At 39.9% G+C, this 52,753-nt stretch overlaps 2 protein-coding genes across 2 annotated transcripts; both read left to right on the plus strand.

The window, feature by feature from the left end:
- The first annotated feature begins 2,843 nt into the window (after positions 1-2,843).
- On the plus strand, positions 2,844-25,583 carry LOC115266711 (derlin-2). The gene is made up of 6 exons (XM_062851827.1): positions 2,844-3,111; positions 24,507-24,652; positions 24,738-24,825; positions 24,986-25,108; positions 25,174-25,337; positions 25,403-25,583. The coding sequence occupies exons 1-6, from the start codon at positions 3,019-3,021 to the stop codon at positions 25,542-25,544; spliced, it is 756 nt and encodes a 251-aa protein (XP_062707811.1). The 5' UTR covers positions 2,844-3,018; the 3' UTR covers positions 25,545-25,583.
- On the plus strand, positions 3,120-24,498 carry LOC115265714 (uncharacterized). The gene is made up of 2 exons (XM_062850157.1): positions 3,120-18,312; positions 18,368-24,498. Exon 2 carries the CDS (start codon positions 18,483-18,485, stop codon positions 20,295-20,297), a length of 1,815 nt encoding a protein of 604 aa, XP_062706141.1. The 5' UTR covers positions 3,120-18,312; positions 18,368-18,482; the 3' UTR covers positions 20,298-24,498.
- Positions 25,584-52,753: the final 27,170 nt, after the last annotated feature.

A 52,753-nucleotide genomic window follows, 5' to 3' on the forward strand; every position in this document is an offset into this window, starting at 1 on the left:
TTTCATTACAGAAACGGAGAAGTAATCTTCCCTGCCCTTCGGTTCAGAAAGGGGTATGGGCGCGTTCTACCAACTTGGTCGAGGCAGATTTCTTGTGAGAACAAGTTGCATACGGACATTCAAAAGTGCCTGGACGAAAGATGTTGCTTGTGAGGATCACTTGAAGATCGGATGGAAGATCATTCTTTTTTTTTTAGAATATTCGCGTTCGTCTATTTGTTGGTATTTGTTTTCGTATATTTTAAGTTTCATCTTCAAATGAGTTTGATGAACGCTGCTAGCCAGCAGGGATGATCTTCTTATCTGCATCCGTTGAACCATTCTGAATGGCCGTCGTGAAAGTATCACCAAAAGCGCTACTAACATTTCTTTTATATTTTCATGTATCTGAGTTTCATGAGTAACAGCAGTGAAAAATGGAAGTAATGCAGTATGACATGACGGTGTTGCGATGCTGGTAAAAATTATCGCTGGAGATGAGCATTGTTTATACTCAGCCATATCTTTGCCGTGCTCCGAAGTGTCAGGAACGGAAGCATGCATAAAGCATTAACCTACAAAATCCCGGGAAAAAAGTTGAAAGACCTTATTTCACGTGGAAATCCAGCGGTAGACAAGATGTGGATATGGAAGGATGTTCGTTGGAATATTGGAAGGACATTGGTAATGACAAACCGAATTTAAGAAAGCGACGAAGCGATTGTAGCCGGAGATGGTGAAGTTGGACTTCGAAGACGATTTACTAGAAACCACAGACAGCAAAATGACAGGCGTATTGTATTTCGATGGGAATGGCGATGAGGAAGAAGCAGCATTCCAAGAACATAACCAAAATTAAACTACAAAAAAAACAACACGATCGAACGAAACTAGGAAAGAGCAACCCAACTTGAAAACCAATCCAGTATGTTCAAATCGCTTACCCCAAACAAGCGATCCAAAGGTAAATTACGTTGACCATTTAACTAACAAAACATTCTCTTACAGCTCAATACACCACATCGATTTCCCACCTTTCCCAATCCTTAAGGCCACGCAAAACTTAAAAGCCGCAGGGCTAAAGAGGTTGCTATGCCTAATCCCAAATTCAAAGGTGCGATGCGAGTTCTCGGACTTGCATTGGAGACTTGGCCCTATGCAAGGTTGCGACCATTCATTTGCAAAGATTTACATTCATTTGCTATTATCTCAGTTCAGAAGCATGCTATCGAAAAACAATGTATGGATGAATTTAACCTTGTAGTTTTATCTGAAAGTTTGCCGAAAAACATTGGGGTCGCAAACGTATACCAAAGTCGTGAGCGAGCTGTGAAGGCAACTCTCCACTCGGTGAATGTAAATTTTATGTCTGTCCAGCCGAAAAACCCCAAAAGAAGCCGAAAAAAAAACGGTGGTAAAACCCAGGGCTCGACCCAGGGGGAGCGACACTAGTTTTGCCAAGCCAAAAAACCTCAAAGAAGTCGCTAAAACCCGCAAAAACTTTGCGGGTTTCACCGGGTTTTTTCGACTTTTTTCGGCTTTTTTTGGGGTTTTTCGGATTGGCAAAACTAGTGTCGCTTCCCCCGGTAAAACCCGCACAACTTTTGACTTTTTAGGGCTTTTTTCAGCTTATTTCAATGTTTTTTGGCTTGGCAAAACTAGTGTCGCTCCCCTGCATAAATCGCTAGTTGCGATTTCTGGCGTCTGAGTGTAAAAAAGTTCGATTGAATTTGCATCTTGTCACTTTAATTTGCAGAAGAGAGAATCGATGAAAGAACTCGCTCATGTTACTTTCGCCCTTATTTAAACTCAATCAAGATCTAAAAAACGATTTCAAGGGAAAATTGATATTGAAAACCTAGAAAGTCTTTTAAGCATCACTGAGTAACATTATTGTTTTAAACCTTGGACAGACTGGTGGTGTACGTACCATGGTACAATTATCTTGAAATGAGTTTCATACTGATTATTGTCTTCAATCAAGATAGGCTTGGAATAATTTTCTTGACAACTTGTACCATGGTACAAATACCACCAGTCTTAGAGTGTGTAAACAGGGCTGTTTGCAGATCACAAGGAATTTCTCGGCCTATATTGATACATGGGAAATTCCTCGCCTGAATCGCTCAAGAAACCGTTTTTCTTCGATCACAGTACGCAGTTGCAAAGAAATGACAATTCAAATGGCAGTCACTGTAGAAAGTTTCTGCCAGGAATCGGCCAAGAAGTTATTCTTGAGCGATTCCTTTTGAACACGAAACTGGGCTTTTATCGTGAATTGTTCAAATCATAGATGGCGCTACAGGCCCCAAAAAGATTATTCTTGGTTTTTTTTTCAGTGTGCACTGTCAAATTTTGAATTATTTACACGCTAACCTGAAACTACCCATCGACTGGGTCGATTCGACCCGGATGTTCATGTTGTTAGCAGTTGTCATAATCCGGGTAACCCGAAAACCCAGATTCGTTGAATTCGGGTAAAGATCTGGGTAATCGGCACTTTGTCACTTTTCAGCTTGAGAATATGGCAGCGGTCAGGAGAACGCTGAAAACTATGAATGTTTTCGCGAAAAATATGCCGATAAATGACGGAAAAACAGTGGAATTATTCCGGGGAACTGTTTTCCAGCATCAGGTAAGTGAACAGCACATGGAAATCTCGATGGAAATTAAGAGCTTTTTAATTAAAATCTAAATTGAAAATAAATTAACAAAATCAAGGCCCCGGAGGAGCTGGGTATCGTTTACCCAGATTTTGCCACCAACATCGGTAACCCAGATTTGAGTAAAGGTGCCTTTACTCAGTTTAGAGTAACTGCAGTTTTGCTCAGTCTGGGTCGCTTTGACACCAATCTGGGTAACTGAGGGTTAGCGTGTACATTCGGTTTGTTGACAATAATATGCAAGTAGTGTTTTAAAATAGTGCATAGAAGTTTCATTTATCTCCGGAAAATTGCTAGTTTTATGGGTCTAAATGGTTTAAACGCCACAGTTAGTTAACATTTTGTCTCCGTTTGTACACTGCACCAGGAATCTGCCATGGCATATCAAACGCTACGCCAGGAATATTTCCAAATTCCGATTGTTACCCGGGCGTACACGACGGCATGTGTAATCACAACATTATCCGTGGTAAGTTATCAACTAAATCGTAATGAAAAGTAAATGCAATTGCGGTAACAAAATACCGGGTAAATTATGGATAATACGGGATTTAAATTAATGTTATAGAAATACTTACATATTCTATGTATTATCGTAATGGAGATTAATCGTCATCATGAATCTGAAAATATGACGTGGCCTTATTCCAGACGCATTGTAAACACAATAATGAGCAATCAGTCAGTGGATGGCTGGGTTCCTTATTCACGGAATACATCCCAACAGACTCCAACTGGCTCTAATAGCCGAAACGGTAAACGCGTTGCAGCAAGAGCATTCTGAGGATGACGGGTTTGATTTCCGGTCGGCCCAGTAACTTCCCTTGGGCATAGAGTGTTCGAGCTCGCCACACAATTGTCATTGGCAAAGAAAGGTATCAATAACTCTGGAAGTACTCAGAGAACATCCCAAGATATCCCAATCGTAACCGACTTGCTTCTCTGTATGTTTTTTTTTTGTGGGCTTAGTCCGTAACTGATTTAAGAGAGGTTTAGGGCAACCCCCTGAAGAAAGCGTTAGTTCTTGAAGCCGCCGCCTTTGGTGGGGCGCCACGGGTTTGTTTACGGAATTTCAGTCTGCTGGCCAATCTGCTACGTGCGGATGCGAACTTTGTCGTACGTGATCGAGAAACGATTATTTACACATATTGTTCAATGCATTTAGTGAACTTTGTTAAATTTACAAGACGCACAAGTATGAAAATATATTTAGCCCATGTTAAACAACGCTTAAGTCAATTAAATGTGAATGTCGCGCCAGCTCAAACAGAAAAATCACTATGTTTTCAGCTTTATGCAACCGCCAATTCAAATTAGCACCACGTCCAGCACCAAATTTTTGGCTTCAATCTAGTTGTATGTGGATGACAGCCGTTTCATGGGGTTGGTTTAGGGTCGATTTCTTCACCCTGGCTTAAGCGTTAAACCAGGTTTAACTGTATGGGTAAGCCTGGCTTACCGGTTAAGCCGAGGTGAAGAAATCGGCCCTAAGGGCCTATTATAACTTTGACTGCGACATGCATCGATCTTGTTTTCTACACCCTGACTGGAACGAGTTTTTGCAGATTAATGATCCTGATGCTCTGCTACATGTACATACATACTGTGGTAATTCGATTTGTTATTCATATGATTATACTTTTCCACCATTATAATTTGGAGAAATAAACGACACCAGAAAATCAGCACTTCTTGACATTTTGAATACACACTTTATTATCCTGCCTAACAACCACTTCTAGACTACTTAGATGTACTTAGATGTATATGGCTATCACATCTCCTTTTCTATCGTTTTTTTTTTTTATTTGAGAGTAATCATTCATTTTATGTTATTTGGAGTATCTCAACGTGCTCTTCTTAGGTGCTTCAGTTCGAATCCGATTTCTTCAAATTAACGATCGTATTCTGCATTCTTGGGTATTTTTATAAGCTTCCTAATCATCCATATCGAACGTATTTTCTCCAAGAGCGAACTGCGCAACAGATCTTAAAAGCTAGCAATGGCATCTAACTTATTGATCTCTGAAATTAAACTCAATTTTAAATTTTAATGTTAAAAGACATACAGTTTGCACATGTCCCGAAGTTATTTTTTTACCGTTTACACCGCTAGTTTTATTAACAGTATCATTGATGCTGGAGCATACCCTGTTCACCCTTGCAAGGTTCACAGATTTGCTATTGTTGAACAAATCCAAAACTGCTTTCAGAGACTTGATCTTAAATTCCTGTTGAGTTACTCTACCCCACAGAAATATATAATAGATAAATTCATGAACTAAATAAGTAATAAAAATAGCTTTGTTTCCGCACAATTCATAAGAAGTATGTACATATGCATATTTCAATTAATACGAAATTTATATCAACTTTATTCAATTTAGTTATGATAGTGTTTTTTTTTGTATGCATTTTAAATGATTCTTTTCGCAATATTATAACAGATTGTTTAAACTTTGTCATTCTAAAAAGTGTATATAAATATAGATGTTCTCAGAGACTTACAACATTGTTGATCAGAAGGATGCTTTAAACCGACAATTCAATATTCAACTTCAATAGAACATGCTGTCATTTTTATTATGGAATCAATTTACCTCTTCACATTGTTTTTTTTTTATTGAATACAAAAGACTGCAGCACTGTTTGTTTTGTTTCCTAAAATATGAACATAACAAGTAGTAATGCAATTAAACTGTGAATATGGAAAGTTTCTTCATACTAGCTTTAGTAATACGCAAAGTATAAGTCCAAATTCTAGGATCGAGTAGAGACAAATCATACAGTAATTGTTTAAAATTGCGTGTTTCAAAATTCAAATCATTGGGAGAGGGTCATCAATGTACTATATTTAGGTACATGTGATGATTAAGTGAAAAGAGCTTCTGTTAACTAAATTATCACGTTTTTATTGCTCTCAAGATTACTTCTCTCAATTGTTTATGTTTTCAATTGAACGAATGAAACAGTGAGAAGTTATGTTAATTCGTTGATCCGTTCTCGTGCCAATGTGGCATACAACAATATTTCATTTTGTATATATGTAGGCATTTTTTTAATACGTGATTCTTTTGTTTAAGTGTAGAATTTATTTATCTATACTTGTAATAAATATCAAAGCATTGCTGCTGCATTGGAAATTCAATAACAATGTGAATCAAGTACTTGAAAACCATCTGTTTTAACTTATTTCAACCTTTTTATGTTAAGGATAATTCTCAGTAAAAAAACAATGACTTCAATAGCTTATTATACAAACATTTGTGCCCAATCAAAATTAAAAATTTTAGAAAAAATACCTTTTAATCACTATGGTGAGAAAACTGGTGTAATGCTGTAATTAGCTGTTTTTCTATCTATTCTTAAAGTGTTAGTATTTATGTGTATGTTATTTACATATTATATATTTTATCATCTCTATCATCTGTTCGAAATATTTTCTATAAAGTGACAGACAGAAAGAAAATATAGAAAATCAAATACACATTAAACCTGTAATTCAGTTCCGATGTGTCACCAATTTTATAGTATTTTCTGCCCTCAACTGTGTGCGTTTAGAACATATTGCAATGCAAGAATACCAAGCGGAGTTACTTGTGGAATTATGTGAACAAATATTACCTGTCAAGCAAAATTAAGTGAACATGTTGATACCAACTCGCAGTATGCATCGGTTTTCTGCTCATTATATATTGTTTTCTTAGGTCGATTGCGGAACACAGTACAGTGTAAAAATAATAAATTGAAACCATCCAATAAATATAATATTGATACTATTGGTGAAAATTCGGTAGAATACGAAGTGGAATTTGACATCACGATTAATTAAACCTCCACTTTTTGTATTCAGTATACTGCCGAGAATCGTATATCTGTCCCAATTGCATAGGAAATCCAGCAAAGATGGGACTGATATGCGATTCACGGCAGTATATGTAGGTGTAATATGAAACAATGTTTTGATATTACCTCATTTTTTCACTATTTACCTATTTTACGCATTGATACAATGTACTGATAATTATAATACAAAGTTAATGTTATTGTTCAATTGCACAAATCAAAATAAATGTAACATGTTGAACAAAATTATTTTGTAATCTTTATATAAGGTATTGCTTAACAACCAAAAGAGTGTTACATTGATTCGCCTCAATATAAATGGATCTCGTCTCAAGTAATGTGTCGAATTTTATAGCGTATTTCAGCACTGTATTATAGAGTAGATTCTCAGGACCCATGCTTTACTTCCAAAGAAGTATCCGCATTTTTGTGAGATTGTCGGAATAGGGATTTGATCCCAAGTCCTCAGCGTTGTTCTTCTTTATTTAAGCTATCTAAATGACTCATACCAGTCTCCTTGTTTTTTTTTTTTCTAATGAAATGTAATACACGTATTCATGATTTTTTTTAGTTGGCCTTACGGATAATTATATATTTGAACTCCGTCTTACTTTGAATGTAAAATTAATCTCTGTACATGAATGCACAATGCACCATAATGCATTTAATATTATTGCTGATAGTTATCTGTATTGAGATCTCGGCACCAATATGAACCAAATAGGCACTCTGAACGTGCAGTACGTCAGCGTTGTGTTTCTAGCGAAATTCTTTAGCAGAATTAAGAATAACAACTACTTATTTATTCCCATTTTTTTAATTTTCATTCATTTCAAATCTTGTATTTTTTTACAGTAGGTACCATACAAATATCATCCACGATGCTTTTTTAAGTGTATCTTTTGACCACTCGTCAAGTAGGCTTTGCCTGAGTATTTTTATTTTCATAACTGTCAAATTGTTTCAAAGTTGTAACCATAGAGGCTTGCACCAAAAACATAACCTCGCAAATTCTCATACAAAAAGTAAACATTGCCCTCAAAATTTTGAGGGCAATGTTTACTCGGATATAGGTTGACGCCGTAGGAGAGAAAGAGAAGGAGATAAAAAGTGACGTCACTGTGCAAGCTCCCATTGCCATTTCTCATGCAATGTCTCAGCAGTTATCCTCCTTTTCTACTAATGTAGCGGCTATCGCCTGTTTTCCTGCGAATTGCAGCGGCTATCGCCTAATTTTCTGCGTAATGCAGCGGCTATCGCCTGTTTTCCTGCGAATTGCAGCGGCTATCGCCTAATTTTCTGCGTAATGCAGCGGCTATCGCCTGTTTTCCTGCGAATTGCAGCGGCTATCGCCTAATTTTCTGCGTAATGCAGCGGCTATCGCCTGTTTTCCTGCGAATTGCAGCGGCTATCGCCTCATTTTCTGCGTAGTGCAGCGGCTATCGCCTGAAATTAGCATTTACCATGCCTTACTTTTTCTGCTTTTTCGCAGCGGCTGTCGCCTGTTTCCATGGAGTTCCATGGACTGTATTTCCTGATCCAAATGCAATGTCCTTCCGACCCGGAAGTGACAGAATTGTAATTTGTTCCCATTTTATCTTATGTAAATACCTGATTTTTATCTATTCCGATTACTCCTCGTCGCCAGATGTGGTAATTCGATTTGTTATTCATATGATTATACTTTTCCACCATTATAATTTGGAGAAATAAACGACACCAGAAAATCAGCACTTCTTGACATTTTGAATACACACTTTATTATCCTGCCTAACAACCACTTCTAGACTACTTAGATGTACTTAGATGTATATGGCTATCACACATACTTTTTGTACAGAACATTTTTCATTGCAATCGGTTTAGTATTTATGGCTCTACAGTTTAATCTAATCTAATCTAATCTAATCTAATACATACGCAGCCAGTACAAGAAAGCATCCTGGAAAATAATCAGGTTAGATTACGCCTGATCATTTTTCTTGTCAATATTGAAGCTTGTGGCATATTGAGAATATGACACAAGCGTCAAAGCGGCCAGGCTACTGCGCAGTATTTACCGCAAAGATGATTCTTGGAAATGCTTCGACTTCTACATTTTATTACATTTTGTGTCGAAACAATTCTAGAACCTACAGGGGTGGAAGGATGCGTGGACATACCGTACCAAACGCTCCATAATGTAAGAAATTGAATATAATTGAAGTATAATTATTATAGCAAAGGTAGTTAAGATTCAAAATAATTCCAAGCAACGTAGAAGTTAAAACGTATGAGAAAATCACTTCACAGAACCGATATTTTCGTAGTCATAAAGTAATTGGAAGGTACGCTGAAACCTTCAAATGGTCGCCCGAAAATCTAAAATGCACTCCGATATAAAAACGTCACGCGAAGAGAAAAATGGACCACACGACACCACCTTTTTTTGGTTTTCTCGAAATTTGTAAATTCACAATCTTATTTCTGTTGAAACTGGCACTGAAACTAATTTCATTGGGCGGGGTTTCTTGCCGGATGGCATAGTACCGTCATCCGATTGACCAGCAGATGCGCGAGAAATTCTCTTTTGGACGGCTCTTTCAAAACGCCCCTGAATCACTGAAACCGGTAATTTAACACCGCTCGGATCATTTTTCGCACTTGCCTACATGGCTAGTACATAGAATCACTCGCGAAATCACAATCCGTGGGGCGTAATGCCGGTCAAACAACCCGCGGAACGGTGAAAATCGATAGCAGGAAAACAAAATAACGTGACGAGCAATTGAAAACACGTCCGCGCGCGGCAACGACTACTGCGATCCTCCTATTTATGGCTCTACAGTTTAAGGTAAAAAAAAAAAAAGTGATATTTTTTAAAGTGTTTGTTTGGCCCAAGAGCCGTAGCGTGCGGTTGGCCAGGTTGGCCCCCGCCAAGGGCGTCAACCTCAGAGGGGGCGCCGAAAAGGCCTAAGGCTAGAAGGAAACTTTTTTTTACCTTAATTAACGAGATTTTTAACCCTAGACTAGTTCATCTCGGGAAAATAAGGAAACAGGATAACACAGTGGTGCTCAGGCTGGAGGATACCGCGGGCCAAATTTGCAATTCGGAATCGACCTGCGGGCCGCATAAAACATCGATGCACAAAAACAACAAAAAGAACAATTCTAAAGCATATTTCTGCTATTCTGCTATTCTGCTATTATCAACGCATCCCCTGGCTTTCGCCCATCTGCGTTGTCTTTTCACTAGGCAATACGTCTACCAATTGATGTTTATGGGCTTGCCGGACCAAGTCATGTAGCTAAGCCAAACACCCCACCTACAACTGTTGGGTAGGCACCATTGTCCCGCCCACTGGTCTTTTACAGCTAGTTGTAGGTGCATGTGTGCGTGTAAGTATTGGAGTGTGTGTGTCAGTGTTGGTGTATTGTAGGCGCCAACTCGTTCTAATCCACTCTGATAGCTAACACCCTATTGAACCATTACCCTTAAATTTGGCAATCTATGAAATAGAATGAGTTAAACGCCTGTAGAAAACAGTCAGTTAAATCAAACAAGGAATATTAGTATTAAAGCGAAGATACAACGAAGCAACGCCCCGAACCTCGAGAGCACAAACCCCAAGAACCAAATGACAGGCAGCGCCGATAAGTCGATCGACTGGCCACCATCAGTGAATAACCAATCGAGTAAACCCCCCAGCACAAACTGCCACCAGCTCTCCCGACCTGCGCCCAACAAATCCGAGGCACAGCCCAGCCTTAGCTTCACCTTAAAACCAAAATCTAGATTACAGAGCACAATACTTCCCAAGTAACCACACAGCTCGAGCCGCAAATCACGCACAACACGGCACAAATAAGACAAACACTACCACGCCCGTACAACCGAACCCGAACTAGAGTAGAGAAGGGTCTCTTTCCACTCCAACCCGGACTCAACTGCACCCACAGGGCAGCGCACCTCACCCACACCGCACTCATTCATGCATCACTGTCCGAGCCGCACGGTCACCTGGGTTGAGTCTATCTGCATGACCTCGCCCAACCCGTAACGCAGAGTTTAAGTCCCTCTCTTGCATTACAAAGTACTCCCTCTTCCCAAAAATCTGTGCGTGGTATAAATGAGATCTTAAGGCTGAAGAAATCGTCACCAATACAACCGCCAACACTGAGCACTCAATGATGTCGGCCTTATCAACGACGACCCCCTCAGTCCCAAACCCAATTATCCCACACTACCCAAGTAACCACCCTGCTGAAGCCGTAAGCACCGCACGCACAAAGCACACACACACACCGACACGCACCACCCCACACAAACCACCAAGGCCGAACAAAAGCGGAAAGCGGTGCCACCACTGCTGAATCACGACTTTTTCAGTATAATTCAGCAATCGTAGATCCATTCTTCGACCCTACTCAGCCCTAACGGTCCATAGCAATGCCTGTCAATATATGCGCCTCACACATGCAACCCCTACACCCTAACAGTATGGTCACTTGGGTATCCCTGGGTTTTGACATGATGGTCAGGGATCACAGCCATCAAAACGTTCCACACTTTATCAGGGCTTACGACCTGTAGACATGATGATTTCTCAATAGTTTCAAGCTCTTTCGGACCTTCCGCTATTGGAGACCATCATGGCTAGCGGTGTTAAAAAAAAAAAAAAAAAAAAAAAAAAAAAAAAAAAAAAAAAAAAAAAAAAAAAAAAAAAAAAAAAAAAGAACAATTCTAAAGCATATTTATTAAAAATCTGAACTGTTCAGAGCTTGTGTAAGGGTCAAACTTTATAATCTATTGCCCTTCGTGGAGTTCAATTTAGATTCATAAGTTTGGATGAGAAAAACGTTTGAGTTTCAAATTGAAATTCAAACAAACAATTTAGAAGTTGCCCCTAGAATTTCAATGAAGCCACTTCAAGAACTTGTCAAGCAGCTTTTACTAGAATTTCTTTTGAATCGCTCCAAAAAGGTTTGCTGGATTTTCTACTGAAATTTGTTGTGCTCCAGAAGGGTTTCGAGAAATTTCTTGAAGTTTCTTTTAGTTTTTCTAGAATTCTCTTGGAACACCTCCAAGAACTCCTCTTAGATTTGCCTTTGGAACTGTCCTGAAGTTACTTCAGGAATTCCTCATTAATCGTTTCCAGAAATTTCTCCTAGAATAGCTTCCGGATTTTTCCGAAAATTTTGCAGGAGTTTCTTGAAGATTTTAGTAAATTCTTTCCACAAGTCTCTTCTAAAGTTGATGAAATACTTCATCATGAAATTTCTTCAAAAATTAGATTTTTAACATTTGTTTCCGGAAGTTTCTTCAACATTATCTTCTAAAATTGCCGCATAAGTTGCTTCAAATTTATTGTTCAAATTTCCTCAGGCGTTCTAGGCATCTTTTGTGTCTTGATGCAGTTGGTCCTGGAATCTTGTTTGTAGTTACTTCTGAAAATTTTCTTGCTGTTGGTCGAGGAATTTATTCTTAAGTTGTTTAAGAAATTTCTGTTAGAGTGACACCAGAACATTTTTCTAGGATATGCTCCTATAATTTCCATGCAGTATCGCACCAACTTTCTCATTGAGTTAGTTCAGGTATATTTTCTCCACGATGATTTGCGTTTCTCCATATATTTCGTTTAGAGTTGCTTAAATTTTTTCTCCAATAATGTTTCCTGGAGTTTCTCCAAAAATGTATCCAAAAGTTTCTCCAAATAGGCACAGGAGACGCTTTATGAATATCGCCTGAGATTTTATTTTTCTTTAAGTTCGTTCAGGAGTTTCGCTTGGACAATTCAAATTAGATTCGTAAGTTTTGTTTCGAAAAATATGTGAGTCTTATAATACAGCAGTGGAAATTAAACAATATTGGCAAACAAATTGAGATTTGTTGAGAACTTAGTCAAAAACTTCGTGCTTTGTGTTTTTATGTTCTTCGGAAAGGCGAAATGTGAAATATTTTCTCAGCGTTGCATTGACTGCGCTTAAAAACTGCAACTAATTTTTAAATAATACAAAATTACATTTTTAACAAACTTTCATTTGATTCGTACCACTTATAAACAACTATAAGCTGGCTTCGTGACTTAGCTGAAATGCCGAAATATTTCGGAGTTGTAATTTCGAATCTTACCAGAACGGATTGTTCTTTTTGTTTATTTTATCATTTAATTTGTGTTCAGCACTGTGAAAATTGATCAGCATTTTTTTTTGTTTGGTTTCTTAATAAATTGAATAAGCTATTTCAAATAATCGTTCCAAAATTTTGATTCGTCTTAAAGAACTCCGCGGGCCGCATCTTAAGGCTTGAAGGGCCACATGCGGCCCGCGGGCCGCAGGATGAGCACCACTGGGATAACACTATTGTTTTCTTGAATGTTATCAAGCTTTCACTATTTACAGTATCTGGGATTGTGGCTACTTCCAAGGATTTCAAGACATTTATGGAAATATTGTATAGTGTTAACAAGAAGTATTTGAAATGGAAAATATTTGTAGTAAAAAAGCCCAAAAAAATAAATTGAACTGAAATAGCATCATTTGAATATTTTGTACTGAACTCTTGTAAATCTATCAGAAACCAGTTTATTCGTTTTCACCGCAAGAAGTCGCCAATTCCTTATTCTTATTTCCTCAAAACAAATTAAATATTCCAGGAGCTCCTTCATAAATTTCAACAGGCATTCTTCGGAATTTCTCGCTAGGTTTCTTTCGAAAGCTCTTTCAAGAAATTCTTACGGAAATTCCTCGAGTGATTTTTTTGGAAAATTTTCAAAGAATACCTCCAGAAATTCTCACAGATACTTCTACATGGATTATAAAAAAAAGAATCATACTAAAAAATGTTCTAGAGATTAATTTAGAAATATTTCCATGGTTTCCTCCAGAAATTTCTCCAGTGAGGCTTCCAGGAAGTTATCTCTCTCTCTCTTCTTGGCGTAACGTCCTCACTGGGACAAAGCCTGCTTCTCAGCTATGAGCACTTCCACAGTTATTAACTGAGAGCTTCCTCTGCCAATGACCATTTTGCATGTGTATATCGTGTGGCAGGCACGAAGATACTCTATGCCCAAGCAAGTCAAGGAAATTTCCTTTACGAAAAGATCCTGGACCGATCGGGAATCGAATCCGTCACCCTCAGCATGGTCATACTGAATACCCGTGCGTTTACCGCCTCGGCTATATGGGCCCTTATAGCCCTAGTTATCAAGAAATTTATTCAGATTTTTTTTTTCAAAGAATACCTCCCGATATTCTCCAAGGATTTTATTAGATATTCTTCCACAGTTTCCAAATTTCTGCAGAAATTCTTTTGAAAAACCTTTCATGGTTGAATTATAAAAAGTTTCTCCAAAGAAAGTCCTCCACAGATTTCTTCAAAAATAATGATCCACAGCTTTAAAAGAAGGTGATGATTCCAAAAGCAGTTACGCCCTTTTGAAATGTTGGTGTCGAATTATTCTATTTCACAATTTTTTCTCTGTGTTTCTCCAGGAAAATAATCAATGATTTTCTTTACAAATTCCCTTCAGAGATTCCTATAACATATCGTTAGGGATTACCGTGTGCGCACCTAACTTTGCGCAGGTCCAAACTTTGCGCATTCTTGTAAAAAAACGAAACAAATAACTAAATGTCAACATATTCACCAGTTTAATCATTGCACTAGCATTGTGTAAACAAAAACATTATTTGACAAATATTTAATTGCCATAAAATCTTTGTTTATGTTGAATAATGAACAAAAAATACACAAAAACGTCAAAACCTGCTTCGCCTTACCACGGTTGCCAAGAAATAACTCTACTAAAAATCGACATTTTCCTCGATAAAAATGTGCAACGATGATTAATTTTGCAGTTAATTGACAAAAAAGGTGATATTCTAGTAATATCAATCACAGTTCGTAAGAAATTTTTCAATTTAATTAGTAAATAGTGGTGCGCAATGTTTGGAACCATTATTTGCACTGTGTTCCTAATTTTTGCGCACTTGCAGTAAATGCTTGTTGAACGTGAATACATAACTTATGAACCATTTAAATATAATGTAACACCAGTACTGATAATTTCAGGCCTGCCTCTCCGCCATGTAGCAAATTTTGTATCGAAATTAGTAGAAAATTGTATGAACCGTAGCACTATGGCAGGCACTCTCCATCTGTCTACAATGAGACGTGAATTGTGAACAGTCCTTCATTTGGATTTTCCGGCGGTCAATGTTAGGGACGATTCAAATATGACGTCCACCATTTTTAAGACTTTTAGAACCCCCTCTTCCCCTGGGCCACCCCGTCACGCTTCATAGTATACCTAATACATGGCATATCACACTTTCTCAGACTACCCCAGCCCCCTCCCCCCAAAAGATGGGCGTCATATTTAAATGACCCCTTATTGTTCCTATCCGTAACGGTCACTTCATTTCTCAGGAAGCTTTTACCTTTGATCTTTAGCCACAGGAAACAACCCCTCATGAAGTTTGGATTGTTCACACGGTAGGTGCCTACCGTATGCGTGATAATGTTTGCACCATCGTACAAATAAGGTACAAATATCACCTGTACACACAATGTCTTGGTTTTTATTGCATGCACGTAAGCTCTAACTCATATCACAGTAGGTTGCGGGTAAAAAAATCCGATTTCTTAAGTTTGAAATTTGCACCATGAAGGGGTAGCAGCGGTAGTCGGGACTTGTCCACAAATCCGCAAATGTTAAAAAAAGACATTTCAGCAATGTTCAGGAAAACCGTAAAACAGTCTTAGACCGAAAAAAAGCAAGGGCAACTATTCCCGAAGGTGTCCACTGGTCGTCCAAGGTTAACATGGATTAAGAAAGCTATCGCTGCCACCAAAAATAAGATTTGGGTGAATTATATGCGCCCAATGAGAAAAATGGCGAAGAAACGCGAAATCAGCGACTTAACGGCATGGTATATCGAAAAGGAAAATTACGGTGGCCTTTATGATCCTTCGATCGTAGAAAAAAAACTTACATTATTACCAATGGCATCCAGGAGCTACGAGTAGCGCCATATTAGAAAGTCTTGAATTTGCCCGAACGCAACCTCCATTTTTTTTCGATTTCCGAAAAACTATCGATCCGTACCAAATTCCAGAATCAATAGTTATTATAACTTTTGTTTGTGTGTCAATGTCTACACCATTAGGCAATGTCAAAATAAAAAAATAAATTCAAAAATGGTTAATCTTGACTTTGACACTACCACGGATACTTTTCGACATTTGCGCGTGGACAAATCACGAGCTAGGTTGCCACTTTATCATTATGCAAGTGTTAAACTAAGAAAATCAACACTTTTTATTCACAGCCTACTATGATATGAGTTATAGCTTAAATGCCTGCAAATAAAACCAATACATTGTCTTCACAAGTAAAACTGGAATTTTATTTAACGATGGTGCAAACATTATCACGCATACGGTAGTACGAACCGCAGACAAAATCAAGAGCTCCGGAGGCCTCCGTTCCCCCTCCCTCGTAGGACAAAATATTTCAACAAAGATCAATTAAGGGCACACTACCTGATCTGAATAACTTTAGTTTAATAAGCAAACATTAAATAATAGCATTTTTGATTACTTTTTTGAGCAATTCATAGCATGCGCAAAGTTAGGCACACTATGCGCAAAGTTAGGAACAATCGAAGATTTTGTGCGCAAAGTTAGGAACAAGGCAATGAAATAGTTTTTCTATTTTAAGTATTTTTTGGTTAATATTATGATTTTTTTTATATTGCAGACTCAAAATAGGATCATTAGTCTATCGTATGAGCATGTTGTTCATGATATATTTTGTTTGTTTGTATTTTTTATAACGACTAGAAATTTGATTTTTCTTAACTGCGCAAAGTTTGGTACATACACGGTACTTAGAAACCCTTCAATAGATTTCCTCAGTAATTCTCCGTAGATTCCCATAGATAATCATGCAAGTATTCCCTTAGAAATCCTTTTGTCTATGAAAATCATTTCAGATTTTTTTGCAGAGATTTTTTAAAAGATCTTGTAAAAAATTCTTTAGAAATACGACCAAAGTTTCCTTTTGAAAATCTTCAAAAGATTCTTTAAGAAAGAAGAAATCACTCACTTTACACATCAAATCTCCCATTGATTCCTTCGGAAATCGTTCCATGTTCACTAGAGATTGCTCCATAAATTTCTGCTAGAATTCCAGCAGAAAACCCCTCATGAATTTCCTAATAAACTCCTTCAAAAGATCATAAATTTTAAATGCCTTCCAGAAATTTTTCCAGGTCTTCCGTTAGAAAACCTGCCCTTGATTTCATCCCAAATTTCTTCAAAAGTTTCTTTTGAAAGTCTTCAATGGATTCCTATGAAAATACCTCCAGATATTTTACCAGTTTTATGGTAAGAGAACTTCAGAAAAAAAACCTAGAAAAAAACCTTTGGTAAGTTCATTGGAAAACTCTGGTAAAACCAATTGAACAAATCACCGGAAATTGGTAAAATAGATTTTTGAGGATTCTTGAAATCCCCTGAAACTCAATTAACCCTTCAGGACGCGTATCTTTGAAAAAAGTACAACATTACCTAAAACCTCGCTCTTAATGTACAAATTTTGAAGAAACTTTGAGAAATAAAATGAATATCTACATTTTTTTTTCATATTAACAATGTCTAATTGTCGAGGGGCGTCAATCTGGATGCTTGCCAAGGGTGTCATGGGACCACGTTACGGCTCTGAAAGATTCCCAAATAGTAAGTCTCTTGTTTCGACTAGAAATCCTCTACATAGAGATAAGCGGAAGTTACATATGTCGATTCGGCAACGCTGTTCATTTTGTTTACATCAGCTGCCAACACTTGCTACAAAGCTATGATGTTGAAACTTTGTGCGTGACTTCGTAGTGGTTCAAGTTGTTTTGTTTACATTTTCTAATTATGGTAGATTTTTTTTTCAAAATTTTGAAAAAAAAATAGCGGAGCAATCGATGAAATCTGAAATTTATTGCATAGTTTTAAGCTAAACAAATCGGCAGAACTGAAGCAAGAAGCAGCAATGAAAGTTTTTTCGAGAAGTGCAGCAACAAAAGTTTCGTCATAAGCTTGAGCTTTTGAAAACAGAATTAATTAAATTCTATCTTTTTACTAAGCTTACATATACCGTCAATTTCTCGATATTAAAAATAAATAATTTTAATTTATTTAGTTCGGATTGCAATACCGTTCAATCGACACCTTCTTACGAACGATCAGCCTGTTCATTTGGCTCACACTTTGACATTTCTTTCTGCACGATTGGCTTACAATGGCCGCCTCCGCAGATCTCTATAATGTAGGATGACTATTCAAAATTAAAAATTAGAAAAATCAAAAACTGAAATTCACGAAATCGAGAATCAAAAAGAATTATCTTCCAAAACATGTTTAAATCGATTTTAGATGACGAAAAATGATATTTAGATCAAAATCAAAAATTTGGGTATTAGAGGGTTAAATACGCTGTTGCGATAACATTTCGCGACTGTATTTTAGCGTATACAAACCGCTAAGTGGGAACCAAGTTTCTATCGAGGTTAAGAATAAGAAACGGAATAAGAAAGCAAAGTAGTGGACTTGTGAATTATATGCCGCTTGTAGTCACATCATTAGGTGGCGCGAATTAATTAGAATAATAAATTTTCTTTGATTGATAGTGTAGAATAAGTAAGTAAAACCAGGAAATATTTGGATAGTGTACTAATGAAGTGTCCTTCAACCAGACTACAGCTAACACCACATAGATCCGGCAAAGCCGATGCCAGCTGACGTTTGCCAAACTGGATGATAGGGCAAAGAAGAAAGTTGCACTGAAAAATTGTAATATGATCATACAAACATTATTATAAGTGAATTAATAAAGTGTTTATTTTAGCTTTAGCTTATCCACCTATCTGGACGGTTTTGATTTGCTGAAAGAATTTCAGCCCACGACCATTTGCTCTACCCTTCGGCAACACTAAAGAATTTTTCATTAAAATTCTAATCTAATGGAGGTACAGTGTGAGAAATGCAAATCATCAGCACTATTGGCGAGATGCATTACTTGCTCACTCTGCGAGAATCACTATCATTATGAGTGCGTGAAGATGAACAATTCCACACCTCAGCCTGATTGGAAATGTAATCAGTGTGCGTCGTCAACACAGACCAATCAAACAGCTGTGGATCTACAACAACTACAAGACACGCTATCGTTGGAGAGGAAAGCTTCCGATAGGCGCTTTGATCTCTTGCAGAAACGCCTCGACGCATTGAGAGCACAAATTGAGAGGGCACCCATACCTACAAACATGAGTGCGAGTCAGCTGTTGGTGACAGAAGTTGACCAACCTTCCGACGATGGAACCTCGCAAATGAGTATGAATGAGAGCAGCAGCACGCTAGAATCTGGGCTGCAGAGAATGTTTGCACGGCAGGTTATTCCATCGGACTTACCTGTATTCACGGGAAAACCTGACGAATGGCCCATCTTCATCAGCTGCTACAACAACTCTACGAAGGCATGCGGGTTCACCAATGTAGAAAATCTCATGAGATTACAGCGATGCCTTCGTGGTCCTGCTCGCCTTGCCGTTGGTAGTAAGCTACTGCTGCCCGAATGCGTAACTCAAGTTATCGAGACTCTGCAGTTGCTATATGGAAGACCCGAGCTGTTGATATCAACTCTCATCTCTCAGCTGCGTGAGACACCGGCGCCGAGAGATAATGATCTCAACTCGTTGATCGCCTACGGTTTAGCCGTTCAAAATGTGTCCGATCATATGATCGCAGCTGGATTGGAATCGCATCTAAATAATCCCTGTCTGTTACAGGAGATGATAAGCAAACTTCCAACACACTTGAAACTGCAATGGGCTACACGCAAGCAAGAATACGGCACTACAACTATCGCTACCTTTAGTAAATACATGTCCGAGTTGGTGAAGTCTGCGAGTTCGGTTACGTCAAATATCACACTGGAACAAAACAATGATCGGGATGAGAACAGCGACGACAGTGATGACGACAGAGAGTCAATTCGATCCACTCCAAGTAGTAGCCGCCGAAGGAAACGAAATCGATGTTATGTATGCGGAGAAAGCAGTCATCGAGTTTCGAATTGTTCAGCTATCACTTCTATGCCTGTTATTAAACGTTGGGAGATTGTGAATCAGCTAAAGCTATGTCCGTGTTGCTTAAATCGACACTTGCCATGGCCATGCAAGACAGTTAAAAACTGCGATGTACACGGCTGCAGGATGAAGCATCACCCGTTGCTTCATTCATCGAGTGACGGTGTTACGACAAGTGGATGTTCTGTTGATGTAGGTAGCCACAATCGTACCATACTAAAATACATTCCTGTAACTGTGTACGGAAAATCCAAAAGGATTGACACATTCGCCTTCATTGATGAAGGTTCATCGAGAACAATGCTAGAAACCGCGCTTGCAGAAGAACTTGAAGTCGATGGAACACCTGATACTCTGAGCCTAAAATGGATTGATGGTCAAGTAAAAACTATTCCTACGAGGAATGTAACTATCGGGATTTCTGAGAAAGATAATGTGAATCAATTTTCGTTGACGGATGTTTGTACAGTCAGTAATCTTGATTTGCCAATTCAAGATTTCGACTCGATGATGTGTGAATATCCACTTGCACAATTGCCACATCTAAAGTATGAACGAGCCAAACCGCGTTTATTGATTGGTTTATCTGGATCAAAATTAGTAGTACCAACTGAGGTTCATTTGGCAAAAAATAGTGGTATGATTGGTTTTAAATGCTCTTTAGGCTGGTCATTTTACGGAAGTTTATGAAGTATTGAATGAAACGCGAAATGATCCCTTTTTTGTTGTAACCCATCCACTGAAATAGTTGTGTTACGGGGGGGAGGATGTTGCGATAACATTTCGCGACTGTATTTTAGCGTATACAAACCGCTAAGTGGGAACCAAGTTTCTATCGAGGTTAAGAATAAGAAACGGAATAAGAAAGCAAAGTAGTGGACTTGTGAATTATATGCCGCTTGTAGTCACATCATTAGGTGGCGCGAATTAATTAGAATAATAAATTTTCTTTGATTGATAGTGTAGAATAAGTAAGTAAAACCAGGAAATATTTGGATAGTGTACTAATGAAGTGTCCTTCAACCAGACTACAGCTAACACCACATAGATCCGGCAAAGCCGATGCCAGCTGACGTTTGCCAAACTGGATGATAGGGCAAAGAAGAAAGTTGCACTGAAAAATTGTAATATGATCATACAAACATTATTATAAGTGAATTAATAAAGTGTTTATTTTAGCTTTAGCTTATCCACCTATCTGGACGGTTTTGATTTGCTGAAAGAATTTCAGCCCACGACCATTTGCTCTACCCTTCGGCAACATACGCTATTCCTCGTTGCCACTAGCTATTCAGCGACATTCATTTTTTGACAATCAAGTTGATTTTTATATGAAAACGGCTACTTTGTAACGGGTACTCAAGTAACCGGTAGAATACAAGTAGTCGGTAAATCCACAATATTTTCGATGAATATGGAGTGTTTGAAATTGTAAGATTTCCTTAAATTTTTAAGGATATGCCGTATTTTCAAAATGGGGAGACTTGATCCCCCTTTTCTTGGTTTGTACTGAAGTTATAATTATCTGACACATTTTATCGTTGAATAGACTAGAATTCCAAGTAAATAGAGGCTTCCGAATAAAATTTTATTTTTCACATGTATAATGTGTGTGTAATCTTCGAGGGATCAAGTCTCCCCATGGCACTGTTGTGTATACTAAGCTGAATTAATTAAAATATGTTAACAACAGTCTTATTTGGATAAATAAGTTTGAAAGTATTTTATTTAAACTATGTGCTGTGAAATTTTGACACGATTTGGTTCAATTTTCACAAAGTTATTGAGATTTTTCGGAATCGCTCAAAAGATTTCTGAATGACTGAAAACAAACAATCAGCCGTTAAAAAATAATGCAATGTACAATCGAAATAACTTGTAGCCAAAACATAGTCGTTTGTCCAGGAGTAGTTTTGGAAAAAATTATGCTAGAAAAAAAAAAATGTTTCTGATTCCGAGCAAATATGGGGGAAACAAGTCTCCCCAGGGATCAAGTCTCCTCAGTCTCCCCTACATCAAACCGTTTTTAATTAGATTTAGTTTTAGATTTTATAGAGGCATTTTAAAAACTTCCTCTGTGTTATAGGGATAGGATTTTTTCAAAACACCATCGTTCTTCTTCTTCTTCTTCATGCAACAACAAATCATCAATTGATTATTCACGAGTGGAAAAGTTCGCAACAAATTCAGTTTTCGTTTTGTCTGCAACAAAAATTTTCGAGATCATGTCATTATCTGTTACCAGTTGGGAATCCCCAACTTGGGATACTGAGTAATTGCCGCGTCTTCTTTGTTGCTTGTTTTGTGCCTCTTTTATCTGACAATCTCTTCACTGGCCAGCATAGGTCCTAAAGTCGACAATGTCGGAGAAGTTTCGTCCGTCAGTCAGGACATGGTCGATTTGGGATTCCGTTTGTAACGATAGGAAGGCTGTACTGAAAATAAGTGCTATGTATGGCCATGTTCTTAAAGGCGAGGAAATCAATCAGTCGAAGACCGTTTTCGTTCGTCAGCTGGTGTCGGTCTAAATTCGCCTTCTGGCCAACCTGAGCGTTTAAGTCTCCTATATGATGATCTTGACGTCATGTTTTGGGCAGCTATGGTGCTCACGCTTGAGCTGCGCGTAGAATTCGTCTTTGTTATCTTTGGTGCTTCCGGTGTGTGAGCTGTGCACATTTATTATGTTAAAGTTGACCCTCAACTTGCACATTCTTTCGTTGATCGGGCACCAACCGATCATGCGCTCCTGCATATCGCACATCACTATAAATGCTGTTTCCAGCTCGCGTGTATAGTCGCAGCTCTGGTAGATGGTATGGTTACCTCTAAACGTTTGCAGCGCTACAATGTCGATCCCGCGGTCCATCATTACATCGGAAAGTATGCGGGTGCACCCGATGTAATTGAGAGATCTGTAGTTCCACGTATCGAGCTTCCAATCGCAAGTCCATTTGTTCGCTGGGATCATTGCCGTTGGCCTCGGTTCGTATCTCCTGTTGATTTTTCGGTGCTTGGGTTTTTACGGCCCGCTCGCAGGGCACAACAACAATCCTTTCGTTTACTGTCCGGAGGGACCCAGTAAGTTTACCAAAACGAACCCCTCCGTCTCTGTCAGCATACGATCAAAGTTCCCACCGGGGTTGGTTACTCGATCTTCCCTAAGGTTGTTCGTATCCCACCGATTCCACGCGGAGGTAGGGATCGGAGTTGCAGAAGTTGAGAGGATGAAGGACCTTAAGTACAAGAGGCCTGAATCGCATACGCAATTTGTTGCGTAATATCTAAAAACTTCCTGCTGTAACACGTACAAAACTTCATATTTCTATGGAGGTCTTTCATTTGAAGCTGAACAAATTTGGCATCCGTCTTGGATATGGCCGCCATTTTGAATTTTATCATTTTATGCTATTTTAGCTGTGTTCGCATTTTCAACTACTTCTTGTAAATCTAAATTCATCGCTAGAAAGCTGAAAGTCTCATTTTTTCAAGTGAGCAGCCATAAGATACTGTGAAAACGCAAAGCTGCACATTATTTTTATTTATTTATTCACATCGTCTTCAGGTTAACTGTACAGACTGTATTACTTAATATTATGGTTTCTACAAAACTAAACTGAGATTTACAACAAAAGCACAATACTAAAACGTTCACTTAACAATTCATCATTTTTAAACATTACATATTAGAACTAAATCAAGTACATCACATTGAAAATATCAACAAACGTAACAAATTAAATACAAAGCCATTTAACAAGAATAATAACTGCAGTTTATACGGGCACAAGAATCGTGTAACAATTTATATATCAATTTCATATACAGGACTGCGGGCATTAAACTGTTTCGTTCCTTAGCGCTAGTGGTTTCCATGGGTCGTTTTTCCTACGAGCAAACTCACGAAACTTTATCCCGCGTGGCCAGGTAGTAGCAGTCATGGCTAGTATTTTCCAACGGTTAGCCAACACAATCTTGAATGAGATGTAATCCAGATCATCGCAACTCTTCCAACGAGGTACTAATTTCGTTACTTCCAAACACTCGGGTTCCGGAGCACAGAGGGACTGCGATACCAGGCGCGCTATATCGTTTTCTGTCACCCGTCGGTCGACGTTTGTTAAAAGCAGCGAAAACGAATCATTAGATGTGTGCCTAGGCAAGTGCGATATATTGGATGTACAATCACTGGCATTGTTTAACGGTTGCGGCGGAGAGTTGATTGGTGTTGAGTGTCGTTGTGCTGGAGCAAATGAAGAAGATGATGCGATTGCAATAGACAATTTCGCGATCGAATTGTTTATGGATCCGATTTGCAATTTGATTTCCTCGAGTTCTGTTGTAAATGAAGAATTATCCGACGGTTGAACCTTGGGAGATTCTGGAGTGCAATCTCTGGTCTTGCGATATTGGAAAATGCAATCGTCACATATCCAAACGATATTGTTGGATAGGGCAAATAATTGATCCTCAGTAACAGAAACACACGCAGCGTGGAACTTTTTGGCGCATTTTCCCTCTCACACAGTGTAAAGACAGTGAAGAGTGTCAATGTCTGCGGCGCATTTCTTGCACTGATTATCCATTACGCTTGACTGTTACTCTCTAATGGCTTCAACGAAATCACTTTGAATTTTTCAATAATTCCGATCTCCTTAACAGTTTAGACACTTAATTTGTCAACACACGGGTCGAGCACAGGAGCATCAAGCACTACGAACTCAAATATTGAATTACTTAAGCGGATTTCACGTAGTAATAAGTTCGAAACCGGAGCAATAAAATAGCGTTTAACTCAAGCGAAACAACAGCGTAATGTTAGTTCTCCCATAACCCAAAGAACATAAATAAATAACTGCCGATCACGAAACCTTTCGAACTGAAACCCGTTTTTTTTTTCAGCATTTAGAGATCGTGACACCGTTTCAACTCTACTTCAACCCAACGTTAATCCTTAAACACTATCAACTATGGCGGTTAGGAACCACATTCTTATTTTTCGGAACGTTTGGGTTCAATTTTCTGTTCAACATGATATTCACATACAGGTATGTACACCACAACAATTTTGAGCCCACTGTTGGGCAGAGCAAAAAAATGTATTCATTTGATTGCGATGTTTCCTCTTTTCAGGTATTGCCGAATGCTAGAAGAGGGGTCTTTCCGCGGAAGAAGTGCGGATTTCATCATGATGTTCCTGTTCGGGGGATTTCTGATGATTGTATCCTTTACAAAATTGAGTTTAAAAAGGCCTTCAATTAGGAAGTCTATTGTGTCACTGCAGTGGTATTCACAACCTTAATCTATAGTTTTATTTTAGTGATATTGAAAATTTTTATTTCAAAGGCAAAGAACACATATTCCTTAACTAACTTTATTAGATTTTTGCGTTTTTTGTTAATCTTCTGTTTCTTGGGCAAGCGTTTACTATAATGTTGGTGTACGTGTGGTCTCGTAGGAATCCGTTCATTCGAATGAACTTTTTCGGAATACTTAACTTTCAGGTTCGTTTTCTGCTGATTTCTCAGCTTCCGCTTATTGATGTTGATCTATGTTCCTTCTTTCACAGGCGCCATATCTGCCGTGGGTGTTATTGGGATTTTCGGTGCTTATCGGTAACACCATTTGGGTAGATTTGATGGGAATAGTCGTAGGACACATCTATTACTTCCTGGAGGATGTATTTCCGGATCAAATCAATGGCTTCCACGTTCTGAAGACTCCTCAGTTCCTGTAATGCAATTGAAGGTTTCAGTTTTAGCAAATCATGTAATTATGTTTATTTTTACGTTCCACAGTAAAAACATTTTTGACGAGCCGATTGAAGATGCAGACTATACTGCATTGCCAGAGGATCGACCTGGTGGATTCAACTGGGGCCGGGAAGAGGCTAACAATGCAAACGAAGCACAAAACAATGAGCGGCGGAATGATAACTAATGGCACATTGTTATTTTTTAATGAGTACAGTTTAAAGAATGGAGATGCATGCAAAATTTGATGTGCTCAGGCTGTAGGATGATAAATTATATTGTTTATGAATTGTTCATTTTGGTGTAATACAATCTAATTGTCTATGAATCGTAAAAAAAGATTTTTTAATGCTTACAATATATCACCGAATTGAATAAAAATTTAGAGTAGTTCAATGTACGAAATTGTTTTTTATTAGCTTAGAGGATTGGGCGTGATTTTCCACATTCCACATTCATAAAGGGTCATTAATATATCCATCTCTGACGCATTGCATTGGTGTCCAACGGAACCATGAAGAGGTACTTAGCACATTTATGCTGCCACTATGTCATGACTGCTAGGAGCAATTCCACACGGAACTTGACTTAAAACATCTTTCTGTCTCCTTCCGGGGTATGACAGAAAACATAGGACACCTACTTTGGCTGCTAATCATCAACTGCAGGTCAACTTCAAAAGTCTCAGCTCCACGCATGACAATATACTAGAACAAATAGAAAATATGTTCACGGAAATAAAGCAAAATATTTCCAGCGTCGGCAGCAGCAGCAAAAAGTGTGCCACCGACTTAAAACAACAGTGCCAGCGCTCTTCGAGACATCATTGGCAGATAACAGCATTAGAAATTAATTAACTGTTCGCTGCCTAAACTAATTCTGCTATTTTGATGTTCTGCTATTATCAACGGAAGTTAACTATTCGCTGCCTAAACTAATTAATGAGTTAAGGGATGACCTAGTGGATTCTACTCTAGCATTCACCGCAAAGACGCAAATGGATGAAAGAGCAAAGGCATTGTCTGAACCGCTTAACTGCGAATCAGTTCGTGCTTGGCGATTGGTCAGAATACAACGTTAAAATGCGCTCTCACCACCGCAAGGGAAAAATGAAGAAAAGGCGAGACGAAGCAACGCAGAACACAAAAAAAAATGATCTGAATAGCTTCTAGCCAATGCCAAGCTTCAATTTTCCAAGCCACCCTCCAACACAGGCCATCCCATTGCAGCCATCTCTGTTTCCTAATTCATCGATTTCAAGAAGGGAAAAACTATTAATCATTACCGAGCCAAAACGCTCAGGACACCGCGTCAACTCTCCAGGAGCTCCACGCGAATTTTTCTAGGAGTTGCTTGGAAATTCCTCCAGGAGTTTACCGAGATTTTTTAGGAGTTCCTTGATAATCCCTCTAGGAGATCCTCGGAAATTCCTCCAGGAGTACCTAGGGAGTTCATGCAGGAGTTCCTCCAGGATATTCTCTTTAATTCCTCTTGGAGCTCCTCGGGAGTTCCTCCAGAAGTTCCACGAGAAAACCTCCAGGAGTTTGCCGAGAATTTCTTCTGGAGTTTCTTGAGAATTTTTTAAGGAATTCCTTGGAAATTCCTCTAGGATCTCTCTCTCTCTCTCTCTCTTCTTGGCGTAACGTCCTCATTGGGACAAAGCCTACTTCTCAGCTTAGTGTTCTATGAGCACTTCCACAGTTATTAACTGAGAGCTTCCTCTGCCTATGACCATTTTACATGCGTATATCGTGTGGCAGGCACGAAAATACTCTATGCCCAAGGAAGTCAAGGAAATATCCTTTACGAAAAGATCCTGGATCGACCGGAAATCGAACCCGTCACCCTCAGCATGGTCATGCTGAATACCCGTGCGTTTACCGCCTCGGCTATATGGGCCCCTCTAGGATATCCCCTGGAATTCCTGGAGGAGTTCCAAGGAAGCTTCTACATATATTCCTCGAGGATCCCTACAGGAGTTCCACGGGAATTTTTTTTTCTTTATTAAAGAGGCTTTCAGCCAGACGCTGGTTCACCTTTCCCCCTCCTCGGGAATTCTTTCAGAAGTTCATCGGGAATTTCTCCAGAAGTTTTTCGAGTATTTCTCTAGAAGATCCTTGGGTATTCTTCCAGGAGTTATTCGGGAATTTCTCAGAGATTCTTGCAGGAGTTTTTTTTTAACGACCTTTTAATCCAAAGGATCATTCGGGTCGGGCTTTATTCAAAATTCTACAATAATTGCGTATTCAATTTTTCATAGTCTGCCAACTTTTTTTCCATCCGTCGTGATCGTCTGCTATACACGGCTAGCCATCCTTCCACATCTTTTGGATCGGGTTCAGAGTCAGTATCAATACACGTTTCCATTTCGCTATCCTCTACTTTGTCCAGCACGTATTGTTTGTCGATCTGCTTTGTTGGTGTCGTTGCCGTCTCGTGGCGAAGTTCAGCTTTTTTCCTTGGTGGCGATCGCTCATTCGATGTGGTTTCAGTTTGCGGTTGTATTTGCTGGGCGTGATCTTTCTTCCGTTTCGCAGTGTGTTGTGCGTCATCAGCTTTGGTCGTTGTAGTTGGTTGTGCGGGGCGAGTATCGCACAGTGGGTCCTTGTTTTGATTTATTGGTTGTGTGTTTTTTTTATTGCTCACACAAGATCTTCCGGTATGTAGCGGTTGCTTACAGTACCTACATGATTTGGGTTGGTTGGTATAAGTAACCAGACTTAGTTCTGTTTTTATAGTGACAAATGAGTTGATATGTTCTTTCAGAGTCATTAATGCCACACGCACCCCAGAACAAATTCCGCTGCCGGCAAAATTTTTTCCCCATACACACTCTTTTACACTGTACACAACTCCATACCGTTGAAGGTAGGCAGCAATATCAGCATTCGTTACGTTTTCGGAGAGGTCATGTATCTTGACCTCTGTACGTTGATCATCCATCGCCAGACAGACCATGTACCGTGTTCCGTCGACTTCCAATTCGTGGCGTTCGTTGTGTTGTTCAACTACTTGCAGAGCTGTAGGCAAATCTACACATTTCACATATACACAATGGTGTATGTGGCTCATCCGCAGTCGTTTAACTTGCCATTGTTGCAGTCCAACAGTTCGAAAAACGAAATTGTGAACATCCTCAAAACTTGGACATTTTACAAATTTGGTGAAATCTACCTTGAAGGTATGCCACTTGCACCATCACTTTCTTTGCACTGTAGCAAATTAAATTTGCTCAGCATGTAGAGTATACACGGAGCTCTGTACCACGACGTCTTAGCACATAGAAAGCTTCTGCACAACTGTTGCAGGAGTTCCTTGGAAATATCTTCAAAAGATTCTCTGCCCAAGTAACAAATTGAAAATCTTTCAGTTTTCGTAGAATTTTCTAAAGGTTTTATTATAGCAGCAAACATGCCACGTTGTCTTCAGAAAGCATTTTAATATACAAAATAACCACAGATAAAAAAATTACTTCTAATTGTTTTCACAACCTTCTGTAGCCAAAATTTAAAACCAAATATGACATGGTATTTAAAATAGGTTTATCATAGCATTCTGTTCTTCTAGAGAACCGTTCGTTCAAAACTATACACATGGACTTAGGCGCCATCCACAAATTATGTAACGTTCTAGGGGGAGGAGGGTATGGCCGAGCGTTACGGTTCATACAAAAATTTTCGGGTTTTCATACAAAAAAGCGTTACGGAGGAGGGAGGGGGTCGAAAAATGTCGATTTTAGCGTTACGTAATACATGGATGCTGCCTTATGAATGTTGTGATATATTATTCTATAAATGTACTTTGTTATTATAAAAGACGCGAGCAAACGAAACGGTTTTATATGAGATCAAACGGCATTTAAACGAGCTGATCAGCGGCTGCCTGCTGACCGAGCGCCATCATTGCTTTGTAACCTAATTGCTTGGATTCGGGTCGAAAGTATCCGCGATCCACGTGTCTGGTTACCCGTAGCTAGTGACTTAAGCGCCACCTTCAACAGAAGGGCCACTAGCACTGTTTATGTCCGGCCAAAGACTCTTCTCTGAGGGCAGGTTGTTGTTCCCAATCACCGTAAATTCACTTAATCTCCCTTTCCAAACCCAACCAATCTTAAACCAATCAGAAAACCGAAGCTAGAACTGAGACCTAAAATACTATAAAATCATCGCACTTCATATCAAAAAACTCGAGCACTGATGGAGACGCATGGTTACTTAAAATGATTGAAATAATATTTACAAAAAAAAATGATTAACTCAGGCAATTTAAAGAAATTCAACTTGAAAACTTAATTCTAAAACGCTTCCCAAAGAAACTAAAGAAAAACTAAAGAAAATTCAAGTTCAATTTTTAAAATTTAATTCGCGAAAAAGTGTGAAAGCAAAAACTAGGAACTAAGGTATTTAACTACTACGTGTATTTACAATATGTTACAAATTCCCCCAACTTTTTTCAGAGCTCATTCTTCGAGTGCACAAAACTAAAACGGGCTTACTTGCTGGCCAGCTGGCTTGGGGTTCCAACGAAGGATGGCTTCACGTGGCGTCGACGCACTTCTGTTCCTCGGAGCGGTTCGGGAATCGCCGTATTCTAAGAGGCCGCACAGCAGATTCTTCGGGAAAATTGTCCCGGAATCGTGGGTGGTGGACAGCTGCTTGCCAGTTAGCGACGACCGAGCGTGGGACGGCCACGTACTTTGGGCTCCAGACAAACACCCACGTTGAATGGGTTTAGCCACCTATTCAACGCATACAATTTCAGCCCAAGCACTCATCACTATTTCAATAAAAAATTACCTTTAAGTACGGCCGATTTTACTTCACACTCTTTTTGACGTTATTGAACCACTTCCGAATAAACTATTCAAAAAATCAACTTTGGGAAAACAATTAGAATTAAAATTAACTAACACTTAACATTAAGTTCAACTCACTTAACCGTTTTAAGATTCAACAACTAACACTTTTACGTTTTCAAATCAACCACCTTGAACAACGGTTTCCACCAGAGTAAAGAGAGTTTGATATGAGTGCCCCAACCCCTTTTATAGGTTCAGCCCACTGATCAGTACTGTCTACTTTCCTGATTTCTGATTGGTCCAAATATGGTTTCCGGTTTTTCTTTTGAAATTTATAGTGAATTTTGATTGGCTGGAAAAAGGGTTTCCGGTTTCGGGTTGTCTTTCTATAGTCTAGCACTTCTTCTCGAATTTCCAAATTATTCGAGTACGAAGGAAAAGCGCATAAAGAATTCCGCCTGCAGGTATGCAATGTACGTGCTTTTTAAAGGATATCGTTTTAGTACTCGAGCAGACATACCGATTCCTACCACTAGGTGTCTCTAAACGCCACAACGATAAAACGATCAAACTGTTGGGCATACACGGTAAACCAAAATTGAACAGATTAAAAAAAAGAATTATTTAAACAATTTTAAAATTGTTTTAATAATAACAAGCACATGTTACAAAGACATTTGTTACATTCGCCCATACTAATTTTTCCAAATTTAAAAATACGCTACACACTCTCACGCAATAACTATGAAATGAATATTGACCTTTTCTCTATTAGAATGTATATCTATATTTACAATCTTTATGTGACAACTACGGACCTACATTTGACTGGTTGGAAAAAAAAACTATTTACAAGTGTCAATCGTTTCAACTTGTAGCTATCTTGTCTTGGAGATTAATTGGTGATTCCTCAACTCAAATCGCAAACATTCCATCTCACATTCATACAACTATACTAAGATTGCCTCAATTGCTACGCAATAGGCGATTCCCCCCCTTACCCAATTTTGAATTACTCCATACATAATGGAAGAAAATGAATGACCGACATGGAAATTATTATCCAATAACTTCATAAATATATGAAAGAAATAATTACCGACTGTTGCTTTTCCAGCATAACTTCATAAAAATATGAAAGAAATAATCTCAACTTATTTTCTAACCAATTCTAACCCATTTCATGCACACATTACTAAACGCATTCATTATTATCGTTTCGGAAATCACATGGGCTATTGCATAACTTCTGGGTTTACTGGATGTTTTCGAACTTCGTATCTTATTGGAATCTATTGGAATGGGTGGTAGTATTCGTATCGCAAAACGGGTGGGGTGGTAACGGGTGGTTTATTTACATTGAACTGTCAGAAGTGAAAGAATGAGATTTTCCTTATGTACCGGTTATATAAGATAATAGTTAGAATATTGAAACGGAAACCACGTATTTGGCAGCGTTTTTTGATTATTTAAGAGGTAAGGAAATCAAAATTTATTAAGTGATGAAAATAATCTGAAACTAGTTTATTTACTGCATCTGTAATAGGTGGAACCGGCACAATTAGAATATTTTTAACGGAGATATTTGCAAATTTATATGGTTCAACTAGAAGGAACGAATCGGACTTTTTGACAGCTGGTGGTGATGGACAGATTTGGAATACGAATAGAACTGAATCGCTGGTGCTACAGCATGGGTGTACTTATCTATTGGAGGAACGATACGGACTTCGCGTTTAGGAGAGATGGAGAATTTGTTCTATTGCATGGAGGTGATACGGAAGCTGATCTTTCATTGATGTGGAAAAATGCAGAAAACTACTGCGGTGGCTCGAATCGATTGACGAAACTATTGGAAAACAACTTATGCTACTATGTGCAGATTCTATGTAGATCTACGCGGGATATTTGATTAAGATAAGTATTCAGTTTTTATGTATATTTTATCTTTAATAACCTAAACTAACTTACTGACATAATTCTGATTTTTGTTTATGATGATATTAACCTATTTTCTTTTTTTTTTTTTCTTTGAGCTAGGTGTCGCGATTGGAGCCTTTTCGTCGACTACAGGGGTTGTTTGAATTGTTCCGTCTTCTAATCTATTTCTCTTCCTCTAGATGGACCATTTTCTACCTGGAGGCTCTACTGCAGGACGCGGCATGGATGCGACGCCTTGGATTGTGATGACCACTACGTGTGTTTTTAATCTCTTGGTGAGTGATGGTTTATGTAACTTAGTGTGTACCGACATAGCTTTAGGGACCACTGTTGAATCAGAAGGAGAAGATTGGTTCCTTAAACATTCTCCTGTAACTCGTTTTTTGGAACTTTAGCGAATGTTGCGTTAGTTGGATGGTTGTTAGGACAGTTGAAAGAAGTTCTTCCACTATGTCCACAAACATGGCAAAAGATCCTTTTTTCTTCAGGACAATATTTCCAAATATGATCATTTCCACGGCAATTCCAACAAATTATTCCCGTTTCCTCATTGTTTTGCTCGCTTGTGTACTTATTTCCATTTTGCCTATTAGTTCTACGACCAACTTTGGCATTTAGCGCATTGACGTACTCCTCCTCGCTTTCTTCTTCATCAGCACTTAAAGCATGAATATCGGCGTTAGTGCCTCGTGACTTTGGACTGAAAAGATTTGATTCCAAGGCATCAAATCGATAACACTTTTGTGCTAAATCTTCAATCGACCGAATGTCTTCTAGAGCCAGCCTTCTCTTGTATGAAATCTTCATATTTTCTACCACTAAATCGAATTTTTCGATATCTGGCAATGGGTTAATCAAACGTTGCGATAAGGACTCGATTTCAGTAAGAAAAGCGCTGAAAAGCTCATTAGGCTTTTGCTTGCGGTTTCGCATTTCTTCTTTAATGTACCTATCCCTATTAGGGTTGTCGTACCTAATGGAGAGGTAGTACAACAGTGTGTCCCAATCTACGAAACGTTCAACGTAGGTCGTATACCAAGTATATGCATCCCCTGTAAACAAAAGGTGAGCATGGGGTTTAAGTTCTTCCTTATCGATTTCATAAGACCTGCAGAGCATATCAATTGTCCTTAAAAAGGACACCAAAGGAACAATATTGTTGTCGCCACAGAATTTTGGCCATGTGCCAATGATTTTACACAAATGGTGCGGTGGGTTCCGAACGTTTCTCATATTCGGTGTTTGAGGCGGATCAAAGGGGTTTCGCAAAGCATTTGGGCCGCTAGTCAAGGAAGTCCTATCAGAGTAAATCCTTTCTGGTTGATGAGGCAAAGATCGATTGAAAATCACGTTTGAGGACCGCTGCGTGCTCGTTAGTGAGGGAGGAATGTTCAAATTACCAGGGATAACTGAATAATGTTGAACGTCATTTTGCCTTCTGAAGGAAGTCGAATACGGTGTCGATCCTGGGGTTCGTTGGAATGTCGGAGTGTAGCGACATTCTTCCCCACGAATATTGGCATTTTCTAATTGATCAGTGAGTAAATTGATCCGATCGGAGCCTACTCGATCTGTTCGTTGGTTTTCCAAAATTGTACTAACGCATTTTTGGACGTAAGTTTCGATTTGTGACACATGTACAAAATCATCTCTGGACGATTGTCCAAAATTATTGGTCACTTGTGAATTTGGTCTAAAAGCACTCACAAACACCGGGGGTCGCGAGGTTTGGGACGTCTGACCTCCCCGTGCCTCTTGTTGGAAATTACCTGTTTGAACCTCCTCAGTTCTTAGCCTGCGTGACATATTGACCGGAGTGGTATTCTGTACCCGCTCTGGGCTAATTAAAGGATTTACCGCTTCTGTGACTGGTGAGTTCAAGACTACTAAATCATCAATAATGTCACCATTTGATTCTAAACTTTCTTCATCGTCCCTAGTCGAAGACAAAAATGCAACGCGACGCGCTTGCTCGTTTGACTTAGGTATTGCCCCTGTCGATCTCTGATTAATACCTGAAACCGATACGTTTTCAGCGCGAGTCTGTCCTATCTCATTTCTACCCGCGGTGCCACTAGAGTCCAAAGGCATTTGCATGTACAATTCGTCCTTATTTTCGATCAGTTCATTGAAATACTTCAACAACATGTCCTTGATGGCGTCTACTAAGACGTAACGGTTCTCTTCTTCGCGCGGAGTCTGTACCTGGCATCGTCTAAGCCTGAGATAATAATGGTACAACCTAGATTTTGATTTGAGGTTTGCCTGGTATATGATACTATCTTCGATTTCCTTTAAACGATTCCCTATGAACGCACATTCCTCAGAGATTCCTCGCCATGATAAGTAATCGCGATTTCCTTTCTCGTCATCCCTTAGGGCAGACCGAAGACGACGCTCATTGTCCTGTCTGTGTTCCGAAATCGATAATCCCCGCAAAATCAACTCATACTCCAACTCACACTCTTCCAAATGTGACGCATTCATACGATAAAGGTTCGCTGTAAACTTGGCCATATTGACCAGAGGTTTCTTCTCACGTCCCACTCTCAAAAAGAAAAAAAAAAAAACTCCAAAAATAATATTAAATAAAAGTAATTTTAAAAAAATACCCTAAATTCAGAAATATTACACGTTTCCAAAAAAGAATTTGAAACAAATTCTAACTAATTTAACCCGCCCCACGTTGGGCGCCAAAATGTAACCTAATTGCTTGGATTCGGGTCGAAAGTATCCGCGATCCACGTGTCTGGTTACCCGTAGCTAGTGACTTAAGCGCCACCTTCAACAGAAGGGCCACTAGCACTGTTTATGTCCGGCCAAAGACTCTTCTCTGAGGGCAGGTTGTTGTTCCCAATCACCGTAAATTCACTTAATCTCCCTTTCCAAACCCAACCAATCTTAAACCAATCAGAAAACCGAAGCTAGAACTGAGACCTAAAATACTATAAAATCATCGCACTTCATATCAAAAAACTCGAGCACTGATGGAGACGCATGGTTACTTAAAATGATTGAAATAATATTTACAAAAAAAAATGATTAACTCAGGCAATTTAAAGAAATTCAACTTGAAAACTTAATTCTAAAACGCTTCCCAAAGAAACTAAAGAAAAACTAAAGAAAATTCAAGTTCAATTTTTAAAATTTAATTCGCGAAAAAGTGTGAAAGCAAAAACTAGGAACTAAGGTATTTAACTACTACGTGTATTTACAATATGTTACAAATTCCCCCAACTTTTTTCAGAGCTCATTCTTCGAGTGCACAAAACTAAAACGGGCTTACTTGCTGGCCAGCTGGCTTGGGGTTCCAACGAAGGATGGCTTCACGTGGCGTCGACGCACTTCTGTTCCTCGGAGCGGTTCGGGAATCGCCGTATTCTAAGAGGCCGCACAGCAGATTCTTCGGGAAAATTGTCCCGGAATCGTGGGTGGTGGACAGCTGCTTGCCAGTTAGCGACGACCGAGCGTGGGACGGCCACGTACTTTGGGCTCCAGACAAACACCCACGTTGAATGGGTTTAGCCACCTATTCAACGCATACAATTTCAGCCCAAGCACTCATCACTATTTCAATAAAAAATTACCTTTAAGTACGGCCGATTTTACTTCACACTCTTTTTGACGTTATTGAACCACTTCCGAATAAACTATTCAAAAAATCAACTTTGGGAAAACAATTAGAATTAAAATTAACTAACACTTAACATTAAGTTCAACTCACTTAACCGTTTTAAGATTCAACAACTAACACTTTTACGTTTTCAAATCAACCACCTTGAACAACGGTTTCCACCAGAGTAAAGAGAGTTTGATATGAGTGCCCCAACCCCTTTTATAGGTTCAGCCCACTGATCAGTACTGTCTACTTTCCTGATTTCTGATTGGTCCAAATATGGTTTCCGGTTTTTCTTTTGAAATTTATAGTGAATTTTGATTGGCTGGAAAAAGGGTTTCCGGTTTCGGGTTGTCTTTCTATAGTCTAGCACTTCTTCTCGAATTTCCAAATTATTCGAGTACGAAGGAAAAGCGCATAAAGAATTCCGCCTGCAGGTATGCAATGTACGTGCTTTTTAAAGGATATCGTTTTAGTACTCGAGCAGACATACCGATTCCTACCACTAGGTGTCTCTAAACGCCACAACGATAAAACGATCAAACTGTTGGGCATACACGGTAAACCAAAATTGAACAGATTAAAAAAAAGAATTATTTAAACAATTTTAAAATTGTTTTAATAATAACAAGCACATGTTACAAAGACATTTGTTACAGCTTTTAACCCATAATTTACATTCCGTAAAGGCAATCTTATACTGTATACAGTGGCCAGCACGAATCAATGTTTCGAACCATAGATAACTACGAATAGAAGTTTATCACGGCATTCTCCAGGCCATGGAAGTACAGCAGAATCACATTCGGAATCATAAACGGGACACTTTACGAAGCACATCAGGAGGACGGTGCATAGCCGCATCGCTAGTCAACTTGAATGAAGAATTGGCGAACAACGCTCGTGTCTCAGTTACTTACCTGAATATCGCGGACTGACTCAATATGCTCTCTCTGCGGGAGCCAAACATTGGGAGCCAAACATTGAAGATAGAGGTTATGTTAAACCTTGTTGTACCTGTGTGCTTGATTGAAGAGTATTGTTATCTAGGTGCTTCGGATATAATCAAAACTGTAGTCACGATATCTCCATTTGCCGCTGTCAATCCGTTGGAAAGCGAGGAGAAGGATAAACATTGTTTTGAACCCTTTTCAGCTAATTTTGTAATAACTATCCATCAAAATTTCCATCGCGAATGGAAAATAATAAACTTTGCACACGAAAACAAAACTGGAATAATGGTGGATTGATCATGTTTACCATTTCCGAACAGCGTCGCGACGGCATGTTTGACAACTGCGCTGAGAGAGGTGTTTGCAAGAAAATTGAACGCTCGTGCGTGTTTACAAGCTGTGTGCCGGGAGTGTGTTGGTGTGTGTTAGCTAGCTTGAAAAATAAAACCGTTTCTATTCGCAGCACCTAGTTACTTACCAGTCGGTTCTAAATAGTTTAATATGATTGCCGATGGGAAAAAGCCATTGTACGTATTTGCTGCCATTTATAATCACTTCGATAAGAAAATAGCCACAGTACTTTCACTGCACTCGAATGGATGGCTCAAATGTAAACATCACATTCCAGCTGTCAAAATTTAAACAGGTTGCTGTCAGGGGACTGTTACGGTCTTCTTGTTTTCTTACCCGGCATAAAAATTATGCTGCTGTGTTGAAAGATAGGTTGTCAGCTTGAGCCCTACGCTTGAGCCGCTGTTATGCTGGCTACGAAAACATTGCATTGGTGGGATAGGGATGCCAATTCCTTGGTTGCTGTTTAGTCTTCATATAAGTTAAAAAATAACGGAACGGCTTTATATCAGCTTTTAACGTAACCATATTTAGCATACAGGTTAACTTCTTTTCCCGATCAGCCTAGATAGCTGTGTAGTGTCGGTAGCGGTTGTCTAAGAATAACACTACGGACCACCTGTTCCGGGGGTAAAAGTCCACCAAACAGGGAACCCCAATCCAAGGTGTCAGGCGACCCGTGCTGATGGATGAATGGTTGAGGGGGTTTAAAATATGCTCGATCTTTAACGGAGCCCGTAACGTATACGTATACCTATAGGTAGATCGCCTTTATGTGTTGCGTTACGGTTCAAGATCTACCAAACCGAAGTCCTTGTTACTGGTGACAGTTTCTAAAATTGCATTTATTCTGCCTTGCCATTAACTATCGAATGAATCGGACTTTGCCCACCCGAGACTACACTTGATGTTAGGAAAACAAACATGCTTTACGTATCTAATTGCGTACTAACTGTGAATACCAGGCAACTCACTGGAACAATCCGTTCCCAGCCATCTTAGCAAGCTGCAGTAGAATCACTTGGCATAATACGGAACCTCACGGTGATGGCGACTTGCCCCGCCAACAGTCCACTCGTCAATGAGGCAGCATCACACTGACGACGACCCCGTCATGGTGCTGGCTGTCACTGATGCTTGCTAGGGGAAATGCACGCATGGGAAATGCTACTCAGCTTTGTTCATACCCCACATTCTCCCTCTTCTCCGAAAAAAAAAATGTTCTCTTACTAGCAGCCTTGTTATTTTTACGCTCAAACCCTCAATTTCGTTCTCTTCATCCTTATGTTACCAATGCAACAAGATACACTTCAAGATACAAGAATTAAGACGAATGGCCACATTTACTATTTTGTTTAGTAAACGCACTTTTGTTAATATCGAACCTATATCATTTGATTGATAACTTGCAATGCTAACCGATCATCTATGGGGTTTTGCCGAGCTCCAATAAAAATAACTACAGCACACGTAGTTGGGTGATGCGTCTTCTCTCCTTCAAGCGCACGTCTCGTTATGTAGCCGGCCCTGTTTTTCTCTCACTCAAATCAATTGTTATTCACGATTGCGAAAATTCGACACATTCAACGAAAACGAACATATTTTGTAAGAATTATCTGTCAAACAAGAAAAAAAACAAGAGATTAACGAATTCGAGATTCATCAGACTAAAGAATCCGTATATCATACAACTCCACTTTCAATGCTTCAATGTGATGGTACAGATGGACCATATATAACACACAAATGTCCTTCATTATACGAAAATAGATTCTACAAAACGAGTTCGAAAGAGGTTCTACAACATATTTTCAGTAGATATGTTTTCATTGCGTACTTCGAATTTTAAACTGTTTTACGATATGCAATTTTTATGGGCGGCTTTCATTACACGTCCCTGCATTTCCTCACGCACAGCTTTCGGCAGTTATCATGCAACGCCATTTCCTTAGACGGGTTTTTTACACATCGCTGCATTTTCCTGATGCAAACCATTTTCGGCAGTTTTTCAATAATGCCATTTCCTTGGACGGATTTCATTTCACGTCCCTGTATTTTCCTTATGCAGAAAAATTTTCGGCGGTTATCCAAAAATGCCGTTTCCTTGGACGGTTTTCATTACACGTCCCTGCATTTTCCTTATGCAGAAAAATTGTCGGCGGTTATCCAACAACGCCTTTACCTTGGACGGTTTTCATTACACGTCCCTGCATTTTCCTTATGCAGAAAAATTTTCGGCGGTTATCCAACAACGCCTTTACCTTGGACGGTTTTCACTACACGTCCCTGCATTTTCTTTATGCAGAATAATTTTCGGCGGTTATCCAAAAATGCCGTTTCCTTGGACGGTTTTCATTACACGTCCCTGCATTTTCCTTATGCAGAAAAATTTTCGGCGGTTATCCAACAACGCCTTTACCTTGGACGGTTTTCACTACACGTCCCTGCATTTTCCTTATGCAGAAAAATTTTCGGCGGTTCGACACGCCATTAATTTGCCCAACCAAAAAACCCGAGCAAAAACCAACCCAACCAACCAATGCCGCGAGTATTTTACGGCAACATTCACAATAGTCAAACACCTCTACCATCATGCACATCAACCTGTTTGTATTTACCGTTCAACCGAGCGACAACACGAGCATGTACGATCCGAGGAATCAACGAAAGCGCGACCATCCATGCCGAGCAAGAACATGAAGAAACATGCATGCAATCATCGACCGACCACCTATCCACAGCGTGCTACCAGTCGACAACAAAAATCAACCACGTCACCGCGTCTTTGTTCATGTGTTTGTGCTAGAACCAAGGCTAAAACAGAACGGGGTTGGAAAAACAAAAACTTTCCGCGCTCTAGCTTTCGTCAGGAACCGCAGAATTGCAACACCCACTTCACTGTGTTTGCAGCACCACCACACACTTCACACCAAAACGATTTGTTTTCTCTCACTGTTTTTATGCCAAGTGATTCTACCTATTTTATGATTAACTGTTATTGATTATGATGCACTCCTGGCAGGATCGCCAATGTGAATACCAGGCAACTCACTGGAACAATCCGTTCCCAGCCATCTTAGCAAGCTGCAGTAGAATCACTTGGCATAATACGGAACCTCACGGTGATGGCGACTTGCCCCGCCAACAGTCCACTCGTCAATGAGGCAGCATCACACTGACGACGACCCCGTCATGGTGCTGGCTGTCACTGATGCTTGCTAGGGGAAATGCACGCATGGGAAATGCTACTCAGCTTTGTTCATACCCCACACTAACCTATCAAGGACTGTTAAGTTCTGGTAATTCAAGGACTCACGTGCATTCTTACTGTAGAACACATTCTCTAATTTGACACAGTTTTGCAACTAGCCTAAAGTCCCGGGTTTTTCTTTGTTGTCCTGGGATTAAACTAGAAGCAAGACATGGATGGGGCTAGAGTTCCGATGCATGGATAAATATCAGTACCACCGTTTTGTTTTTCTCAGAATTCAAATAGATTGTGTTTGATTAGGGGCGCTCTTTCACTGGGATTTAAATCTCTATGATAACGGGACCTTTTTATCGCAATCTATTTCTTGCACCTCTGGGATAACAAAACAGAAACTGTACAGAAATCGATGCTTCATTGCCTCTCAATGACAATGGAGTAGTACGACATGCACTAAATACTAAGGATACGGGTAATGCCACAAAAGATCTAAATACTGGTCGCAGTGGCTCACCCGAACAGAAAAAAAAGCATACAGGTTGTCATTACAAATGCGATTACTACACGGAGAGACGAAACTACCCAAAAGTGAGTTCTTTCCACTCAACTTCGGGGTTGCGTGCGTCAAGCCACTTTTGAGTTGATGGAATCGATGTTTTGTTGGGTTGTTCCCGCTTGCTTCCATGTGAAAGAAATACCTAATTTTAGATTTTTTTCATCCAACTGAAATTTTGACTAGGTTGTATTCACTCAAATTTGAGTACTGTGCCAGAAACTCAGTTTTGGCTTGACGCACTGAACTGCAAAAGTTTGGCTGTTTCTCTCTTCACTTTCTGACAACATTAGAAAGAGCGCATGAAAAGGGAGACGAAAAAGAACTCAAAATTGAGTTTAAAAGTACCTAATTTTGAGTTTTTCAGTTTCTCCGTGTAGGCATTATGCGTTAAATAATGCTTTTATGAAAGCAAAGTGGAAATGATAGAAAAATAAATTCCTGCTGAACTTCCTCAAATATTCCTCCTGAAATTTCTTCGGGGATTGCTCCTGCAATTACTTCGGAGGGTCATCCTGGATTTCCTTCGGAGTTTCCTCTTGGAATTTCTGTTGTGATTCCTCTTCGAATTTTTCGGAGATTCCTCCAGAAATTTCTCATGGAATTCTTCCGGGGACTCCACCTAGAATTCCTTCGGGGTTTCCTACTGGAATTCCGTGGGGAATTTCTTCTGGAATTCATTCGGGGATTCCTCTTGGAATTCCTTCGGCGATTCCTCCTAGAATTCCTTCACGAATTTTTCCTGGAACTTTTTCAGAGATACCCTCTGGATATTTTTCGTTGATCCATTATAGAAATCCTTTGGAGATTCTGCCTCAAATTCTTTTGGAAGTTCCCACTGGAGTCCTGCTGGAATTTCTTTGTGGATAATTGCTGGAATTCCTTTGGGATTCACGCAGGATTATTTTCGGAATTTGCTCTTGAAATTCCTGCGGGGATTCCTCCTGAAATTCCCCCTAAAATTCCTTCGAAGATTCCTTCTCAATTTCATCCACGGGTTCCTCATGAAATTTCTTCGAGGATTCCTCTATTTTTTCGATGGTTCCTCCTAGAAGTCTTCCTTCACGAATTACTTTGAAAATTCTTTCTGGAATTTCTTTGGGGATACCTCCTGGACTTCCTTCATGGATTCCTCCTGAAATTCTTTCGGGGATTCCTTTTGATATTCCGTCGTGGATTCCTCTGGGAATTCCTTCGGGGTATCCTCTTAGACTTCCTTCGGGATTTGTGTTGGAATTCCTCCTGGAATTCCTTCATGGTTTCCTTCTTGAATTTATTCGGTGATTACTCCAAGAATTCCTTCGGAAATTCTTTCTAGAATTCATGGATTTTATTTATTTATTTGTCACCGTCTTCAGAAACACTGTACAGACTGATTATTGCTTATACTAAATTAATTCTAATAAATTTTCTAAATCGATCCCTACTTACATTAAAATCAAAAACATCGACTTCGTCGAGTGCATTGAAGCACCGCTCAAGCGGATGGTTTTGTCCAAACACGGTGCGATGTCGAGCAGCCCTGAAGAGAGATCGCCGACGCGTTCGTCGTGCCGGTACGAAAAATTGAGCTTGCTGAAGCAGCTCAGGACAGTCAATTCGGTTGCTCAAAAGATCGAACGCAAACATCAGTTGAAGATACACTCGACGCTTGCGCAGTGACTCCAACCTTATCAGTTGGCATCGTTCGTTGTACGGAGGCAGCTGTAGCGGGTTAGACCATGGTAGTCGACGTAAGGCATAACGAACGAAGCACCGTTGAACCCGTTCGATACGTCCAATTTGAGTTTCGTGAAATGGAGCCCAGATCTGAACTGCATACTCGAGTATACTTCGGACAAGCGAGCAATAAACAGTTTTAAGAGCATACACGTCATGGAATTCTGAAGCATTTCGACGAATGAACCCGAGTACCGCAAAAGCCTTAGCAGTTCTTGATGTCACGTGCTCATTAAAACTTAATTTGCAGTCCATTATTACTCCTAGGTCCTTGATAGAAGTCACACGGTCTAACGCAATACGGTTTGCTCTGTACGCAAAGTTCAACTGTGAATACGATTTGCTGAAGCTGATGACTTTACATTTGATTGCATTTAGTTCCATTCCGTTTGATACGCACCAAGAAGCTACAACGTCGATGTCCTGTTGCAGAGCGGCACAGTCTGCTAGTGAACTTATGATCCGGTAGATCTTTAGGTCGTCAGCGTACATGAGGTGATGAGAACTGATTCGGTGGCTCAGATTTTCCCTAGAGTTCCTTCGAGGTTTCCTTTTGAATTTCTTCGGGAATTCCTTCTGATTTCCTATGGAAATTCCTCTTGGGGGTTTCCACTTGAAAAGTCTTTGAAGATTTCGCTTGGAATTCCTTGGAAAGATTTCTCCCGAAATTCTTTCGGTGGCTCCTCCTGGGATTTCTGCAGAAATTTCATCTTTCAGAATTTCTCCTGGATATTTTTCGTTGATTCCTCCTAGAAATCCTTGCTTAAAGGATTCCTTCTCAAGTTCCCTTAAAAATTCCCGCTGGAATTCCATTGAGGATTCCTGCTGTAAATCCTTTAGGATTTCTTCTTGAATTCATTTAGAGAATCCTCCTGGATTTCCTTCTGAAATTCCTCGAAAATTTTAATCATGGATTCCTTTAGAAGTTTCTGCAGAGATCTCTCTAAGACAGACTCTTGACCCACTTGAGATAAGCCCAGAATTTTCTTTAAGGATTTCTCCAGTTTCTTTTAAGGTTTCTCCTGGAATTCCTTCTGAGCTTCCTCCCTGAAGAAACAAGATTCCTTCCCTCTAAGAAAGCAAAAGAAAAACTGTAGCAAATTCAATATTGTATTGCCTTCAATTGCATGGAGTAATGCAACATGAACTACACTAAGGATACGGGTCATGTCAAATTAGGTCTAATCACTGGTCGCAGCGATGGATCTGCACAGGACTTAAAAAAGGTATTCATTTAATCAATAGTTTATGTCATAAATGGTCATGAAATAGCTCAGACTACAAATTCTAGAGCGTAATGATAACATGTTTGCTTTGCCAATGTAACATTATGGTCAATATTTGGTAACGCCGATTCACGCCGCCGTCGCTGCCGCCGAAAGCTACCTCCGGCGGCCGCCGGCCAAAAATGGCCCTAACGCTGCCGCCGAGCAAAATATAGTCGGCGCACAGGTCTAGATGGTCTGAATCATGAGATAAACCATTTAAAAGTACTTTGTTGTAAATGCACACTGGCGCCACAGCGGCGGAATTACGCACCAAACTTACCACCATTTGATAGCCATATACCTTCTGATCAACTTTGCTGAAGACACGAACATTCTAGGTGGTCAGAATCATGAGATAAACCATTTCAAAGTACTTCGTTTTAAATGCACACTGGCGCCACATAGCGGCGGAATTACGCATTAAAATTACCATCATTTGATAGCCATAGACCTTCTGACCAACTTTGCTGAAAACATGAACTTTCTAGGTGGTCAGAATCATGAGATAAGCCATGTCAAAGCACTTCATTGTAAATGCACACTGGCGTCATATAGCGGCGTCATTACGCACTATACTTACTACCATTTGACAGCCATAGACATTCTGATCAACATTGCTGAAGACACGAACATTCAAGGTGGTCAGAATCATGAGATAAACCATGTCAAAGTACTTCGTTTTAAATGCACACTAGTGCCACATAGCGGCGAAATTACGCACTAAACTTACCACCATTTGATAGCCATAAACCTTCTGATCAACATTGCTGAAGACACGAACATTCTAGGTGGTCAGAATCATGAGATAGACCATGTCAAAGTACTTCGTTTTAATGGCACACTAGCGCCACCTAGCGTCGGAATTACATACCAAACATTCAACCATTTGAAGGTCATAAACCTGCTGAACAACTTTGCCGAAGGTCTAAGCTACCCGGATAAAAACTAACCATAGGGTGTGTTACCGACAATATCGGTGACAACAGTGGTAAGGCTAAATTAGAAAGTCTGGTCCTGTAAACAATCTAAAAATTGTTATCAGTAAATCTCTTAAAATCATATTGTGGCATAATCTTATTGTAAATAAAATAAAATAAAATAAAAATTGTTAGAAAGAATTAAAAAAATATCCTATTGTTAGTTAAGTAATCAAATGTTTGATCGATGTAAAAAAAACGATTAAAGTTGAGAACCCCTGCACAGATTTCAAGTTGAACTCAACATATTTGTTAAAACCCAGCCGTAGGTCCCCCGCTTTGCATTAAAAAAAAGGGAACAAACAATGGATACAGCACCACCAAATCCGGTAATGAGCAACAACCAGAGAATTAACGGAGGGGGGGGGGGTACAACAGGACGAGGAAGGAGGGAGAGCGAGGAGAGGATTTTTGTATGAGATGGGATGAGCGGATCGATTGTGAAAAAAAGAAGGGAGTGATGGTTGGGATAGGAAGCAATCAACATCTGGAGAAGAAAAGTTCCTGGCAGCACCTGGTGAAGCGATAGTGTTTTAACAAGGGAAAAAGAAGTTGAGTGCGTAGATTCTTCAAGCGTGGAGTCTTGAAGAGCCCCGGGTGTAAAAGTTTAGTGCTCGGAGAGTGAGGTCCGGTCTACCCACCGTATAAACCGTGTAGAATCGCAGTGTCTACGCCAGGACCCAAAGTGACCCTCCGGTGCACGCTCCGTTGCTTCCATGCGTGCCCCCGGATTTTCCAAAACCCAACCGCACCGATTCTGTAGCCTACAGTCAACGGCTTTTGGAATAGAGCTTCTACAATCCAGGATCGGCGAGTGCGTACCAGCCCTGTAACGGTGCACATCTCCATGGCCGCCTGCCCGACCGTCGATCCCGCCATCGGCGTAATTCCAGCCTGCTCCGCAGGACGCCTCGTTTTGCCGTCGCCGGCGTCGCGACGTGCCCACTAACAGCCGCTCCCTGAACACGTGGATCCACCAACACACCCGAAGGTATGCGCTTTTGACCCTCTCCCTTCTCCGTCCACGAAACAACGTTATGGGCCCCAACGATAAAGTCGACAGTGTTAGACATTCCCTTTGTCTCAAATAAATTCCTATTAGATATGTAGATATGTGCTCAACTTGATCTTTTATTGCCTAAAAGTAAGAGAGTATTTCCCAAACGTTAGGGTGGCCTTCCACTGTTCGCTTGTGATTTGAAAGGTAAGTGTAGGGTTTCTCAAGTCTTCCCCGGTCAATGCCGACCCTGAGGTACTTTAGAGGAAAGCTGGCCTGGGCGTACGGACGCCGATGCCACAGGACGCGTGGAGCGTCCCATCGGCAGTTACAATTGGCGCCCAACGTGGGGCCCGAAAGTTTATAGGTTAGAATATTTCAATCAATTGATTGAAATATTCTACCTACCTCGGGGAGACTCGAGATCAACCCTGCACTTGCCTCGATTTCAGTTTTAGCCACGAACGGCTTGCATGATCTAGCCAATTTACGACTGTTAGAATCTATTGAAAAAAAAAACTATTGTGTTGCTTGTTGTGAGTTTAGGAATTTCTATTGTGGAAAGACATCACACTTTTGCTCGCTATTCGGTGCACGTTCTTTGCCGGAGTTGTAGGCCAACGTTCACTCCATCACATGTCGGAGCTATTTGTTTTTTTGCATGTCAAACCAGTACGAGCAATGCCGGATTCGATTTGGCGAAGACAGGTCTGGAAAATTCGGCCAAGCATGTGCGTAGACAGACGAAATTGACCGTTATAGTATAGTCTCAAGACAACTTCCTTCAACAAAACACGTCATAATCGAACATTCCAGCTCCAATGCTGTTTTAAGTACCAACCCTTTCAACACCCGCAACTTTCAAAGAGCCTTCCTTGTTCCATATATTTTTTGAGTGTGTTATTACATCTCGTCATTATACTCTCGAACCCACTCCGATTAAGGCCAACGTTAAATTTTTATTGAAACCCACCCCTTATTCACCTAACACTGGGAAAAGAAACCAGGTAGGATTGAGCAACTGAAATGTCTGGTATTGAAAACTCCAGATCGGAAACCTCCAGATTAACGTCGTTGGTGACAGTATGGGTGCCACCCGTCTTTGAGTACGTGGCTTGTGGCTTTGAAAGACACGAGCCCACACATTATCATAATCCCAGTCCACCGGTAATGCATGTAAACCGCCGGTGGAATCATGTGTTTTATCAGTTTAAATACTGGTATTCGAAGCCACTGTAGATTACCTTAACAGATTTACTAGCAACGTCCCATAAACAGCCTCTAAACGGGAAGAGCTGTTATGGATTATAATCGAAAACTCAACCGAGAGAGAGAGTAGAGATGAATTGCCTTCGTTCGGTTTTGCACTGAGCTCAGCCTTTATTGTGAATGTTGGAGATAAATATACCCCAATAGAGCGCAATTTGCTGCCCCTATTATCGTTGCACGCGGTAGAACTGATTTCCCTCAAAGTAGAGTTCGTAGAAAAGGGGATCATACAAAAATTAGTAACAAATTCTATTAAATCGTTAGCACTCTATCTAATTTAGCGAAGCAATGTTTACGTTCGAAAATGCATTCGCCGCTGATCAGCTGATACCGGGTATGACAGCTGCAGTGTCGCTCGTACAGTCTTTAACAACACACCCACACTTCGAAGTGGAAGAACGACTCACATCTCTTTATGATAGAGCATGTGAGTGCGTTTAGTAGTCAACATTTTTTCTAATTGACTCCAATTCCAAACTAGGTGTTTAGAATTCGGAGAATGTAGAAACAAATTTTCAAATTGATTTCAAGGCAGTGTTGCCTAGAAGTCTAAAGTAAACCATGCTGACATGAAACTATTTAGTCACTGGTTACAAGTTTCATTACCATGCTGACGTAAACTGATCTAGTCACTGGTGCTTAGGTTTAGACAAGCTATGCTGATGTGTAATTTTGTCACTAGCTTTAGTATCACATACCAAGCTGACGTATACAAATTTAGTCACTGGAAAAAAATATTAGTAAGTTTAGATTAGTGTTTTAAATTAGAATAAGGGCATGTTCGTGAGGGTAATTGTTTTGTTGAATGAAGATGGCGGACGCGTCTATGTATGAAAGTTTCGAGTAATTCTAAATGAATGGGTAATTAAAGTAAGTTTTAAAATTGGATATATGTATGTTGTTCCGTACTATGATCAATAAAATGAGTGAATTTACGCTTATTTGCTCCACAACAAACACTAATGAATAGTGAACAAAGTGATGCATGTCTACTGTATGCGAATGACCGATACTCATTAACAAGGAACGCGTATTCCATTAATAAGATCCAGTCCCATAATTGGCATAAGGATTGTGGGTCGTTATGGGGCGAAACTGATTTCCAACGAAAAATTGTCGGAACAATTTTTCTTCTCGGTCGAGGGGAGAATTGTTACCGACAATATCGGTGACAACAGTGGTAAGGCTAAATTAGAAAGTCTGGTCCTGTAAACAATCTAAAAATTGTTATCAGTAAATCTCTTAAAATCATATTGTGGCATAATCTTATTGTAAATAAAATAAAATAAAATAAAAATTGTTAGAAAGAATTAAAAAAATATCCTATTGTTAGTTAAGTAATCAAATGTTTGATCGATGTAAAAAAACGATTAAAGTTGAGAACCCCTGCACAGATTTCAAGTTGAACTCAACATATTTGTTAAAACCCAGCCGTAGGTCCCCCGCTTTGCATTAAAAAAAAGGGAACAAACAATGGATACAGCACCACCAAATCCGGTAATGAGCAACAACCAGAGAATTAACGGAGGGGGGGGGGGTACAACAGGACGAGGAAGGAGGGAGAGCGAGGAGAGGATTTTTGTATGAGATGGGATGAGCGGATCGATTGTGAAAAAAAGAAGGGAGTGATGGTTGGGATAGGAAGCAATCAACATCTGGAGAAGAAAAGTTCCTGGCAGCACCTGGTGAAGCGATAGTGTTTTAACAAGGGAAAAAGAAGTTGAGTGCGTAGATTCTTCAAGCGTGGAGTCTTGAAGAGCCCCGGGTGTAAAAGTTTAGTGCTCGGAGAGTGAGGTCCGGTCTACCCACCGTATAAACCGTGTAGAATCGCAGTGTCTACGCCAGGACCCAAAGTGACCCTCCGGTGCACGCTCCGTTGCTTCCATGCGTGCCCCCGGATTTTCCAAAACCCAACCGCACCGATTCTGTAGCCTACAGTCAACGGCTTTTGGAATAGAGCTTCTACAATCCAGGATCGGCGAGTGCGTACCAGCCCTGTAACGGTGCACATCTCCATGGCCGCCTGCCCGACCGTCGATCCCGCCATCGGCGTAATTCCAGCCTGCTCCGCAGGACGCCTCGTTTTGCCGTCGCCGGCGTCGCGACGTGCCCACTAACAGCCGCTCCCTGAACACGTGGATCCACCAACACACCCGAAGGTATGCGCTTTTGACCCTCTCCCTTCTCCGTCCACGAAACAACGTTATGGGCCCCAACGATAAAGTCGACAGTGTTAGACATTCCCTTTGTCTCAAATAAATTCCTATTAGATATGTAGATATGTGCTCAACTTGATCTTTTATTGCCTAAAAGTAAGAGAGTATTTCCCAAACGTTAGGGTGGCCTTCCACTGTTCGCTTGTGATTTGAAAGGTAAGTGTAGGGTTTCTCAAGTCTTCCCCGGTCAATGCCGACCCTGAGGTACTTTAGAGGAAAGCTGGCCTGGGCGTACGGACGCCGATGCCACAGGACGCGTGGAGCGTCCCATCGGCAGTTACAGGTGTTTGGTGAAAACCATTCCTGCACCATACAGTGTACCAACTACAATAAAGTGTATTGTGATGAAATGGTTCGCTTAAAGCTTTGTACATTGTAGCTACTATACATTTACATTCGATTTTTATGTAACAATATATTATACTGATTTTCTTACGTTTGAACCATTCACTTTTCCAAAACATTATTTTTCCGTGCATTTTTAATTATTGCTTTATTTTGTCGATGTTTGTTACTTTTTTTATGCAAAGGAAAGGAAACAGAAAAAAGTGATGAAGTTGAAACATCAATTTAAAGTCAATAAAATGTTTAAATCAGTGGTTAACCAGATGTACTAAGAACTGCAGATCCAAGAGATATGGTGGGCTAGGTATGTAGAGTGCGATGAGAGAAATACGAATGTAGGTCAACCCGGAAAGACGCAGGTCAGATTACCGTAAATCAGTGGATGAATTCAACACTATAGACGAGTGCATCGATGAACTGAATTCATCGCGGTCCGAGAATTTTGACACTAGAGCGGGGCCATTTGCAATCAGAATTGTTCAATTCTGATTGGAAATCGTTCACTTCTGATTGGAAGCGGCCCCGCTCTAGTGTCAAAATTCTCAAATCGCGATGAATTCAGTCATCGGTGCACTCGTCTATTCTTTCTGTATTTGCATTTAGGAGAGTTTTCTCCTCTTCTCTCATGTGAACTTGCCTTCGACCACAATAGAATCAAATGCGATTGACAAACTTTATCTTTTGACTATTTATTTTGACGTAGAGCCATCTTTAACATATGGACTGCACTGAACACTGAAATGACTTCTAATATAGATTCGTCTGCGGATTCGCTTTTTAACCTAACTTATGTTTGAATCGAACTTGACAGTTTTCTCAAGAGTTGTTATGTATTTCTAACTTAAGTCAAACTGGAGCCTCAATATTGCAATAACGGTTAAGCACGCTGTAATTGTACTTATGTACCTCGTCACCCACTTCATGCAACTACATTAGTGGTCTAATAACACTTAGCGCGCTCGGCATAGTTCCATCATGCCGCTCAAAGTGTTGCCACAAATAATGTTTAGTTTGCAAAACCCGGTTCTCTGGCTGGTGGGGCATGGGAGCCTAAGCTTCAGCTGTTAATGCAATCAGAGACTACTCAGACTTAGACGTGGGCGATCCTATATATGAAGGGTTATCCAAAACGCTCTGGAGAATTCCCAAAGCGCATTCTAATAAATCTAGTAAGCCTAAGATGCCATTAAAAGGAGGAAAATGACTAGATAATATAACAATATATGGTTTCTGTAATGTAAAACGATACAACATAACAAAAGAGAACCATTCCAAAACCATTTGATTAAATGTATAACCAGTACTGAAATTACAAACGATTTATTTACGGTACATTTTATTGTTTGAAACCATTCATGTACCGTACAATGTACGGTATATTTAAACCCACGTATCAGTATTTTGAACAATTCAATAACAATAAAATGTATGGTTTTGCAAAAAAATATATATGGAGAAAAATATTTTTTTTATATTGTTACGATACTTAACAACCCGTATAGTATATTGTAAAAATCTTATTTACAATTCACGGTATGGTGTCTTACATTACATCTTATTGTTTTTGTATTTTCATTTTTACAGTGGTGTCTATTGTAAAAATATGATTCCAAATAGTACTGTTACAATACAACGTTCGGTTTTTCTACTGTATTTTTTATTCGGGTATGCAGAGTATACGGTTTTTAAGATATAGTTTAGTAAATCATAAGGTTTTCAGGTGATGCCAAACTTTTTGAGGTGCTGCAATATTCAATTGGGGTGTTGCAATACTAGACGATGCGATTCCATATTTATGGCGGGTAGTGTATATAAACATTGCTTCTTCTGCATCAATTCCTGCGTTCGTCACCACCAAGCTTTCCATTGAATCATCCTCATTTCTTATCATTTTCAACCTTCGAAATGTCCAAACTATTTTGTTTTTCATGGTTTAAATACTAGTTTGATCACACCATTCCCATGGTGCATTGGTGGAGCAGATGAGAAAGACAACGGACTTGGACTTAATCAGGAACCCGGACGACAACAGCTAGAATGTGAAACACAAACAACCGCCGAATCTTGATTCGCTTTGCCTCAAGTGTTTCGTAGGGTTCGTGCATCGGTTTTGGGTCACTCGAAGGGAAATCATTTTTCTAAAAATGGACAAAGTAACTGGCTAGGTTTAATCACGGAAATATTCTCACGAGCGAGCGTTAGGTGGTCGAGAGGTGCCGGCAGCATTACGATGAGCACCTCAATGGCAACGTTGCAAGTGGCGTGGTAACAGATCTAGGAGTATGTGCACAGGAGGAAAGACTTCCGGCCCGTGACCTCCAAGAGATTGAAGAGGAGGTTCACCGGTTGAAAAACAACAAAGCCGCTGGAGCAGATCAACTACCAAGCGAGCTTCTAAAATACGGTTCGAGCACTGGTGAGAGCACTACACTGGGTCATTACCAAGATTTGGGAGGAGGAAGTATTGCCGGAGGAATAAATGGAAGGTATCGTGTGTCTCATCTACAAAAAGGGCGACAAGTTGGATTGTGGGAACTACCGCGCGATCACACTACCGAGTGCTGCCTACAAGATACTCTCTCAAATTTTATGCCGCCGTCTATCACTGACTGCAAGAGAATTTGTGGGGCAATATCAGGCTGGATTTATGAGTGAACGCGCTACAACGGACCAGATGTTCGCCATCCGCCAGGTGTTGCAGAAATGCTGCGAATACAACGTGCCCACACATCACTTGTTCATCGATTTCAAATCGGCGTATGATACAATCGATCGAGAACAGCTATGGCAGTTTATGTACGAATACGGATTCACGGATAAACTGATACGATTGATCAGGGCGATGATGGATCGAGTGATCTGCGTAGTTCGAGTATCAGGGACACTCTCGAGTCCCTTCGAATCTCGCAGAGGGTTACGGCAAGGTGATGGTCCTTCGTGCTTGCTGTTCAACATTGCTTTAGAGGGTGTAATTAGGAGAGCGGGGATAAACATAAGTGGAACGATTTTCACGAAGTCCGTTCAGCTGCTTGGTTTCGTTGATGATATTGATATTATTGCTCGTTAATTTGAGACGATGGCGGAAACGTACATCCGACTAAAGAGTGAAGCCAGGCGAATCGGATTAGTCATTAATGTGTCGAAGACAAAGTACATGATGGCAAAGGGCTCCAAGGAGGAATCAG

Source organism: Aedes albopictus, chromosome 1, assembly GCF_035046485.1.
Source record: "Aedes albopictus strain Foshan chromosome 1, AalbF5, whole genome shotgun sequence".
In the NCBI taxonomy this organism is placed as follows: domain Eukaryota; kingdom Metazoa; phylum Arthropoda; class Insecta; order Diptera; family Culicidae; genus Aedes; species Aedes albopictus.

Excerpts from the sequence above, each read along its gene's own strand:
- LOC115266711 (XM_062851827.1), top strand. The coding sequence starts at position 3,019 with ATGGCATATCAAACGCTACGCCAGGAATATTTCCAAATTCCGATTGTT. Across the intron at positions 24,653-24,737 it reads AACATGATATTCACATACAG|GTATTGCCGAATGCTAGAAG; the intron begins GTATGTACACCA and ends TCCTCTTTTCAG. Across the intron at positions 25,109-25,173 it reads TCGGAATACTTAACTTTCAG|GCGCCATATCTGCCGTGGGT; the intron begins GTTCGTTTTCTG and ends CTTCTTTCACAG.
- LOC115265714 (XM_062850157.1), top strand. The coding sequence starts at position 18,483 with ATGGAGGTACAGTGTGAGAAATGCAAATCATCAGCACTATTGGCGAGA.